General features: G+C 34.9%; 4 long non-coding RNA genes across 5 annotated transcripts; 2 read left to right on the plus strand and 2 right to left on the minus strand.

Annotated features, from left to right (window-relative positions):
- Positions 1–16174: 16174 nt before the first annotated feature.
- Positions 16175–26208, minus strand: LOC127841720 (uncharacterized). 2 transcript variants are annotated; one of them, XR_008031283.1, is made up of 2 exons: positions 26047–26208; positions 16175–17599 (listed from the first exon to the last, which is right to left on the minus strand). It is a non-coding gene; the product is annotated as an uncharacterized LOC127841720 (long non-coding RNA). The 2 variants fall into 2 exon arrangements; XR_008031284.1 differs by lacking the exon at positions 26047–26208 and adding an exon at positions 18236–18658.
- On the plus strand, positions 19569–21154 carry LOC127841716 (uncharacterized). Its single transcript, XR_008031279.1, has 2 exons — positions 19569–19664; positions 20600–21154. It is a non-coding gene; the product is annotated as an uncharacterized LOC127841716 (long non-coding RNA).
- On the minus strand, positions 21581–24673 carry LOC127841710 (uncharacterized). The gene is made up of 3 exons (XR_008031273.1): positions 24586–24673; positions 23631–23777; positions 21581–23095 (listed from the first exon to the last, which is right to left on the minus strand). It is a non-coding gene; the product is annotated as an uncharacterized LOC127841710 (long non-coding RNA).
- Positions 26209–49437: 23229 nt separating the features above from the next.
- On the plus strand, positions 49438–50150 carry LOC127841722 (uncharacterized). Its single transcript, XR_008031286.1, has 2 exons — positions 49438–49593; positions 49896–50150. It is a non-coding gene; the product is annotated as an uncharacterized LOC127841722 (long non-coding RNA).
- Positions 50151–72089: the final 21939 nt, after the last annotated feature.

Consider the following 72089-nt stretch of genomic DNA (forward strand, 5'->3'; position numbering starts at 1 on the left):
GGACCCTAAAAATCTCGCAAATCTGTGTGAATTGACAGTTTGACATAATCAAAGAAAAGCCGCTTCCTGTCTAAAGGCATAACTTACTCAAGTAAACACGTTCAACGAATGCATAAGGAATGGTTTTAATTGTCGGAACAAAGTCAATTCTCTGCCTGCTAATGCATTGATTTTCTCTTTGTTTGTAGGTTATTCCATTGATTGCTAAAAGGTGGTAACTATTGAGTTGATAATTGCATTTAATATTCACAGTTTTTATTCTTGTTGCGTCGACATTCTAAACAATGTTTACCAGTAATTATGGACCAAATCGGCAGAGTGACATTCACACATGTTAATCCCTTTTGTCAAAACACCGCAGACAGCAGTCTACACAATAGGTCAGTAGACAAGCTTTGCGTGTTTTCATAACGTCAAACACTTAAAATCCAGTTCCGCCCAGATGTCTTCTGTAATCAGATTACTGTACAATTAGTGTTAAAATATTTATTCTAATAAAATACCGTAACGATAAAGATTCGGCGTGTTCGATTTGAAATTACTTTAGATGTAATATCAACTTATTCACGATATAATTTCGTTAATAAATACCAAAGAAGCTTTTAACCGAAATCAACAAATTCAATGTTCTATGCGCTACAAAGTTTGTATCAAAAAAAATCAATACACGCACGCTTTGCAGGAGTATACATTGTACCTTGACCTTGTACATTGCAGCATAATTTTCGCGCGCTTTTGTCGGGAAACACACATGATGACTGTATATTGGAAGCATTTGTAAACACAATTAAAAATCGTAGTTTGTTTCGGATTACTAATTATCATTCTCATTTGGAAATTTTACGGAACATTTATTCTTGTGTCATATGTGCTATGATTTAAATATTAATTTGTCAAATGTATTAAAAAACATAATTTTTATACGTATTAATTTTCTATACAATTATCTTTTTTATACATGTACTACAGTATTTAAACAATTTATTATAACAATGTTTTTATTTTTTGGCATGCCCAGTTGCACACTGCTAACGCGGCGTTGCGCGGCGATCACTGATAAGAACGGAAACTGTCTGCATTTACCGACTAGCCTAAAGTAATACACGCCGCGGGAATTAACGTACGCGGCGTAACGCCGAGCGTTTTATCAAGTTCACCTCGCTCTTCCAACGATGCGTGAACACTCGCTAGCAGAAAAAAACCCGCGGAGGGAGCGCGTTTTTTGGGGAAAACGCGTGGAGTGTACTGTATAACATCATCTGACCGTGAAACTTCGGAGATTCGCATTTCAAGAAAGTCTGTCACATCGCTGTTTTTCTCGATATGTAAGAGCAGAATAGATAAATTTTAAATGTTTAAGATAGTATTTTGTGAAAGAATATATTGGTTAATTGTGAAAAATGTCAATCTTTCCAATCAAGTGGTTGATTTGGGCCACTAACTGCATTTAAAAGCTGTTTTGGACCGGTCTTTGTTAACTGTCAACTTTTGGGGAATTTCTGGTTGACTTTCCTATTGGGGTTGGTCCATAACTATAAAGTTGCGCCAGTCAAAAATCATAAAAAGCGACATTTAAAGTTATGGTAGCCAGAACTAGGGCGTTAATAGGTTTAAAGTTAATTGATACCATGCTCTGAATTGCCAATACAACATGTAATGCAGGTCTAGTTTGATTACTCTATCTAAAGCATTGATTGTTTTTGCTCAAAATAGCAGCCTTGTACAGCCTGTCAATGGCAAATAGTAAAAAAATTTGTCCTGGAAGTCTGACCAAATTTCCCTTCCTCCCCAAATGCCAAACTTTTCCAGGACCAATAAACTCAATAAGAAGATTATACAAGGATAATTTCGTAGCATGTCAAACTGAGCATGTCAAGTTGTTGCTGAACAACAACAGGCTCATTATAGATTTGCCAATGAAGCAGGGCATATAAGATTGTACGTTGCTGTGCGCATCTGTTGCGTATGTCATTATATCTCACCTCCTGCAAAAATGACCTAATCCGATTGGCTTAGAGGGGTCATGTGCCCATGCTGTATTTTCCATTATACCCCTTGTTATTTCCATACACCCAGAGTAATCATGTACTAGGCGGTTGAGATATAATCATTACACAGTTAGTGACTGATGGTGTATGGGATATACCAAACACAAATAAAAAATTGAACAAAACAACACGCTAATCAACCAACTAAAACTAAACTAAAATGTAGGTCCACAGGTAAAACAAAGCTAAGACATTACTATTTAAGCCAGAACAGTGATAGTGGTGTTTAAAAGGATTCAATCCAGATAATATTGATAGAAATCATGTCCAGTACTGTACAACGGTCAAAGCAAGACTGCCACTGATTTTTTCGCAATATGTGGCTTAAGGTATAAATGATCAGGCCTACGAAAAAGAGAGAATTGCATGAATGGGATACATGCATGCTATTGTGTATTTTTAAATCTTGTCCTCCATCTGAAATTTAAATATATGAAGATCAGGCCAAACAAAATAAATTGTACAGTTTGGGTAACGGCTGAAAAAACATTAGGTAGGGTAGGTATGTATTTTTTTGTCCCCTACCGGTTTCACCGGAGCGGACTTATGGTTTGCGCTCTGTCTGTCAGTCAGTCTGTCAGTCTGTGTGTCACGCTTTTCTGGATCCTGCGATAACTTGAAAAGTTCCTCATATTTTTTCATGAAAATTGAAACATGGATAGATGGCAATATGGACATTATTCACATCATTTCATTTTGTTCCTACGTCAAAAATTATGGTTGCTATGGCAACAACAAACAAAAATATAAAAAAATCTGACAATGGTGGAAATTTATGACAATGGTGGAGCCGGTAGGGGACATATATTGCTTGGCAATAGTCTTGTTTTATTTTATTTTTTATTTTTATTTGGTCTTTGCGCTGGCTTACATGCTTTTGCAATGGCTATAGTGTTATAATATATTTTGTTAACCATACATTGTCGTTTTGTTTCAGAAAGTGGCCATAATTTCATGATACTAACCTCTAAGACACATCTTCATTCAGTTATTGAACCATCCATTAACATGGATCAATAATTAATATTAATATATTTACCTTGCAATGTCCATTTAAGTTCCATGCTGTTTAAGGTACAGCAGGACAAACATAATAAAGCAATATATGCATATGAATCTGATTATACACAGATCCACTAACATATAAGTGAAACCATGTTTGTCTTATCCCTTTTTTTAACGATAATCTTGTCAGATCATTTCACTTCAGATGTTTTAACTTTACAAGTAAACTGAATGTTACAATTTGCAAACACTCGTGACATATATCCACTGCGTACATTACTAATAAATGTGTTGTTAGTATCTAAAACGTTTTATCCATCTTTGTTTATCACAGGCGTTTCATTAATCCCTTCTAAATGTATGATCTCCATCGTTAATTTGATCGTTATTTGTCATTTTTTGCCAAGCGTCACAATTTATTTTCTGTATGGTCCGCCATCTTGTGAAACTGATGTAAGCGACAGGTGCGCATAGCAACGTAAAAGATATTCATCAAAACGCTTGCAGAATCCATTATTTTAGCTTAGAAATGGAAAAAAAAACGTAAAATTGGATGATTGATAACGAAAGCGGAAGTGGCAAATGTGCAGTTATTTTCCGGCACTATCAGATGGTACCCGGGATGTTTTTCCAAGATTGTTTTTTTTTAACATGACAAAAAAAAGTAGGGTCGGTACCAAAATCGTAGAAAGGATCGGGTTACCCGAACCATACCAGATGACCCCTATTGATTTTCAGGTCACTAGGTCAAAGGTCAAAGTCAAGGTGACTGGAACCAGTAAAATGGTTTCCGGATGATAACTCAAGAAAGCTTACGCCTAGGATCATGAAACTTCATAGGTACATTGATCATGACTCGCAGATGACCCCTATTGATTTTCAGGTCACTAGGTCAAAGGTCAAGGTCACGGTGACTCGAACCAGTAAAATGGTTTCCGGATGATAACTCATGAACGCTTACGCCTAGGATCATGAAACTTCATAGGTACATTGATCATGACTCGCAGATGACCCCTATTGATTTTCAGGTCACTAGGTCAAAGGTCAAGGTCACGGTGACTCGAACCAGTAAAATGGTTTCCGGATGATAACTCAAGAACACTTACGCCTAGGATCATGAAACTTCATAGGTACATTGATCATGACTGGCAGATAACCCCTATCAATTTTCAGGTCACTAGGTCAAAGGTCAAGGTCACAGTGACTGGAACCAGTAAAATGGTTTCCGGATGATAACTCAAGAACGCTTACGCCTAGGATCATGAAACTTCATAGGTACATTGATCATGACTGGCAGATGACCCCTAATGATTTTCAGGTCACTAGGTCAAAGGTCAAGGTCACGGTGACTCGAACCAGTAAAATGGTTTCCGGATGATAACTCAAGAATGCTTATGCCTAGGATCATGAAACTTAAGAGGTACATTAATCATGACTCGCAGATGACCCCTATTGATTTTCAGGTCACTAGGTCAAAGGTCAAGGTCACGGTTACTTGACACAGTAAAAACAATTCTGGATGATAACTGAAGAAAGCTTACGCTTAGGATCATGAAACTTCATAGGTACATTGATCATGACTGACAGATGACCCCTATTGATTTTCAGGTCACTAGGTCAAAGGTCAAGGTCACAGTGACAAAAAACGTGTTCACACAATGGCTGGCACTACAACTGACAGCCAATATGGGGGGCATGCATGTTTTAAAAACAGCCCTTGTTTTATGTAATAAAGTTAGTAATTTTCATCCAATTCTTGGCAAACTTGCACAGTGTCTTTGTATTCATGAGAACTCAAACCATTTTTTTAAAAAGAGCAATATCCGAGCAATAAGTCCAGAATGACTTCCCATTGAATATGAGAAAATTTTGAAATCCCGCAGGTTTTTTTTTTCCTTCTTTGTGACCCGCCGAAAATGCCCATTTCCCCTCGCATTTTTTTTTCCCCTCATGTGGTCAATTTTCCCCTAGATTTTATTTTTCCCTCCCAATTTTTTTTTTTTTTATATATATTTTTTAAACCTTTAATTATATAAATTTACCTGATCCAGTGTAGAAAATAAAAAAATATTGCATAATTAAATAATCTGTTGCCTTGAATTTGTTTTAAAAACAGTAAAATATGTAAAATTGATTATTTAAGACTTTTCTTATTTCCCCAAAAATCTGGCGTTTGGCACAATTTTCCCCAAAATCCGGCATTTCACGCGATTTTTTTCCCCTCAAAAAAGGCCAGGCCCTTTCCCAAAAATCTGATAAAACCCCCTGTCCTGCTTGTTTACGCAATTAATTCCACAGTTTTCATCCATTTATTTCCAAATGTGCACAGTATCTTTATATCAATGAGGACTTGAACCCTATTGAATATGAGCAGTATCGGAGAAATAAGTACACAATAATCTCCCCTAGAATTTGAGAAAATTCTCTTTGTTTGCGCGATTAAGTACACAGTTTCCATCTTATTCTTTCCAAACTTGCACAGTGTTTATAGCAGAAGAGCGATTCAGGCCCTCATGGGCCTCTTGTTTGTATCGTCTAACACTTAGTGTGGTTTGACTATAAAAACACACATAGCATGTGGTGAATATGCGAAATTGTGAAAAAAAAAAACACAATAGTTAAATTTGTGTTTCCTATTTAATTATTTAGACACGTACATTTTCAAACTTTATTTCAAAGTCAGCATTTAAGTGGAATATCTTTTGTAAAGATATTTCTTGTAATAATAAATTGTTTTTATACCCCCGGTAGGGAGGCATTTAGCAGTTGAACTGTCTGTCAGTCAGTATGTGTGTATGTCAGTCTGTCCGTCCGTCCGAAAAAAACACTTTAACGTTGGCCATAACTTTTGCATTATTGAAGATAGAAACTTGATATTTGGCATGCATGTGTATCTCATGAAGCTGCACATTTTGAGTGGTGGAAGTTCAAGGTCAAGACCATCCTTCAATGTAAATTTTTTTTTAAAAATTCAAAGCCACGTTCTCATGAAGATGCACATTTTGAGTGGTGGAAGTTCAAGGTCGAGGTTATCCTTCAAGGTCAAAGGTAAAAAAATAATTAATTTTCAAAGCGGTGTTCTCATGAAGCTGCACATTTTGAGTGGTGGAAGTTTAAGTACAAGGTCATCCTTCAAGGTCAAATGTCAAAAAAAAAAAAAAATTTTTATTTCAAAGCGGCGCAATAGGGAGCATTGTGTTTCTGACAAACACATCTCTTGTTTATATTTTGTTTTAGCGATAATAAAGCATTTTTGTCCATGTCTATAGTATACCTATAGTTATTTGTGAACTCATGTTCAGTGTTTTATAAATTGAGAACTGTGAATCTAAACAAATCTTACCTTATACTATTGCGTTGTTAACACCTATGATACAATGAGGAAAGTCAATAATGAGAAGAAGGAAAACTGTTTACATTTATATACAAGTGAATCAAATTTTTAAGTTTAGTTGTCCTTAATATGCCTTTTTCATTTTTATGGTGTGGCATAACAATATACTACATCACCCAAGCAAGTAGTAACATAACGATATACTTCGTCACCCAAGTAAGTAGTAACATGACGATATACTATGTCACCAAAGCGATATACTATGTCACCCAAGCAAGTAGTGAATGATGTTGTTTATATAAAGAACGATAACGCCTTGACAACATCACATTGATTTAATTGGTGTATTTTGTTTTACTATCAGTAGGGTCATGAAAACACCTCATTAGCTGATACATGCAATATTCATATTGCTCTTGAATAGCCAAGGAACACACAAAACACAAGTAATTTCCTTAATCTTCATTTTTTTGCATTCTAAAAAAATCACAATTTTACATTAGTCTACTTCTACGTCCTGTATCCCTGAATTGTTTTGTAGAGCGGACATAGCAACATATTTGAGTGAGATAATTGTTATATGATTTCAGTTTTATAATAAGATATAATTAATCTTTAATAAAACATTGAAATATGTCGGGGGTTTATGATGAAAACACTCCCTGCACCCTCCTGAAAACAATCAGGTAGCAATGTTGGTACGTTGATGTCAATTAGATGTTGTTCACACATAATTTGAAATTCTTTAGGGTGGGTGGTGGCTGAACCTGTATAAAGGCATTAATAATATGCATTAACAGAGGTTTGTTTACCTTTTTGGGAAATAATTAAGGAGCTAATTATTGTTCTGTTTTGAATACACAGTTGATGTACAGAGGACACTTTGGCAAGCAAGGGGCTTAACCATTTTACGCAAGAGAAATAGAACTTGAGTCCAACTTGGACATTCAAGGACCTCCCTCCTGTCTAGGTGGAAGTGACAGTTGTTGGAACAGTTATATTGTGAGCAGCAGAAATTTTACTTAAGATAGGCCCTTGACTCTATACTGGCCCCCTCCTGTTTAGGTGGAAGTGACAGTTGTTGGGATAGTTATCTAGTGAGCAGCAGAAATGTAATTCAAGCCAAACACTTGACACTATACTTGCCCCCTCCTGTTGAGTTGGAAGTAAAAGTTGTTGTCTAGTGAGCAACAAAAATAGAACTCAAGCCAAACACTGGACCTGTACTGACCTCTCTCCTGTTGAGTTGGAAGTGACAGTGGTTGTCTAGTGAGCAGCAGAAATACCATTCAAGCCAGACACTGGACCTGAACTGACCTCCCTCCTGTTTGGGTGGAAGTGACTGTGCCTCGGATAGTTGTCAAGTCAAGAATCACATGCCAAGTTGTGTCAGGTAAGATTACATTGATATCAATAACAGCCGTAGCCTCAGTGGCATGCAGCCCAATCAACTGAGGTTCAAATGCTATTTTGGTCAGTCATTGTCTGGTGTCAAATGTGTGTTGCCTGTCATTTCAAGTATAATTGTTTGACGTCTTCATTGAAGCAACAGGAAAGAAGATAAAAAACTGGAAAAGTGTCACTAGTCCTAACCCAATTAAGATGAAATCCATATTTGATACTGTGTCACACAGTGTGTAAACTGTCGTCAATTTGTGTTTAAAATTGCAATTTTAGACAATTATTCATTGCAGTCAATATTAAGTTGTTCTAAGCAATTATCAAGGCATTATCAAGCCTGTTATTAATTACTTGTATCAATTAAGTAAAATTATTTTAAATTGTGTTTTTCATAAAATTCATTAATTAACCTGTAACATTAAAGCATGTTTATGACATGTTCATGCCTTAAGTTCATGTCTAAAAGTATATGCAGTATGTATTTCAGTTTTTTATAAAGACATTAAGAACTTTTAAAATTCAATGAAGTGAATTTACTTATAATTCCTGGACAAACAGAGAAGTTTGGTACATTTTTTAATTTTGAGTTGTCTCCCTTGGACTTGCGTTACTGATATATCTCACTTTCATTTCCAATGGAAAAAGTTTGGTACAATTTTAAATTTTGAGTTGTTTCCATTGTACTATCATTACTCGTACCTACATCTTACCTCCATTTCCAATGGTAAAATATTGTAGCCAATCCCTGAATAATGTGAATATGCCATGATGTTTGATTTATCTATCCCGATGAGATTAAAATATGTAATATACCCTTTCATTTACACCCTGGTGTGTGTGATGTTAATCGAGATTAAATGTAGACAAAAATATTACTCTAAGAGGGATTGGCAGGAATGATACTGAGAACCATGCTGATGATCATGCATTGTTTAACCCATCAGACGTGATCTACCTAAGCTGAAGTGGGGGTGTTATAAAAAAAATGAATGATCATAATCATAGATAATGTGTGTGTATTTTTAAGTTTTATCAGTGATTTCAATTGCAGCAGAATCCTGCATGTTGATGCAAGCAATTTGCAATTTTGTCATTTTTGAACCTGCCAAAAATTAGCCTTGCATCATTTTGATACATTTGTTTTCTACAATCCAACTTTAAAAAAACAACAGAAATGCTCGTTTATGGAAATAATAAAGCTTTTAAGAAAGTGTTTTCTTCATTATTATGATAAATAAGCTATTACAAAACCTTAAACATGCATTTAGGAACATTTCAAGTTTCTAAAGTATTTTGACCATAATCTTATCATTTTCATTTTGACCCCTCATAATTTTGAGACCTAGGGTCATTTTTACTCCTGGTTTTGAAAATCTATTGAAAATCTTGTTTATGAGGTGACTTTCCGGGCCAGGGGCCACATTATGTGAAGACCCAGAGTGTGTCCCAGCACTACTACCTAATTTGATTACTAGACTCACGACAGTTAAAACGAATTTTGATTTAAAGCTATTAACAGACATTTTAAAAGGCAATTAGAAGGTTTCCACGTATAGCGTGCAGTGTTTTACCTCCAAAATTCAAATTAAAAAGCTGGTGCGCGCTATACATTGATACAATGCTATCCTGACTGCTAAATTGGTAAAAAATATGCTGTATACCGGTAATCGTTAATAATCAAAATGGCCGCCATGTTTTTTTCCAGAAAACTACCACCCTATAATCGTACAGACTGAGGGGCCATTGTCAAAACAACAAGAAGTCGCTACTGGTAGATATGAATGCGGTAGAAGAAGTTTTGGTCAAAAATAAATTTGTTTGAATAAACTTGCGGACATTTCTTTGTTTGTGTTTTTACACTTCTTTATTGATGAATTCCGATGGGGATTGTTGTCGACATTCCGGAGAGCAGACAAGGGTAGGTGCGAACGAGGTCTTTTTTGCGGGTAACGGTAGGTGTGAAAGGGGGTCATTTTGCACTTCGTAATTGGCAGATGTTATTGAGTAATATGTGCCACGACTTGTTAAGACGCTTATTGACATTTATGAAAATAATTGACACTTGAAATCGTGAAGATATGCATGAGAACGTGAGGATATGCAATTGCATTTTGGGTGTATAAATATTGAACATTGAACAGTGGTGTACCTCAACAATTGTATCCCTGTCTCCCATTCCACATTCAAATTAACCGGTAATTCCCATGCTTTCCCCGAGGAAAAATCACATGATGAACACTAATTCTTATTTTCTCACGTTTTCACGAAATGCATGTGGACTGTTAATCTTTTGCTAGAAAATTACAAAATTGTAAAAGAAGTATAGTGCTATGCAACCCATGCTCCTAATCATAATGACGCTTCCTATTTTGAATGCTTAATTAAGCTTTCCAATGTCCCGGATTATTGGATTGTGCAATAGAAAAATGGCGGCCATTTTCGGTCCGATTTGTTGGTTTTATTGTCTTTAGATATTTTTTCTCCATTTTTGCATTAAAAAAACAGCCTGCGCGCTATACACGGGAGCGCTCTATACGTGGAAACCTACGGTAATATTTATTATATTATTATTTCCTGCACCATTCAGTATGTTATATTGAGATATTAAATATCAGATAAGAGATTAGCCCTCCCCCTATTTAAATCAATTTTGCATCTTAAACATTAAACCCTATCAGCGCTGGATCTAGGCCTAAAAAAGGGGGGCAGCACTATGTCGACCACTGTCCCCCCACCCTAGTCCCCCCTCCCTTGGACCGACAGTATGCCCTTGATTTTATATCATCACATTATTATAAAGGAAGTTGTATTTTAAGTTTCAATAAATTAATCAACATTTTCACTCTGAAACTAGTTTTATTTATTATTAAAAACGGTGTTTTAAATGAAAATACAAAATAAGTTAATAATTTTTTAATGTGGATACAGAAATTCCTTTCCATTCAGAACTGGTGCAAAAATCTGTTCTGGGTTTATAAATTAATTATTAATTATTAGCTGATATGAAAGCGTTTGTGTTTCACTTTGAATCAATAATTCAATATTAAATAAATTCTAAGTACAATCATATGTCTAGAATACTTTGGATTGTTTGGCTTGTAAACTACATATTTATAAACAATTTATTAGTTAGAACAAAACTCTCATTGAACATTTTTAAAGTTTCTTTGGAGTAATTAGTTGGTTGCGTAGCGACCAGCTAATGTTGTTACTCAAAATTTCAAGTCGGTTCAGCTTATCTACGGAGAGCCTACTACCCACGACACATGCCGTATCTGCGGGAGAAAGAGTTGAATAATTTATGCAAGAGGTTTGAGTTCTCCAACTTTATTCATTCACAAATGGAAACATTATATGAATATCATGTTAAATGTAATAATTTCGAACGGAGCTTATATACAAAAGAATCAATAAACAATGATTTTATTATACGTGTCGCGAAAGAGATTGTTTATGAATGATTAAAATAGTCCACTTCAGGGCTCAACATTAACCTAAAAACCAACTTGCCCTACCGGGTTAGTACTTAGAAAATCTACTTGCCCTGAACGTAAAGCCATTTGCCCAAACATGAAATATCACATTAACTGTTAACCTCATATTTTTTTAATAAAGATCAAAAGACCACAAAACCCTTTTTATTTTACACATGTAACAAAATGATTACAGCAATTAAAGTCTAATTAAAGTCTAAATTAAATGCTTTGTTCTTTTTTGCACTTGCCCAGGTGGACAACTAGATTATAAAGTAACTTGCCCGGACCCAACTTTTACTTGCCAGGGGCAATAGGACAACCTTTAATGTTGAGCCCTGCCACTTTCTGCTGCGTCTTAATGATTTAGTACAGGTCATTCATAATCTGAGGTTATTAATAGAATTGGGAAAACAACGCAATAGTATAAGGTTACGCTTGTTTATATTTTCAATTTATAAAACGTTGAACATGAGTTCAACAATAACTTCAGGGGTAAGATAGACAACATAAAACCAAATATAACAAACAATTAATATAACACGAATGATCTGTTTCGTAACCGTGTTCATGCTTCTACAGCGGGATTTCTGGGAAACGTTCTTTTGTTCTCAACAGATAGCGGCGATCTACGGGTGCTAAAAACGCAATAGTAGAAGGTTAAGCTTGTTTGTATTCACAGTTCTCAATTTATAAAATGTTGGACATGAGTTCACCAATTACTACAGGCACACTATTGACAGCCTCAAAAATGCTTTATAATCGCTAAAACCGAAAACAACTAAATATAACAAGAAATATCTTTAAAAAATATAAAAAGAAATATCTTTTTAAGAAATATCTTTTAAAAATGTAGTCGGCGTAAACGCTGACTTTTAAATAAAGTTTGCAATTTACTTAAATTTCTAAATAAATAAATAAAATGAAAACAAAAGTTTAACTATTGTGTGTTTTTTTTCACTTGTAAGTTGCATATTCACCGCATGAAATGTGTGTTAGTATTGTCAAACAACACATTAGTGTAAGTAGATAAAAAATATACTACGGGAGAGCACTTCATATGTGTCCTCACATGCCTTATGATGAGTATATTTCTTCACTATCGAAATATATTGTATGTTAATATTTGATTTAAACGCAGTTTTCTTTCCACACATTTAAATCACACTTTCATAGCCGTGTCATGTGAAAATGGGTCTTATGCGTTTCGGCCAGCGTTTCTTAAACCCAACATGTGCATTTGCGCAGTCTGGTCAGAGGCGATGCTGTTCGCTATAAAATTACTCAATATGTTATGGTCTCATTATATATCTCCAGACCAGACTGAGAGATGCGCAGGCTGAGTGGGCTTTATATATGATGGGTGCATTTGGAATAAGACCCATTTTCACATGAACGAGGGTCATTAAAAATCTCATTGTGAATTGTAAATAGCAAACTTGTAAATAAGGGCAGCCTATCCAGGCTTTCAGGAACGATTTCCAGACGTGCTGACCAAGTACGGCAAACATTGTGGTTGGATAATTAAACGACTTTCCTCTTATCGTGACACTATACTATTTCGGTAATGATTGTTTTCTCATCTTGAAAGCAAAATTAAAATTCTGCGAGATGGATATTAACGCGTAATTGTAACTGGGTCACAATATGCGTCGTTTGAACATAATACAGAGAGTAGTCCGGAATTCTTTACACTGAACAGTGCTACATCCTTTGCGCTGAGCACAGACACAGTGATGTGGCCAAAGTTCAGAGGTTGTATCTCAAATCAGCCTATGAAAATATTCGAAAATATTAATGCGTGTCTGTTGGCTTTATGTTAAAGTCATTAAGATAAAAAGCTGAGTAAAACAGATACAACGAAAAAACGCATTAGTGCTCTATACCTATGTTTAGGTCAGAGTTGTTGACACCGTGTGAACTGCTCGATAACAAGTAATGCATAAACATCAATGTACGGGTCAACAGGGCTGTCTTGATGACTACCTAATTCGTGAGTAAAAAGTATTGCTCGCAGATATATTTTTTATTTATTTTCATCAAGATCTTATATTATTTATTTTGAATTTGTATATGGTGTAAAAAATCAAAAGTTTTGTACAGGGAATTTTCATCATGAAATTATAATCTGAGTGAGATAGGTATTTGATATTCCAACAATATTCATTTAATATGATGGTCACAGATTACAAATTGTCTTTATATTCAGTTCTCATTACCATTTTCATCATACTTTCTATGCTTTCAGAACGTCCAAGAAGGGCCATGTTGTTGTTATTTTGTCTAAGTTATCTCACTGAAATAAATAGGATGATAAAAAGTGCACACAAAGCTCGACCTGTGCCTTATGACACTCTCTTTATAAATTTGAATGGCATGTGTTCATTTCAAACTTGCAATTAATTTTGAAAAATGAATTGCGTCTTAATTATGCAATAGCGAACAACTTCAGTGCCTTCAGCGCTTTGATTTTTTTTTGCAATAACCTGTTTTGAAATTCATGACTACTTCATTAACTTGGACAATCTTTCAGTCAACTGAATTTTTTATGTTGATTAATTATCTACATTGTAAACAGAATTGTAAATATTTGTTACAAGTACATGTATGACATGAAGGAAGTAAGGTATTTTGTTACCCCTTTAAACGTGCAGATTATAATGAATAATCTGACATTTGATTCAGCACATTCTGCTCTGTTTCAGTACTTAATTTCTTTGTGAATACAGATTAATGTAATTTTATATGAATAATGTTAATTTATGCGGTTTTGAAGTCAATTGCTTAGATATGGTATGCAGTATGAAATTGAAGTAAGTGGAATGTCAGTGTGAAGTTTTTTTTAAATAATTGCAATGTATCACATGTCTGGGTTCTTTAAATGTATTCTTCCTTTGTATTATTTATTTATAATTTCAGCAATCTTCTACAGATAAATGACAAAAACTTTTCCCCACAGCATATCTTTTACAGGTCTATTAAGAAATAATTTAAATAATTCTGAAATAAAGTGGGTGACATTTTAAAATTAAAATTTGAGATCAGTCTTTTCAATGCGGCATAAAAAAACTAATATCCATTTTATGTGTTTTGCAATTAAAACACATTTTTATGTTGACTTGTTTTATAACAATCGGTTTCATACTATTGTATCAGTAACTAGAAAATTGGTAAACATGGTTGAAAGAGGGATGTTGACTAGTTTTGGTTTAGACTTAAAACATATATGAAAACAATAATTATTCTCTTTGTTCAAATACTTATGAATCAGGCAATACAATAATTATGAAATCACAATAAATATCCAAAAAACCATATCTTCAATGTCAATAAAGTACATTAAAGTACAGTCTGTTTTACAAAACTCATTCCGTAATGCAACAGATAGAAAATAACACAAACATGTACATGTAAAGCAGGGCAACAGATTTAAAGGATCAATATATTGTTTTTACGATTTGTATTTGACTTAAAACACATACAAATAAATAATCAATCATAACTAAACGATCAGGAAAATCGGAAAACAAAATGCAATTGATTCATGGTATTCGTAGAAAGTTTATATAGACACAGGTTCGGGCCGGTGTCTATTAAAAAATTAGCTTCCATTGTAAAATGCTGAAAAATGTCGGCTGCTGAGGGCAGACAGGCTAGGAATCTTCCATTATGGGCATTGTCGCCCAATATTGTTAATTTGTTATGAGACTCGAACCGTCCGGTAAAGGACGTTGTAAAGAGTATGCTTTCAGTTTTAATTGTGGGGGTGGTGATACAATCTTAAATATTCGGTTCAAAACACTGCAAGGATGATAAAATGGGGAAAAGGATTAAATGTTATAAAAAGCTTGTAGTGAAAACTAATTGACATGAAATCTGATATGTTTCCCTGTAAAGGTCATGTTGTATCTGGGATCAACTTGTATTGACAGCATATCTTGGTATGATAGTTTTTAACTCTGTTCCCCTACCTGAGGCTAACGCGTCTGTAATATTATACATCACTTTAATTGAATTTTAAGTTGTAAATTAAGGAATATTTTATCCTCATCAAGTATTAGAGGATAGAACCATACATGGTTCCGAAAATTCATGGCGATATATATATAAATTATATATAATGTATAAAAATAAAATTTAAGGTGAGTATTATAACAGTGACATGATTAGGCTTAGCAATGGAGGCAAGGCTTTTCTAGCGCTTAAAATACAATTCTCACTTTATATTTAACTTAAAATATCATTTTAGTCTTAAAATATCATTTTACACGCAGATATATCAAACGATGCCAAAGGATCTTGGAATCCCAGTTAAGCACTGGTGTTTTTATGCCCCAAAAGGAGGGCATATAGTGATCGGACCGTCCGTCTGTCTGTCTGTCCGTCTGTCCTTCCGTCACACTTTGTGTTTAGGTTTCTCATAAATTATTAAATTCTCATAACTTCTATGTTGCTTCAGATGTAACCTTCATATTTGGCATGCATATGCACAAAAATTTTGACCCCCGTGACCTTGACCTTAGGGTCCGCGTTTAGGTTTCGAGATCTGCGTTTAGGTTGCGGAAAATGCTCATAACTTCTATGTCCCTTGAGATATAACCTTCATATTTGGTATGCATGTGTATAATGGACAAGGCTTTTCCATACGCACAAAAATGATCCATCATCCAAGCTTTAGTGAAGGATGATGGGCATTATTTGAGTAAAGCCGGAGGCTGAGCATGTATACTTAGCATATCGGGATGACGATATCGAGTGATCCGCATTTTAAATAACGCGCTTAAAAACACCACGTGACTCACCTACATACCCGGATATTCAACCAGATTTTACCATTCTTTAAAACTGTTTTGTTGCTTTAAAATCGTACACAAGCACAAAGGGAAGGGAAAAAAGTTGATCAAACTTCAATCAACCGAAAAGCCATATATTAAATTATATTCTCAGAATACATAATATAATTTCATAAAGAAGGGTGGGAGTATACATGCTCAGCCTCCGGCTTTACTCAAATAATGCCCATCATCCTTCACTAAAGCTTGGATGATGGATCATTATTTTCCGTAAAGCCTCCGGCTTTCACATGTATACTTAGCATCTTTAAATCTAGCAACAAAACCGAACACAAACAATAACAACGGCGAGTATCTTTTACTAAAGACTTCCATCATAACTATCATTATCAATCATTTATGGATGTAACACTACAGACATTTTCACAGGAGATTCAACCCTGTTAAAACACATCAACACAACATTTTGGATATGCAATCTTCATCAACACATTTCATTACTAGTTTAAAATAATAATTATTAACTACCTAACACAGCGTCATTAATTGACACTGATTTATCTACTCCAGTTATAAAAATTCTTGTCAAATTTCCAGTCTGGAGTTTTGAAAAATGCCCACGAAGGATCATCCTTTATTATATGCTGCAGAAGTAGCTGCAGATGTAAACACACAAGCCTTAAAAATACCAATGTCTATACCAGAAGTTGTAAGACTTTCCTTAGCCATCTATCCGCAGTACAAGTGGTAACTGTCTCATAGGTTACATAAAACACTAACAAAAAATATACATTTCTAAAGGCTTTCTAAAGGCTTCAGTACATTTTACATAAAACAACACGGTATGCATAACATACAATTTCTCATAATGAAATTTTCTAAAACTAACAGATAATTATTATGCTTATTAGTGTTTATGAGATGATTAGGAAACACAAAACACACATTATTATTACTTGTCTTCATATAGCCTAAGTGTGTTAAGTAACACTTAAGTCTAAGCCCTGGGACGCAGGATAATGCTATTAAAGCAGACACCTAAAGTGTCATCATTTTCATAGTCAGTTTATTTAATGGATACAAAGACCATAAAATTTGAGAACAGTACTCACACTCCATGTGAATATATATATCTAGGAAGAACTGGCCAAATATTAAATATTCCTACATAAATTTAGTTATAAAAAATATATTGGAACACCAAATGTAACCATTGTAATAGCATTTCATAATGAGTATTTAACACTAAATAGGATTTCTAATCCTCATGGAGGTCATACACCACTACACCTTCAGTCATTTGAAAGGGACTGTAAAGCCTTTGAACCACACCATAAATACCACTTTTTCCAGGTCAAACGATATTGATTCCTTGTCCATGGTATATAGGCTGACAGGGCAATTTCTGCAGTTCTTTGTGAAACTCCCCAACTCGACAATGATTGCCGGATATAGTCACCACGACCATCTTCAATGAATGAATGAGAGGATGCACCATGCTGCTGTGCGGATGAAACAATAGGTCCAGATGTCTCAGTAACCTGACTGGCAAAGAAATTATATTAGACAATACCAATGGATACCATGATTATATTAGACAATACCAATTGATACCGTGATCAACTTTTCCAAACAGGACAAACTAAAAATGACTGTTATACTTCATCAGAAATAATCATATTGCATATTTTGCCAATCAGATTAAATGGTTGAAAATATAAGGCTACATACCACTACAAGACATAAAATACATCAACACCATAAGACCCTAGTTCTGAGAACCATTAAACAAATGTATCTATGTATTAAGCCTAGACGCAAAAAGGTCTGTATCTGACTAAAACAGGTGTCTTCAACTTCTAGAAAAAATATCAGATTTAATATCCACTATGTGGAGTTTGAAAACTTTTTAGAATAAAAATCTGCTTAAATATTAGTATTTCCTGGAATATGAATTGCTGAAATAAAAAATATTTGTGTATATTAAAACACCAAATCCAAATGCCTTATACCAAGCAATCCATAGGACCTTAATTCATTGCTCCCATATCTGTAATATAAGACACAGAAGTAACATTAACACTTTGTATCTTAATGTGAATATCACAGTGACAAGAAAATGAGGATTGCAAAGAATAAAAGATGGAAATAGCTCCAAATAATTAATAGAATGTTACATACACTATTCTTAACTCCATCTACCATATGCATATTGTTCACTATATCTGCAACATAACAAACCCATCCTTCCATAGAGGCATCAGTTGCTAAGTGAAACAAAATATCCTTTTGCCTTATAGTCTTTCCATTTCCAGAGACCACAATAGTTATCCACAGTTTTAACTCCTCCTTACTTCCATTACTCAAATATGTACCTTTATCAAAGTCATTAATATCCCCATGACCTCTAAACTTATCGCGCTCTAAGTTTCTATAATACAAAGGCGCCTCTAGAATAGCAAAAAATGCATTAACTACATGGTATCTGCCTGTGAAGGAAACAATTTCTCGTACTCTCACATGCCTTGTATGCAATACAGTTTCATAATCAGTCACAATCTTCTGTGCTATGCCCTCTGTTAAAACACCATAAACCAGACGGTATCAATGACAAAACCAAAATGACTACTAATCACTATTATCTGCGAAGGCTGTAATACAGATATTTAATTATTTATAATTAATCCTAAAAATTTCAAAATGTCTAGAATCCGGTTTGAATTTTGTAAACAGGTCTCTTTAATTTGATGCATATTAATTGAAACATCTAGAATATAATATAAACACATGATTTCCATAAATCTAAACCAAGCATGTATTGGCTGTAAATTTATGTTAACAATTTTGGAGCTGGCGCTAAATTAGGCGTCAGGCAATCAAACTTATGGAGTTCCATTCAATCCGAAAATAAATTCTTTGATCATGTTCACTCCAAGGTACTTAAAGTATATGTATCCTGCAGATCTATACTCTAAAATAATCATTCTTCTGAATGAGATCCAAAAACATATATAACATTTCTTATTTACAGTGCTCATAAACAATTAATTCATTAGATATTTCAAATTAATTACTGGTCTATAATTCTCATTTGCTTTAGGCACTATAAAAATATTAGAAATAAACTGATTGTTTTCATCACTTGACTGTACAATCGCTCCTTTTTTAAGTAAAAGATTTACTTCCTCATTAACAAATAATATTTGATCAAAACTAAATGGAATTTCATTTGAAATAATGTTTAGCCAGGAATAGTCAGAAAAATCCAGGAGTCTAGTAAAAATTTCTCCCATTTTTGCACGTGATACTTAAATTTTCCCTCAGTGCATACCAATAGTTTATTGACTGGTCAGCCATAGTAACAGTAGCATTGGGAATAGTCTACTTATCTAAAGGCACCGCATGATCGAGTTGCCCCTATGTATGAACCCCTTTGAGGGTATGGTGAACCTAATGGCATTAGGAGGTTCAAAACTTCCAATAAAAGTTGCAGGATGAAAAAACTTCTACCCAGAGAGCGTCTTAAGCACCGGGGATGAACAACTTTTGTCACGTGACCACAAAAGTCAACGCAGGTTGTTGAATTACATCAGGAATCCCGCTCCGTCAGGTAATTTTCATCTTTTTATAGAGAATATGTTAAAATTTCTGGACAATACAAAGCTTATGACATGCTTCATACCTTTTCGCATATTAAGACGCATTGCACTTGTTTCGAAGCTTTGCAGTTTTTAAGAACACTTCGACACAAACTTTAGATTTTCGATGCAAACGCAGTTTGATTTTATATTTTTTTACTTTCCATTCACGAATAAATCATATTTCTAGAAAAATGAGAGCACACGATGCTTAATTTTTGATGATTTATTGTATTTGCGATATAAGTTGTTGTTGTTATATTTAATTTGGGCAGTTCTTGCTATTTCAAAAATTTACAAACGCGGGTTGGTTGAGCAAACGCAGTTTGCTGAAGCTGGATTATGGCAAACGCAGGTTGGTTAAGATTACGGAATCTATATTCTTGCCCTTCTTTCATCAAGGGCGACACACGACACACGAAGCGATACACGATATTTTGCGCGACAGTCGCGGCGACGCGCGATATTTTATTATTCAAATATCGCCCATATTATCCGAATTTCGTGTAACGCGGTCTAATTTCAGACCGCGACACACGACACACGAAGCGATACTCGATATGTACTGTTCAAATCAAATCATCATCAACATCTTCATCATCATCATCTCCATCTTCATCGCCATTATCATCATAAAATAAATCGCGATTCGGAGCGGAGTATTGTAAAATGAAGATCTCAAAAGAATTGAAAAATAATTTGTCGGAATGTTATTTTTCTCATGCTGTTTTGTTAGTTGTCCAAATATATTTAATATTAAATATTATCTTAATATTAAGATTTGGTAGTTAAAGAATGCAATTTGAATGAACACAATTGTATGCATATGTTTTGCTCAGCTGTGAAGATTGAGGGAACAATTTATAGAAGAACTGTGAGAATCATCTCTACAAATATCATGTTTCAGGGACCACGAATTTGACATTCCAAAACGGAAGGAACCTAAACGAAAATTTGACACCGTGTCAACAAGCAGAAACGCTCTCCAGAAGGGAACGTTGGGTGTCCGATGGGAGAGGGCAAGACGAAATGACAGCAAAATGCTTCTAACATCAAAAATGGGAATTGACATTGACCCGTAAAAGGAAATCATAATATCATAGGACAGTTTGTAGTTCTTTAAAAGACAGCTGTCATTTTTGATATTCGTTAACCAACGTTACCTATATTGATTCCGTGTAATGCTACTGAATTTGATTTTGTGTTGCTCTTTCTATGTTTATGCATTGAGGAGCTACCAATATTGGGGCCGTATAATATGCTGCCTATATTGACGCTGTGGGATGCTTCATTTAACGAGGCCTACCGGTATATTCAACCTTTTTGGGGGATTTGAAACAACAACAGACATATTGGATCTAACTTTATTTTGTTTGCTGTTATTTGTTTCAAGTTTTAAAATTACAGTTTCTAAAAAATGCCATGTATCTTGTATCTTGTTAATTAAAAAAAAGGTATCTTTCTTTTAGTTGCATAATGATAAATAATGTGGACCTATAAGGAGAGAGGTATCATGAAGCAAATAAAACAATCGATTCCTCTTATTCTGCAAGACATAGTTTTCATTTTAGGTGTATACCATTATCTTTTGATCCGAAACTTTAAATATAATAATAACTATTGACCTTTACATGGGCGCCTTGCAAATCACTAGTGTCTTCATATTGGTCATACAATATAATGTCTTTATGTGTAACGTGAGAATCCTGACAATCTTACAATATGATTGTTGGAGATAATACTTAAAATAAAGCTGAAGGCATACTACATCCATGACAAAGTACACTTCACCGAGATAAGTCTAACTATACTGTGAAAAACATTGAAAAACCCAGCGGTTGAACGCAAACAAGATCAGTGTCTTTAACAACAAAACGAACCAAACATATGCAGATTAATTGTTTTATTGCTGCAAAGAATATCCCGTATCGCAATAATAGCTTATACGCAAAACATTAAACTGGCCTATGTGCAACTTGAGAAGGAATTACAGATTTACATGTAATTGTTGACAATTCGCACAATGATTCCAATGAGACAAAAAGCTAACTCACCAAAAATATATTTTAATCATATTGATTCGAAATAGATAAACAAAAATCGCAGATTACAAATGAGTCTCGCTCTGTGAAAAGGGGGTTTAATGCATGTGCGTAAGGTGTCGTCACATATTAGCCTGTGCATTCCGTACAGGCTAATTAGGGACAAACCTTTCCGATAAACTCGATTTTTGCTCAGAAGAGACTTTCTTTTAACAAAACATATCATAAAAGCGGAAAGTGCCGTCCCTGATTAGCCTATGTGGACTGCACTTTACGCACATGCATTAAACCCCCTTTTCACAGAGCGCGGCTCAAATGTATATTCCAGCGGATATGGTGAGATCAACAATAATCACAGATAATCAACATAAATTACAATGATTTTGAAAAGATCAACAATAATCACAGATAATCAACATAAATTACAATGATTTCGAAAAGATCAACAATAATCACAGATAATCAACATAAATTACAATGATTTCGAAAAGATCAACAATAATCACAGATAATCAACATAAATTACAATGATTTTGATAAGATCAACAATAATCACTGGTTATATAAATCACAATTAATCGGTTGAGATCAACAATAATCACAGATAATCAACATAAATCACAATGATTTTGATAAGATCAACAATAATCACAGATAATATAAATCACTATTAATAGGTTAAGATAAAAAATTCAAAGATAATCAACATAAATTACAATTATTTTGATAAGATCAACAATAATCACAGATAATCAATATAAATCACAATTCATGGGCTGAGATCAACAGTAATCACAGATGAGCAATAATGAACACAATAATTTGTATGAGATCAACCATTATCATAATCATTTTAAATTAGAATGATAAATATTACAACAATAATCTTATTAAAAACAGGAATATCAAACAAAACAACACAAGATAAACGATATGAAACACAATGTTTAAGACGCAAAAACACGCGTAATACTATATATTATTGTATGACAGTCTGTATTTTCAATAATTAAGAAAATAACCACGGCACATTGGTAAGAATTAAAAATAATTCTTGGTCTTATCATCGTCATGCAACAGATGACTAGGCCCGGTGCTTTGCAGATCTGTGCTTTGATAGACTACTGCGGTGCCTGTACCTCTTTTCACACATATCACAAGCAAAGTTTTTCTCTCCATTGTGGGTGGCAAGGTGGGCCTGAAGGTCAATTTTCTCCCGGAGCGTTGCATTGCAAATTGAGCAGGTAAATTGCTTTGCAGCAACCTCCCTCCGGACGTGACGATTCAGGTCATCTTTGGTTGAAAACTTTTTGCCGCATTGTTCACAGGGGAACGGCTTTTCAACACCATGAATGCTGCATCTATATAACAAAAACAAATGGAACTGTTGAATTATTATTCAATACAGAAAAATACACACAGAATATTATCCATAACAATGTGGAACTTAACAAAATGATGGTCGTCAGAAGCGCTCCAGATAAGGCGCGTTAACGCGTATTTACGCATTTCAAAATCCAAAATACGCATTAAATAATATGTTTAAGGGTCCAATTACATACGTGAAGTATCGGAACGCGTACATTCTGGATTTATACGGTGTAAATTCCAATTGTTCAGTGACAATTTGCATTGAAATTTATCTGGACAATTATGGTCGTTAAAAACTAAATACTATAATGAGCACACCAATATGCACCACACTAGTAATAATGTGTTAAGTGTTTTAAAGCCGGCTTTTTTCGAAAACACCATTCAAAACATTTTAAATAGTGCTTTGCAACTAGGTTATAAAAACATACTTTCGCTCAGAATGCAATGACCTATGTTGAATTGTATCTTGATTTTTAAACCGACAGAACCTAGCATTGTACAAAAAACAAAAAAAATACAAACCTGTGTCTGTTGAACGCCTGTTTTGTGTAAAATGTTTTTCCACAACAGGCGAATCGTCCAGTCCCTCTGTGGCGCTTATCATGAAGCTTTAACCCCCACTTCGATTTAAATGTCTTTCCACAGATTTCACACACGAGCGTCATGTTTCTGTAATGAAAGAATTACTTTTTGTTAAAATATATTTCTAAAATGTTTTTATAAAGTTTTAAAGACTACACCAAAAGAGATATGAAACGCAAGTGATTGGATGTGACACACTATCTGCTATTCTTTTCGTCACAGTTCAATAAACATGCGTGTTTACTAATGCACGGGATTTTCGTGAGTTTTGGCGCGTTTAGCGTCATTCGAGGTCCGCTTAAAGGAGGCAACGCACGTTGTGGTTCAATATACTTGTAACAGTACTTAATGTGTTGATAAGCATATTTCCGCTCTGTTTAAATGTCCTCAATTGAAGTTCCGTAGTCATATATTGTGTTGAATAGTTAATATTTTCGTATTTGTAACCATATCATATTTTAGAAGACTTTCAAAAATGTGTACAGTGTGCGTTTCATTATCCTTTGAATATTCTCGCAACCTGCGTTTGCCATTTCCTATTGCTCAAGAAATACCAACCTGCGTTTGCAAAACAAAACAAAACAAAAAAATAAGATATTTTTCAATTTGCACCGCTATTTTTGTCATGAATCTTATTAAATATATTAAAATGAAGTGTAAAATCATACTAATTCAGTCGTTAAACCAATATTGTTGAAAGAAAATCATCAACACCACATAAACAAACAGCGTTTGCAATGCATTTCAGAATTTTGTGTCGAAGTGTTCTCGGAAAGTGGAAACAGTAAAGGCAATGGAATCATTTCAAATAAAAGTTTATTTAGTATACTGTGTCATAGGCTATCACTTGTTAAAAACTGAAATTTTGATTATATGAAAAAACAACAAAACTTACCTTAATGTACAAGATTACAATCTGTTTCTGCAACCGGCGTTGACTTTTGCGGTCACGTGACAAAAGTTGTTCATCCCCGGTGTTAAGGGTCTTGCATAGAACGCTCGCATTCTCATATCATTCACAAAGCAAAACAATTGTCACAGTTTAGAATTTCTTTGCTAATATTATCACCAAACATTACACAGATTTGAATACTTTTTGTTTACATTTGGTCTTATCATATACCTGCGCCTAAGAGATAGATTATATAGTACATTATGGTCATATAAGAGACTAAATTAATAACCTCAGGACTATTAGCAATCTGTGTCCTTACCATATTGGCCAACTTAATAATAGGCACAATCCCTGTTGCCACGGCGCTAAATTCTAAATCTCCACCATGTCCTGATTTTGTGACCTTGCCCTTTTTCCTAGGACTTTCCAAATTTCATTGTTAATCAAAGGTGCACCCAGATACAAACAATTATCTGGTAATTTATATCTTAAAAAACAATTGAATCAGTGTCACACTGAACAGAACAAACGGTGTTAATCAAATTAGCCAAATATTGGGGAATGGCAACTTCCTTTTCAAGTGCCCTTAAAATTAGGCAAATCCCCAAAAACCTCTGAGGAGGGATCATTGTCAATACCATCAAACACGTCTGCTGAGAACTCAGCCCAGTATTCTTTTTATTATAATTATATTATTTTACTATAAGTGAACATTATTGTCACTATCATAATGGTCCATTTTCAAATGGATGTTTGGTCAATTGTATAAATTATGCCCATAATAGTGGGTAATGTCATCATTTTCCGTGACTACGTCATCGGAATTTACTCCAAAAGCAATTTCAAATATTCAATTTCTTGCTTGGACAATTTAGAAAAAGAAAACACATTGGAATTCATTATTGGATTGATGCACGTGCTCATAGAAGCTGACGACATATTTCTGTCAGTCTTTTAACTTACTTTTTGAATAAATTACACATATATATAAGCAACCTTTTAGCAAACAACTGCCTTGCCTTTCGTTTTATTAATAACTATAAACTATAATGTCCTTCTGAGAACAAATGACAATAAAAAATCATCACATCCAAAATCCGAAATTTCGGACAGTGTTTTCCGATGCACGTGCTCATAGAAGCTGACGACATATTTCTGTCAGTCTTTTAACTTACTTTTTGAATAAATTACACATGTATTATAAGAAACCTTTGAGCAAACAACTGCCTTGCCTTTCGTTTTATTAATTACTACATACTTTAATGTCCTACTGGGAACAAATGGCAATAAAAAATCATCACATCCGAAATTTCGGACAGTGTTTTCCGCGAGCAAAGCTCGTCAGATATTTTTGCTCTAATTATTGCCAAACAAATTAAATACTAGGACTACGTCCTTAGTAAGGCAGTATTAAACAATAAAAACGATAGATACAATCAATTTCAACAGGAATTTACCTACCTGTCCAGAGAACGAACCACTCGACAGAACGCCAAATCGAAGAATGGTAAAATCTGGTTGAATATCCGGGTATGTAGGTGAGTCACGTGGTGTTTTTAAGCGCGTTATTTAAAATGCGGATCACTCGATATCGTCATCCCGATATGCTAAGTATACATGTGAAAGCCGGAGGCTTTACGGAAAATAATGTTCACCCCTGTGACCTTGACCTTGAACTTAGGGTCCGCGTTTAGGTTTCGAAATCTGCGTTTAGGTTTCGAAAAATGCTCATAACTTCTATGTCCGTTGAGATATAACTTTCATATTTGGTATGCATGTGTATATGGACAAGGCCTTTGCATATGCACACAAATTTTGACCCCTGTGACCTTGATCTTAAACTTGGGGTCCGCGTTTAGGTTTCGAAATCTGCATTTACGTTTCAAAAAATGCTCATAACTTCTATGTCCATTGAGATATAACCTTCATAATTTGGTATGCATGTGTATATGGACAAGGCCTTTCCATACGCACACAAATATTCACCCCTGTGACCTTGACCTTGAACTTAAGGTCCGCGTTTAGGTTTCGAAATCTGCGTTTAGGTTTGGAAAAATGCTCATAACTTCTATGTCCCTTGAGATACATGTATAACCTTCATATTTGGTTTGCATGTGTATATGAACAAGGCCTTTCCATTAACGCATACAAATTTTCACCCCTGTGACCTTGACCTTGAACTTAGGGTCCGCATTAAGGTTTCAAAATCTGCGTTTAGGTTTTGAAAAATGCTCATATCTTCTATGTCCCTTGAGATATAACCTTCATATTTGGTATGCATGTATATATGGACAAGGCTTTTCCATATGCACAAACATTTTCACCCCTTTGACGTTGACCTTTAACTTAGGGACCGCTTTTAGGTTTCAAAATCTGCGTTTAGGTTTCGAAAAATGCTCATATCTTCTATCAAAGCGTTAATAGGGGGCATATGTCATCCTATGGTGACAGCTCTTGTTTACAGATTAAATTGTATATGCAAAGCATAATACCATTGATTTGCGCAAATACCTTACTAAGTCAGTAATAATAAGTCTACAAAATAATTATAACTTCAGACTTGAGTATGATCAGTTATAATAACCGGTTAGCCAGACACATACAAATGTGGGGTATAATACATAGGTTTATTCTTATTTGATATTTATAAAACGATACAATTGTATTTTGAATGTTTATAAAAGATTTCTGTATGGAAAGTGTAACTAAGAAGCCAATTAAAATATTAAAGGGATTTGTACAGTGTTTGGGGCATTTTTTGAAGTGTGTCAATGGATGCCTTAAATTGCTTGGTTTTAACCATGGAACTGTAGAGATCGTTTATAATGAAATTTTGGAGAGAAAAGCATTTCTTCCCAGCTGTGCTCAAACATTTGTCCATTGGAAATTATATAGCCTAAACCACTCAACCATACTCGGTACTGACTGTTACATACCGGTATTTGTAAACATGTTACTGCATACCTAGGACAATAATCAGGAGATTCCACGAAACCTTGCATGCTTTTTTATAGCGGAAAGCGTTGCCTCTGACCAGACTAAGCAAGTGCGCAGGCTGGGCTTTAGCTACACAGGCCGCATATGCCATAAGACCAATTTTCATATGACGCGAATGTAACAGTGTTATTTGCATGTGTGTAAAAAAACAAAATCAACAAATATCAAATGTTTGGATGCAATACTTGAACCCTTAAACCTTTAAGTATGGGCATAAAACAACTGATCCAGCATTATAATTTATATGAGGAAGATTTAAATAACTTGAAATCATAAATATAAATGTTGCTGTAAGGCAGATCATTAGCTGTTGTAAGTTTAGGTCAGTACTTATCATATATGTTTAAATTAAGATGCTGCAAAAAATCACTATTGTGCTTCATGCAACCCCTGTGTTCTTAGCAGAGCTACAGATAAGCTTTTTGGGGTAATTGGGTAATACCCTTCAAAATAAGAATGAATTGGGTAATGGAAAACGTGATTGGGTATCCAAAAGTATGATGCCCGCTCATATAGAAAAATAATTGGGTATTTGTACCAAAACAAACAAGTGAATTGGGTATTTGCAATAAAACGTGAATTTAGCTTCTCAAAACCGTACCTACATAAAGTCACTGTTATGTATTCAATCGCAGTATAGGTTGTTCCATCTTTCTGCTATCAGATTCAACAATCTGAAGACAAGGGAATTTCTCAACCCACTCATCGAATGTGTTTCTACTTGTTTTTGTTCCAATAATATGGGCCAGTACTTTTGTTTTAGAAACCCAACACACCCCATCATAGGGGTTTGGAACGGTATTGTGGTAGTATAATATAGTGTATTTTGACCGAAAATGACCCAAACAAAATTCATTATAGTCATCAACTATGCCCTTTTCAATTGTTTTATATTTAGATTGATTTACCACGACAAAGGAATCTAAATGTTTTTGTATTTTTTTTGCGAAACTTTTCGTCTGTCTAGAGACGCCATTTTGTTTGACTCGCAATTGTGATCATCTAAACGATCGGTAAATACGTTACCCATTGTGCCACACCGGTCTGTGATAATAACGTAGTGACATCACCATCTATGTATAGAATGATACGTTACCAGATAAAAACAAGCGCTTGTCGATTAAGACTCGATTCAAGACGGCCAAAACAAAACAGGATTTTTCATTACGCATAGAAGGCAGCTCGAATTGGGTATCGGCGATTTGTTTTGCGTACACGCACAGATTAAAAAAAATTTGCGTATCCACCTATTTTTTATTGCGTATTTACGCAAATACGCAGCTTATCTGTAGCTCTGGTCCTTAGAGTTAATGTACAAGTCAAACTAACATAGGTAAAATATTTGCATGAGTTTGTTCAAGGCATTTTAATATTAAGACAATTAACAAAACATGTATGATGACCCTAACATTTGGTTGATATACTCTTTGTAGTGTCCAAACATATGTCATCAGTGTATAGGTGATATATTTTACATGATAGTTAACATCATGCAAATATTTGCTGTTGTTTTTAGCTCACCTCAGCACAATGGGAGCTATTGTGATTGCCTGTTGTCTGTCGTCGATTGTGCGTTGTGTGTCGTGCAGCGTTAACATTTTCCTTGTTTACACTCTAGAAGCCAAATGTATTGTCCGATCTTTATGAAATTTTATAAAAAGATTTGTGCCAAGTATATCTTGGACCAGTTTGAAAATGGTTTGGGTTGGTTGACAAAGATGGCCGCAAGGGGGCGCTGTATTTTTTCCTTATATGGCTTTAGTAAAACCTTGTTAACACTCAAGAGGCCACATTTATTCTCCAATCATCATGAAACTCGGTTTGAATATTTATGTCAATGATATCTTGGACAAGTTTGTAAATGGTTACGGTTGGTTGAAAAACATGACCGCAAGGGGGCGCTATAATTTTTCCTTATATGGCTATTGTAAAACCTTGTTAACACTCTAGAGGCCACATTTATTGTCCGATCATCATGAAACTCGGTTAGAATATTTGAGTCAATGATATCGTGGACGAGTTTGTAAATGGTTTTGGATGGTTGAAAAACATGGCCGCAAGGGGGCGCCATATTTTTTCCTCTTATGGCTTTTGTAAAACCTTGTTAACACTTTTGAGGCCACATTTATTGTCCGATCATCATGAAACTTTGTTAGAAGATTTGTCCCAATGATATCTTGGACGAGTTTGAAAAAGGTTCCTGTTGCTCGAAAAACATAGCCGCAAGGGGCAGGGCATTTTTCCTTATATGGCTATTTATGGATACAGTAAAACCTTGTTTACACTCTTGAGGCCACATTTACTGTCCGATCTTCATGCAACTTGGTCAAAAGATATGTCCCAATGATACCTTGGACAAGATCGATAACGATTCTGATTGATTGAAAAACGTTTGTGAGGCATTTTTCATCATATGCCTATAGTAAAATCTTTAAACTTTTAAAGTCACATAGCCTATATTGTCCAAACTTCATGAAACTTGGTCAGAAAATTTGTTTTAATGATGAATATAAAAATGTTTCTTGTCTGTTCAAAAACATGGCTGCCAGGGGAGAGCAATTTATACTTATATAGCTATAGTTAAGCCTTGTTAACGCTCTAAATGTTTCATGTATAGTTCACTCTTCATGACACTTGTCAGAACATGTGGTCTTATGTTGTCTTGGGCCGCACTGAACAGGTCAGTTTCTTTGTATTTTAGGTGAGCGACTTTTAGGATTTTCAGGCTCTCTTGTTGTAATTATTTTAATTTTGATACACAATGGTATGTAAAGCATAGCAAAACATTGCGAGACATGAAGTAAGAGAGCCTATTGTTCGCAACTGTCATACAGGTGCTGGCGTCTCCAGTTCCTGTTTAAACCATTTATTTTGGTACATCCTTCTTAGATTACATGATTTAAAAGCAGCCATGTCTAGATTCCTTTGCTGATATGTAAATGTGTGTAATATAAGCACCAAACTTGTTATTTTGTAAGCTGTCTGGGTGAAACACAATGCAACATGGATAATATATTGAAATAATTGCATGCCAAAAGCCAGTAAAAAAGTGCTTAACTTGCTTTTATAAAAAGGTATATATGCAGGGCTCGAAATTAACACTCGCACACTCGCAAAATGCGCGTAAAAAATACCGATTGCGAGTTAAGTTTAAAGCCACTAGTATTTTTTTGCGAGTAAATAAATGTTGAAAAGAAATGAGTAGGTATAATGCTGCTCGATGTCATGATCGCTAAATCTTAAGTCAATTTATAGGACGCCCAAGTACCCTTATGCGTAAGCGCGCACCTTGTATGTAGACTGGTATATACAGATACGCGGATGGTATTGGTACAAAGGAATTGAAACAGTCGACTTTTCACTTTATAACCACAGACGGAAATAACACAAAATATACATAATGCAAAAGATTAAGCAAAGTTAACCGTTTAGTTAGAAAAAACGGATTTTAAATCCTTCTACGAAAACAGTGAATTAATGGGAAAAATACCTTAAAATAAGACTAAAACTTGTTGTAGATGAAGATGGTCAATCAACCTGATGTGGGTCCTTATGGTCCAAGGAACTGATATCTTTGTATGGTTGCAGAAATAAAATGTGTATACATGTTAAGTACTTTTATTTTGTTTAAATAGTACTAAACTAATGTCCAAGGTGTTTGTATGTTTCCATCAAATTTGCGAGAATGCTTTTGATTTTGCGAGTTGGTATTAAAGCTGCTCGCAATTTTTTGCAAGTAGAAAAAAAAGTTAAATTCGAGCCCTGATATGGTAAACATGTAAACAGATATGATGAACCTTATTTTATGAGGGATAATATATTCAATGTTTGATTTTAGTCAAACGCAGGTGTTCATTGTCCATGAAGGGGCCTTGCGTGTCATTAAAAGCATGATAACATACAAACATGCCAAGTTCACAATTTTATAGCTCATTTCCTTTTTTATAGAGCTTATAAGAATGACATTGTTTATTTTTTAAATTGGTATTTCATTTAATGTATCCATGTTTGCAGTTTAATCATTTAACTCTAATCTCTTAACGAGAAACACTGTCTGCAAGAAGAGAAAATACAATGTTGTACTGCTGTTGATACCTGACAAATACAATATTCAAAATGTTAATTATAATACTCTTATATTTTTTCTAAATTGTGTAATATATATTTGGTGGGTAAGGGTTAGGGTGCAAAGTACTTGGCGCAAATAATGACTTGGCTTGAAAGGGCTTTAATGGAGCTGATGGAGTCTTTTAATTTGGGTTATCAGTGCAAAGTTCTGTTTATCCTGCACAAAACATCTAGGTTGTGGAATGTCAATCCTCCAAACCATTACAAACAACAGCTAATAGGTTTATGCATGAACTAATAACAGGAACCTGTTTTACTATGCTTTTTTCTGCATTTCTTAGATAAATGCAGTTATAATACCCTATTCCAGTAATGTAATGAATAATTAAATAAGACTTATCAGTGATTTTTATGTCCCCCACTATAGTAGTGGGGGACATATTGTTTTTGCCCTGTCTGTTGGTTGGTTGGTCTGTTGGTTGGTTGGTCTGTTGGTTGGTTTCCGCCAACTTTAACATTTTGCAATAACTTTTGCTATATTGAAGATAGCAACTTCATATTTGGCATGCATGTGTATCTCATGGAGCTGCACATTTTGAGTGGTGAAAGGTCAAGGTCATCCTTCAAGGTCAGAGGTCAAATATATGTGGCCCAAATCGCTTATTTTATAAATACTTTTGCAATATTGAAGATAGCAACTTGATATTTTGCATGCACGTGTATCTCATGGAGCTGCACATTTTGAGTGGTAAAAGGTCATGGTCAAAGTCATCCTTCAAGGTCAGAGGTCAAATATATGTGGCCCAAATCGCTTATTTTATGAATACTTTTGCAATATTGAAGATAGCAACTTGATTTTTGGCATGCATGTGTATCTCATGGAGCTGCACATTTTGAGTGGTGAAAGGTCAAGGTCATCCTTCAAGGTCAAATATATGGGTCAATATTGCTCATGTAATGTCACTTCTGCAATATTGAAGTTAGCAATTTTATATTTGAAATGCGTGTGTATCTCAAGGAGCTGCACATTTTGAGTGGTGAAGGGTCAGGTCAAGGTCATCCTTCAAGGTCAAAGTCATATAGGGGGACATTGTGTTTCACAAACACATCTTGTTTTCGTTCCAATTCGGGTCTGGCTCTGTAAGTTGAACTTTAGTTAACATTATATTCAAATCACTTGTAGGCCCAATTTAAGAGTGTTGGTTAGCAAAAAATCAACACTTATTTCCCAAAATTAGTGGAAAAAAAAGAATTTTTCCCAATCCAAAGGGGCCAGGCCCCATTCCCAAAGTGGTGAAAACAAAACACTGCTTATTTTTGCCACAAAAAGTGGGGACATTGTAATAATGAAAAGAAAATATTTGTTTTACCAAATTTATGAGCATGTTATTATGTTATTTAAAAGGAATGTTTATTTTGTGATTTGTTGTAAAGTTGTTATTTAATGCTCATTTAACCTTTTTTGTGAATTTTCTTCAGTTGCCGTTATTGACACCAAAAATTAGCGGTTAAAGTTGTGATTGTTAGGCAAAAGTTTAATTGCCCATTTGGAAATATTTATTTCATTATCATAAATAATCATAATAACCGCCATTTTTTCATTTGATAAAATCTGCCCGCTATAATCCTACAGACTGAAGGTAATCACTTTTTCACAAAAATTAATATGTTTGAACAAGATGTGCACAAATGTGTTTGTCTTTGTGTTTGTGCAAAGTTCTACATTGACAGCTTATGTTCGGCTGTTGTAAACATAAAGGTTTCCCCCAAAAAATGTTTGTTTATAAATCCTTTTCAATATTGGGTGTATCTCGCTTAGGCTTTCAAAGTTGAATTATTTTAAGGTGAAGATGATTGATGAAAAAGGAATTTGTTGCGATGATAAGTTTTGGCAGAATTATTTCCCTTTGTTCTGTGTTCTCACTAAGGAATTGATAGTCCCAAACTGTATGGGTTCAACTCTCCTAATTACTGGGTGGGTCTTGTGCAAACTTCCACAGTCTAATAGTGTTTTCCTCAGGCCGTTTTGCCCCTTTCTAAGCCATTTAGCAACACGCTGCCCTTTCCAAAGGTCACCACCCTGCCTTTTCATGACATGAGCACCTGCTGTTTTCCGCACCCTTATTGATATTATCTTAATTGCCCTTTGTCCAAACTACTTCGCTGACTAGTATCAGAGTATGGTCCTAAGGCCGCGAAGATTCCCTCGGTTGTAAATTAGTCATGCGTGAATAATCCCGTTTCAATATTTATCGATAATTTCAGTGGCTTATACCAAGCACACTAATTGGTCGGTAATCTGTACTCGTTCACAATAAAATCATGGACAGTTACTTAGGAGAATTCTATTGAAAACCTAGATTTTCCTCGTGGAAAATGTGCATTTCATGCATTATACAGTATATCAAAACATTTATTTCAGATTTAGATAATTAAATATTGAAATAATTTTTTTTTTAACTTTAAATACATAAGTTAACCTGATCCAGTGTAGAAAATATAACATATTGCATAATTAAACTATCTGTTGCCTTGATTTTGTTTTGAAAAACAGCAAAATATAATGAATTGATTATTTAAGACTTTCCTTATTTTCCCCAAAATCCAGCGTTTCGCGTGATTTTTTTCCCCCTAATCAGGCATTTGCGCGCTTTTTTTTCCCCTCAAAAAAGGCCAGGCCCATTCCCCAAAATCAGATAAAAAACCCTGGCCTTGAAAAACTGTGGTGCCTGGTATACCATGATATACCAAGAATCTTCTCAAGTATGATATATTATTGTTAAATGCCCATTAAACATTGCATGGGTATTCCTGGTATTTAAAAAAGCCCGTACCTGATCACAAAACAAACGGACCTGAAACTTGCTCAGAACATATTTTCTTATATCATCTGAGCTGAGTTTGAAAATGGTCCTGGTTCATTGAAAAACATGGCAGCCAGGGGTAGGTTAGTTTCCCTTATATGGCTATAATAAAACCTTGTTAACACTTTGGAAGCCAACTTTATTTTCAAATCTTCATGAAAAACTTGGGCAGATTATTTGTTTAAATGATATCTCAGGCAAGTTTTTTGTCTGTTTAAAAGCATGGTTGCCATGGGTCGGGGCAGTTTTCCTTTTATGGCTATAGTGAAACATGTATTTATTGTCTAATCTTCTTGAAACTTGGTCAGAACATTTGCCCAATAAAATTTTGGCTTCAGAGTTTAAAACCAATTACATGGCATCATTAAGGTCAATTAAAAAAAAATCTTGTTAGCAATCTACAAGTAACTTTTTATGCTCCCCATATATATATATCGGGAGCATATAGTTGCCAGTTTGTCCTTCCGCACTTCCGTACTTCCGTTCGGTCACACTTTTGTTACAGTTTCTCATAGCACCTTCAATACTTTACCGATCTCTTTCATATTTGGCATGTAGATACCTTGCATGGATCGCTACCTTTTAATGACGTTTGAGGTCATTGGGGTCAAGGTCAAGGTCACCAAGGCTAATAATAGACTTTTGTTACAGTTTCTAATAGCACCTTCAATACTTTACTGATCTCTTTCATATTTGGCATGTAGATACCTTGCATGGACCTCTCTCTTTTGATGATGTTTGAGGTCATTGGGGTCAAGGTCAAGGTCACCAAGGCTAATAATAGACTTTTGTTACAGTTTCTCATATCACTTCAATACTATACCGATCTCTTTCATATTTGGCATGTAGATACCTTGCATGGACCTCTACCTTTTGATGATGTTTGAGGTCACTGGGTTCAAGGTCAAGGTCACCAAGGCTAATAATAGATTTTTCCGTCACACTTTTGTAACAGTTTCTCATAGCACCTTCAATACTTTACTGATCTCTTTCATATTTGGCATGTAGATACCTTGCATGGACCTCTACATTTTGATGAGGTTTGAGGTCACTGGGGTCAAGGTCACCAAGGCTAATAATAGACTTTTGTTACAGTTTCTCATAGCACCTTCAATACTTTACCAATCTCTTTCATATTTGGCATGTAGATACCTTGCATGGACCTCTACCTTTTGATGACGTTTGAGATCACTGGGGTCAAGGTCAAGGTCACCAAGGCTAATAATAGATTTTTCCGTCACACTTTTGTTACAGTTTCTCATAGCACCTTCAATACTTTACCGATCTCTTTCATATTTGGCATGTAGGTACCTTGCATGGACCTCTACCTAATTTGATGAGGTTTGAGGTCACTGGGGTCAAGGTCACTGAGGCTAATATTAGATTTTCTCAAGGTCTCACTTTTTTCCACACAATTAACCCATATATATCGACAAAGCATAATTGGGGAGTTTTACTGATATCCTTGTTTGAAAAATATTCCTGAAACTTGGTCACAACATTTGTTCTAATGATATCTCAGCTCGAAAATAAAAATGTGCCAAGAAATTAATGTTTTATTAAGTACTTTGATTATTCTTAACAACACCTCATAATATATGGTTCCTGGATTTCAGGTGAGCACTTTTTGGCCCATGGCCCTCTTGTTTTCTAGTACATGTATTAGTATTCATTATGAAATGTCTCATTTCTTATATTAACCATGACATATTATAAGCATCTTGAATTCACTTGTCCTTGTATTTCCCCTATTGTCAGTTTATGTCCAGAGACTGGCCAGTTTTTAATATCCATATTGCCAGACATGACTTCACTGCAGATTCTGTATATGGTGATATTTTACGCAATGGACAATATATCTTTAGTCGGCCATGGACCCCATTTTTTTCATGCGCTTTAATTGTCTCTATAATCTGATTTTCATAGCTTTATAGAGTTTGGTGCAGATTTGTGCGTGACTTCAGTGAGCATAATTATTCTCGCTTGTGTAGTTTGACAAGCAATAACTCCACTTGCCCGCTTAAAGATTATCAGGTTCATTGCGCCTGTCATCCTTGACAACTGACATGCCAGCTGTCAATCAAATTGTTCTGGGTTATCATATCAGCCAATCATTGCTGAGGCAGCTGGATACACGCCCTCCACACAGAGGTGTATCCAATAACTGTGCATGTCACAGATCAAAACCGACTGTAGATACTGCTTAAACAACAAAAGCAAAATTATAGAAAAGGTTTCCACATTTCAAAATGAATTCACCACAAATTATCAAAAAGGTTTTCCAAAAAAACAACATTTAGAGTATTTTCCTATGCAGGATAGTTTATTTTTTTTATTAAACTGATAATCCATTTATTTGGCATGGGCCATGGTTTTAGACTTGATTCAGATAGAAAGTTGGTAAAAAGCATTATTCCTACTTCATACGTTGTGGGAGTAAATTTATACTGTATAGTTTTAGTTATATTCATTGAAATTCCACAGGATAAGGCTAGAGTATTATAATATTAACCCTGTATCATGCAGTCTTTTAATATGGCATACTTGTCTAACCATATTTCTGTTTCTGTATTTTACATATATGAACATCCAAACAATTGTCATAAATGTACATCCACCTTTTTACATTCTCTACATATTTTCTAAATATGTGTGCACATGTTGCATGTTAACTGCTTATTCATGACCTCTGGGGTAGTGTGGTTTTGTACATTACTTGATGAAGTTAGAAATAGCCATGCTGAGGGATCATAATGTTTTCTATAAATAAAGAAACGTCTTGAAGGCTGACATAGTAATAATTGTTCAACGGTCATTTGAGAATAAGGGTCAATTGCAGTCAACGGTCAGTCTGGATCCCCCCCCACGAAAATCATTCTATAATACACTTGAGAATAACGGTCAATTGACCATAGCGGCCAACGGCCAGTATAAAATTATTTCACTTCGAAAGTCATGTTTAAACTGAAAACAACGGTCACACGACAGTCGTTTCGAGTCGCAAAAATGAAGAACACAAATGAAACAGGTGCAATAACAATAAAAATGTGCATTCATATCGCAAAAGCATTAGCGCGTGACAAAGTCAATAGATCTTTATCTCTGATAAGATGTAAAAGACAACACTAAGCTGGCTAGTGCTGGTATAAGAAGATAATAAAAGCATTAGTGATCGTTCAGGAAAATATACATTGAATTGCAACTTTTATAACAAACTAAATATTTTTAAGTAAGTTTGTGAACACTCTAGCAGTCACATGGTTTGCCTTATTTTCATGAAACTTGCTCAGGCCATCATTCTGTTCTAATGCTGAATTCAAAAATGGTTCTGGTCCATTGAAAAACATGGCTGCCAGAGGGGTGGTCAGTTTTCCTTATATAGCTTTTGCTAACACTAAGAACACTCTAGAAGTCATATTGTTTGCCCAATCATCATGAAATATACTCGGAGGTTCTTCTTAGGATATCATGGCACATATTTTAAATGGATGTGCTCCATTTTAAAGCATGCCCTCAAGAGGGCTTTGCAGGAATCTACCTAAAGAAGGAGTTTACATGCTGGGTTTCAGTACACTGCTGCTCATTGGCTGTTTAACTTCGGTATTTTAATACACTATTTCTAATTGGTCGGAGTTAAAAACCATCCTGGAAAGGAAAATTGAAAGATACCAGTTTTTAAATTGTACACATTTATATCAGATTAAAAATAGTTTTGATATAAAAAATTTGCAAGAAAATTTTTAATTAGAAAATCGAAGGTCAAAGGTCGAATGCATATTAAAAAGTTGTGCAATTTTCACACGAAAAACCTCAGATATTGATAAACTGGAACTCTTTTATAACAGAGCCAATTTGGTCCAAGCTGCGAACCCTAGTTATAAACGGAACTGCAAAATGAGTATGGCAGTTACTGGGATGGATATTTAGGACGTTTATAAACATAAAGGTCAAAGGTTTTTGATAATTATGTACTGTTGGCGATTGTATTAAAACTGTAGTTTGGTTGTTAATGTGAAGAGATATGCAATCCAGGTTTGAACTTTTTTAATAACGTTAAAATGTATAACTGACATTAATAAACAACAATAATAATGATGACGTCAACTTAATTTCACTATTCAAGGCGACGTGGCAGGATGTTCCGCCAAAATCACAACATGTGGAGATGCTTTGACCTTTGAAATTCGTATCCACAAAAGTTACGTAAAAGTCTATACAGACTGCGACCAGATTATATATAGAATAAAATATACAATTTTTTTTTTTGAATCTGTTCAGAAAATATTCGGCATCCTTATAAAATTAGTTGGACCAGATTTTTATTTATATATTTTTTTTATGTATAATAAAATTTGCACAGAACTAATTCTGTACCAAAAAATGTAGCTCAAAGTAAAGTAAAATACAAATGTAAACATACTGTCAATATTAAACATTTTTATTAGCTCATCTGTTTTTTGAAAAAAAAAGAGCTATAAGTTTTTTTTTATCACCTGAGCGTCTGCGTTGGCGTCCGGTTAAGTTTTGTGTTTAGGTCCACTTTTCTCAAAAAGTATCAAAGCTATTGCATTCAAACTTGGTACACTTACTAACTATCATGAGGGAACTGGGTAGGCAAAGTTAGATAACTCTGGCTGGCATTTTGACAGAATTATGAGCCCTTTTTATACTTAGAAAATTGAAAATTTGTTTAAGTTTTGTGTTTTGACGGAGTTATGTCCCTTTTTTGACTTAGTAACTTTGAATATATGGTAAAATTATGTGTTTAGATCGACTTTACTTTTGAAGTATCAAGGCTATTGCTTTCAAACTTCAAATACTTTCATACTACCATAGGGTACTGTACCTGGCAAGTAGAACTTGACCTTGACCTTTGAATGACCTTGACTCTCAAGGTCAAATTATTAAAATTTGCTTAATCCCCATGACTTCTTTATTTATGATCAGATTTGATTCATACTTTGACAAAACAACACTTACCTGACAAACCACAATAGACTCCACCCAAACCATCCCCCACGCTCCACCCCAGAATATCCCCCCTCCAATTTTTTTCCCCTTTTTTTTCTTATTTTTGAAAGATCATCTAATAAATTACCACACCATCTAACTATACCCCCCTTTCAACCTTCCCCCCGATCTCACCCTGACCTTCCCACCACCCAAAAAATTCTTTTTTATTCCCCCGAAGGAGGGAATATAGTGATCAGACCGTCAGTCCGTCTGTCTTTCCGTCACACTTTGCATTTAGGTTTCACGTTTATGTTTAGAAAAATGCTCATAACTTCGTTGTCGCTTAAGATAGCAACTTGATATTAGGCATGCATGTGTATCTCATGGAGCTGCACATTTTTGTGGCACTTCTGTCCTTATGTTTTCTATTGGTTCTCAAAGTTCGTTTTAAGTCGCGTTGTGTTATTTTTTGTTTTGACTTAAATGTCCCAGGTTCGTAAATTACTCATCAGTTTGCAAAATAAGGAAACAAGTCTTTTTCTAGCATATAAAAACTTTTATTCTTGATTAAATGTTTGTATATATATTGTATTGTAAACGTATCTTATTCTTATTAGTATGTAATTCTTCTTTAAGAAATTGAGACAAGAAATAATCAGTAAAGAAATAAACGAGATACTCCAACACAAAATATAATCCATCCAGAAAAACAAATGTCCAAATGTCCGTCTCTCTTGCACTATCCAGTGAAGCCAGAAATTGGGATGTTCATTGTGCGCTACCACAAAAGGCTCGGCTCGAGGCTCTTACACGGTCCGTTTTATACAAAAATAGTTACCTTGGCGTTGACCCACTTGTTTTAAGGAGTAAACAGCCTTATCCATCACTTTGACATAAGCTCATAACCATAAAAAATATAACTATAAAAGGGTTATAACAATGTCCATCACTTTCTGGTTGTTAAATTATTTCTTACTATTTAGGCTTATTTAACCTGTTTATATAAGCTGTTTATATACTGTGAAACCATTATTATTCGTCCGACATTAATTTTCGCCTTTTTCGTCCTTCGACCGATGGACGAATTCAAGATCCGGACGAACAATCATGTCACATATTTGAAACAAATAAGACTGAATTACCGTAGGCATGAGGCATTTAAATCCAGCGTAATCCACGCATATACACAGGGCTCGAAATTAACACTCGCACACTCGCAAAATGGGAGAAAAAAAGATTGCAAGGTAAGTTATAAGCCACTAGTGTTTTTTGCAAATAAAGAAATAGTGAAAAAAACCGAGTTATATTGCTTAATGCGTTCGACGGCGTTAACGCTAAACCGTAGGTCAATTTTTTGAACATCCGAATACCCATATGCAGAAGCGCGCACCTTATTTGTTGACTGGTATACTTAAAATACAGATACACAGATGGTATTGATACAAAGAACATGAAACAGTCGACTATTCACACTCAAGTTAAATCCGGTTTTGACACAAAGGGGTGTTCATTATACAGTGTACTGACAACTGACATTTCCTGTAAAACGCGAATGCAATAAGGCTGTATCGAATGCGTCGACTTCGTTTAGGTATAATAGTGTTGATTAGCGCTAATTGTTAACAACTTTATTACCCATTGTGTGTATTGTGTTTTTCAGGGGTGTTGCAGATTATACGGCCTACACGCGGCGAATCCGGATTAAAGACAATACTATTTAACGCAATTAAAATATGACGATGTGTGATCAACATCTGACTGAAATATATTCTGCGCTTTGTTACAAATTAATAAAGAACATTTTGATTTGTGTTTAGTTGTTTGGTTTTAACTGCATCTACTATTTTTGTACATATAAATAAAAACCCGTACCTTTGGTTTATTTACGATTTTTCGCAACCGCGTATTACATGTATTACAAACAAATCGGACGTGTTTTTTTTTTCAAAACCAGAAATGGACGAATTTAAGAGCGGACGAAATAGTCATTTTTATGAAAAGGGCGAAATTTTGTGCCGACGAAAATAAATGGTTTCACAGTAAGCAGTTCGTGTATAATTAACCCTATGTTCACAGCCAGATATGGTCGAATGTACGTCATTGTTGTCTACTATGTATTTCGCCAGTGACCATGCATCTCTAGTTACTAGGACAATAATTACTGAACAGAAAAAGTGTCACATTTTCAGTAGTGAAAGGTCAAGGTCATCCTGAAAGGTCAAAGGTCAAAGATATATTATTTTTGGAAGATACTGTAAAAAATGACCACAACCCCACACTATTCACCTATACACCCCTCTCCACCCCTACCCCTCTTACTTTTTGATTTAAGTATTGAGATAGGCCCTTCTACTTTAAAAAGAAAAATAGATAAGCAGTCTGCACCCGCTAGGTGGTGCTCTTGTTTAATGATATTATGACATGTTATATATATATATATATATATATATATAGTTACAGCAGGGCTTGAACTAAGTGGCATAAGGCCGTATATTACACCCGATAATTGTTTCCATACGCTGATAACAAAACCCCATAACGTCGACTGTACTTCCAAAAAATTGGTCATATGCTGAAAATAGCAAACCGTGACGTAAGCTGTCGATTTAAATAATGCTTCAATCAACACTGCTTTCTGCAGACTCGATGTGTTTTGCACCGATGATTTTTTCCCGCAGGCGATAAGCAAGTTTATTGTTTGTTGTTTAAATAACGGTTACACAATTTACCCCCGCACAGATCGCAAATTGACCGTGACAAAGCAGTCCCTTAATATTGGTTGCTATAACGATACACTCGTGCCTCTTAGCGCATGCCGTTAGTTGTCTAATGATTACGTGATAATTGATTGACCATCTGATAATTGCAGGTTTTTGGCATACATCACGATTAAAGAAAGTCGGCAAAAATAATTAAAGAAAAACTAAATTGATCAAAGGTCTTTTAATTACGTAGATCCACTACCCACTACTGTATTAAGTCCAGTGAGTTTTGTCAGTTTGTTAATCCATCGATAATTACGAGTAACACCCATCGTATATAGACTGGAATCACAGTTAATTTTTTATATTAACAAGTCACAATACTACACATTAACATTGAGAAATTATCCGAGTAGAATTAAATTGCAACGTCATGACCTTCGACATAAATGCAAATGGCAGACATATTTCAACATTCAACCTGCGTTCAATTCAAAGCTGGCGATTCAAATTACAAGCAATTGTCATTAAATAATGGAGAAAGCATTAACTGGATTTAACAAACATTTGATAAGGTTTCTTAACCCTTTGCATGCTGGGTAATTTGTCGTCTGCTAAAATGTCGACTGCTGAATTTCTAAAATAAGCATTTTCTTCGATTTTTTTTCAAAGAATACTATCAGAATAGCAAACAGTTTGGATCCAGATGAGACGCCACGTTCTGTGGCGTCTCATCTGGATCAAAACTGTTTGCAAAGGCCTTCACAACTCGGTTCCCGCACTGTAAGGGTTAAACCAGATAACAACAAGGACAATTTGGATTATTAAAGTTAAACAGGTAAGGCATTATTAAGTGTACATATTTCAGATATGTATAGTATTCGGATAAACAGTAGTAGATATACTAGATCTGATAGATCTTCAGAAAATCTTTCAGAAAAAAGGAGAAGTCACTTCTTCCTATTGGTAAGGCCTAGGGTAATCTTTTCAAAACGTATATTAGAAATTGATGAAAAAGAATCTAATCAGAAAACAAAAAGCCCAAAAGCAATTGAACCACCGCATTGTGTGATTCATTGTGACTTTGTTGTTGACTATTTTAATTGTTTGTGAATAAAGCAAAATAAAATTCATCCCTTGTATGATATATCTAGTGACTTTCACAGATGTACAGTTACCCAAAATGGATTTGAAGAGTCTGTGATCATTAACACAGTTGACATTCCTTTAACATCACCATTTAAGTTGTTTGGACCAACATTTCTGATCAAATAGTTTTCATCTGATCTTCATCAAACTTGGTCAGAAGTTGTTTCTAGACAATATCTAGGTCAAGTTCGAATATGGGTCATGCTGGGTCAAAAACTAGGTCACGGGGTCACTTACTGCATTTCACGGATTTAGCATGGTGTCTGCTCTCTAATTGAAGTAGTTTCCATCTGATCTTCACCAAATTTGGTCAGAAGTTGTGTCTAGATGTTATGTAGGTCTGACAAGTACAAATATGGGTCAAGGTAAAGTTATCAAGTTGCACAAAACCTTCAAACGGGTGTATCGTGTGACAGTTTGGCACTCTTGTTTAAAACTTTTTTATGTTATCCTGTTGTAAGCATCCACTTAAAGTGATAAAATTGAAATCAATTTATAATAATATTGCATTTCACCATTTCCACTTGCAAATGGATGAAACCCTTCACACCCCATGTGCTAAAGCGTTCGATCTTCAAGGATGAATGATTTCACAGTGAGCTTGCTCAGAAAGTATTATAATGATCACATGTAAAACTTAAAATCAAATTCTTAACAAATTACTGAGATATTCAAGTTTGGAAAGTGTTGCGTTAGAAAAGTCTCCAAGTGTATATTACTTACAAAAACACATAATATCTGGCCTATATAGACGAAAAATGTGCAGTGATTCATTTTGAAACCTACATCAGTGTGTCCCTGGGACTCCAATATTTTGAAACAATGGGTCCTAACTGAAAACAATGGGTTCCAGATTGTGTCTTTGTAAATTTGTTACAAATAATCTACTTAACATGATACGCCTAAGCCAGGGGCTCTTTGTGCAATTTTAGAGCTAAAAATATAGGTTTATAACAAGTACAGGGCTCTAGCTTGGCTCAGATTTTAGGGTGAAGTCACTTCTCCCTCAGCTCACAGTAGGGAGAAGTTTTTAAAAATAGGGAGAAGTTTTCAGAATCCGGGGGAAATGTAGCGATCGGTCCTAAATGGGACTTATTCTAGCAGATGACTAAAACATAAGGTTTTGTTAAGGCTGTTAATAACTTTTAAAGACAATCAGTCAGTTGTTACATTAAAAACTAAAAAAGAAAAACAATTAAAATAACACATCTTTATCCCAAATAAAAATGTTTGCTAGAGAAACAAATTTTCATTATTACTTTTATCTTCAGTGGATAATATTGATATGCGGTGCATATCACGACAATGACCATGAACTTTAAAACCAAACACTAACTTTTAACAATAACATGATCTTTTAACTGTAACCTTTTAATCTGTTGTGCATCTGTATAATTCCTTTTTATTCACCTGAGCATTTACACAGGGCATAATGACAGCCAAAACATATAATATATGCATTACGGCCCATATTATTCACAGCCATTTTACACATAAACAATATTCTGGTTGTACGCCAGTAGATTATTTAATTTCGTATCCGAATTACTTGTCCGAATTCGAGTGATGTCACCTGCCTTGTGATTTTCACTGTTGTTAACGATGCATATTTATATTTTAAGCTCATCTTCAGTACTATGTAAAACATTTATATGTATATTAGATTACTGCATAGTAATAATGACCAGTTACACATTAACAGTTATTTTACGATAAAACATCACTTGTCCATGAGACGCCAGTTCATTGTCAGCCATTTGACGCAGTGGTTCAGGGCTCGTGCTAGGGGGCAACGAGAGCAACTTAGTCGCTTTCTTACGCCAAACGTCGCCTACAATTTCAGAAATTGTAGATAAAAAGCCACTTCCAGTCTCTCTCTTATAGAAATTTGTTTACATCCGGTTTTCTCGATGTCCAGGTCTGACTCAATTTTCCAATATACTGTCGCAACCTGGATTGAGCGACAGGTAATTTGAGGTAAACCCCGCCCCGATTCGCCCAACCTCCAAACTTATCGAATCGGCGATCGATATTGGTCAAGTCAGAATTCAAGTCACATGGTAGCTGGCCAATCAACATTGAGTTCGCTGACACATAATAATTCATGCGCAGACACTGTATACTTGGAAATACACAGTTGATATTGTCTTCTGCCAACGCTATATAGCGGCCAATGGCAAACGTCGTATTTAAAGATAAACAAATAAAAAGGAGCCTAACAATAAAAAAAGATATTTCTCAGTTGATCAAATTACATTTCTACCGACTATCGATCTGAATTAACAAAAGGATGATAATTAAATAATAAGATCTATGTCGATGATGTTACACCTTTCTGCCAATTATCGTTTGAAATTAAAAGGTGATAATTAAGTTTTTTTTACCCACAAACTATGCTATCGTTAAGCAATGTGTCAATTAAATTGTATATTAATTACGTATTTGCTAGGTTTCCGGTTTTCATTATTTTCCTGTCAAACGATATGCTCAATTTGTTTCATGTGCATAACGCGTACAATTTTTCGGACTGTCGTTTTCGGATTCATTATTTTTCGTCGATTATAATTTAATTTTGAAGTTCTTTAAAGAAAAAATAGAATGAAGATACAGATGGGGTGATGCGGACGGTGTGGTTTATCATATTTCGAATTTTATTCAGATGAAATTGCAATTGGAAAGACTATAAAAAATAACAAATAATTATTAAGAAAGCATATGCTAAATGTCATATTTCAAACATAAATATTTATCTGGTCTGACAGTTTTATTAAGCTTATGTTATCTACTGCTTCATAAACATATTCTCTTTGAAATACTTTAGTCTGTATAATATGATATTTACATCAAAATGGATTGAATAAAGAGCTAGTAAAATGATATTTATCTATCGTGCCTATTATTACTTGGTTAATTAGAACTGCTGGAAAAATTAAGATACACAAAAGAAATATAATTATGTGTACTACAGTGGTATACTTCAATAATGTGCTACACATATATGTGTGTTGTAATGCCCTACATGCAAACCCTTGTGTCCCAGTCTTTCCACTTCTCCCTAGAGTCTCCTCACTTCTCCCTAAATCAGTGTCCAGAGAGAAGTCACTAAAATTTGAGCCCAGCGTGAGCCCTGCTTGATACTGTATTTTGGTATGCATTATGCGGTTATGTGTTCTAGATTGTAAAATTCTTGTCTTTATTTCATTGTTGACCTATGATCCTTAAATGGCGGGCATAATTTGATATCAGCGCAGAGTGTCATAAGATTTGGTATGTGGCATCCATCAACAATGTTTATTTATTATAAATGACACTGAACTGCGAAATATCCGTCAACGGTATGCGACAGGCTCAACAGTGCTCGACAAGCTCCGTGAATGGGCTTTAGCACCCATAGCTGCTGCAATGAAACACTGCTAACATGGGCATTTGTGCAACCAACCAAAACATTTTTTAAAAGTTGTCTGTCTTATCATCGTAATGTTTACCAGTTTCACCTATTTATATCACCTGCTGGTACTTAAAAGGTTGTATAACATTAAATGATTAAAAGAAATAATATAAAAAAGTTACGTGGGGACTGTTTTTAGCAAAAAGTTTTTAGTGGTTCGAAAAAGTTATTTCGAAGGATTCGAGAATTTATTGAAATTTAATTTTTTTCTGCAGGGTGGGGAGTTTATGTCGGGATTAAAATGGGATTGTAAATAGATACCTTGGATGTTATGTTTGGGCGTGAAGTGAGGCGTGTAATCAGACCATCTAATATTTAGATTAAAGATGTTAAATAAGACTAGATAGTGAATTGTTGAAGAATGTCTTCTTCTTTTTTGCGCCTCAATTTCTTTAAGGTGTGACATTTATCATTGCTTAGTCTCATGTTTATGTGAAATTTGGTAATAAATAAAATATTTTCGTGTCTCAGTACAATTTAAGTGGAAACTATTTGATAGAAAATGTATTTTTCTTATATTTATTTGATTGACTTGCTGTAGTAATTTCCCCAAGTTATGCTTGCTATTTGGTTTTATTGTGTTTATGAAACTTACAACATGTTTATTTTTTTGCATTTATCCAAGAAACCTTTGATGAGATTGTTGAAAATTTGATGATAAAAAATATAGGTCAATGTATTTAAAATGCCATAGCATCCATAAACATAATATATGGCTGTATATTTTGCAAATATGTTATGTTTAAATTATTCAGAACTTGAGTTAAGATTTGTGGAATATTTATTAGATATTTTTATATAAGGTATTACTTTATTGGTATTTTTATCACTGTTAGACTCGAGCATGACTATTCATAGACATGATACTAAGCTATTAAATTCGTTTTAATGCCCATTACACATAGTTAACATGTGGAAGCATTATGCAATTAAATTGACAGTGTTTTTTTTTCATTTTTACTAATGATCCAAACATTGATAATGTTCACTAAAACAGAAAAATCATATTATGTTTACCTTAATTGATGACCCTTTTAAAAGTAGTGGGTAAACTATAAACCAATTTTAGGAAACCTTTCAAAATGGTGTTGCGATGTTTTTTATAGGAAAGTATTATGTTATTGTTTGTGACGGCAGTCTGGCGTATTAATCAATAAAACATGCTTGAAATTAAAGTATTGAATTTTAAAGCATTGTTAAACAACACTTAAAAGTGTACTTAAATAAACAGAGTTAAAAGTTTATCATTGCAGAGTTAGACATTATGATCCATTAATTATAAACTTCACTGAAGAATGTATGAGTTGTTTTAGCTGTGAAACTCAGTTAAGTCTAATAAATGAACAGGTATCATGCACTCAGGTATATAACATACACAGTAGATTTGCTTGTAAACAGGCCAATATTGTATTAAGTTCAGTATTTAAGAACAAATACTTGATTATCACCTTGTATTCAAAGTAAGGTTGTCTGAGAATAAATGTTAAATGAAATAATACATTGTTAAATTGATTGAGGTACATTACCCTAGTTGCTCTCTGTGATGGCATGCTCAATGATGCTGAATCTTTAGGTCACATAACCCCAAACCGGAACTCCTGTTTTTAGGGTTACATGCAGTCAGTTTGATACTTAGCACACATTGTTGAGTGCATGCTGCCTAGGATTTGTAAAATACATTGCAAATGGTTGGTTTTGGTATCAACTTGAAGGTATATTTGTAAGCAATAAGAAAATAAGCCATTTTTGTGCTCTACTTTTTGTGTTGATGGTTCCCGGCTTCGAAAGTAGGTCATACTATTTGAGCCCAAAATGGTTGTCTGCACAGCTGTCAAAACCGGTTTGCCTATTCTAAGGTAAATATTTTGAGTTTGCGCGTATAGAATTTAATGACATGCATTTTTTTCAAAAGATTATGCATTAATCTTTCCAATGATGTATGATGATATAGTGGGTATGCGCTTGATCATGGTAAAAATTGATATCGAACTTCAACTATTTTATATGTAATATAGAAGGAAATTAATTGCGCATGCGTAACCTTTAAGCACATCCGACCAAGTTAGTCGTCTGCCAGAATTTTGACATTTGACCATCAAAAACTCTCTGTATTGCAAAACATAACTGCCAGATGTCATTTTGACCCAAATAAGGGCTGTTTGCAATTGGGCTGTTGCACTTGGGGTCATAAGGGGGGTAAATGCTGGAAAATCACACCGAAACCTGTTCCGGAGACATATTCTAAGACTACTTAAACACCCGGTATTGTTTTTCAGTGCCATTTTGACATTAATTTGCATCAATCTCAATAATGAACCTAATGCATGTCTTTATTTCATCTGTATTTATTATTATTGTTTACTTTTTGAGCCTTTTTCTGTTAAAAATGCCCGCCAATTTTGGACCTACACTTCTATCCGCCTTCGCCTTCAACCCATTCAGGCAGATCTACTCAGAATAACACTACTTTGCCTTATTTTACCTGTTTGGATATCTCGCTGAGTTCAAGTAAAATCAAGTATTCAGCTGAAAACACAAAAATGATAATAATATTATGCTTTCTTTCCTGGAAGAATGTTGTTGCGATAGACCCTGCATGAAAAACACCAGGGAATCTGTATTTAAGTGACCTTAATATTATGCGTAAACCTAAGTGTGCATTTGTAGGCGGTGTCGAAATGGGTCTATAGCTCTGCCTGAACTGTCGTCCAATTGGTTTACAAGTCCGGCTGAAGTGACAGGCCATCAAAAACTGTACAGTGTGACTGATTCGGAGACGGCCCTCAACACTCGCCCAGTCGTGTCGAGAGGATCGGTGTCTTTGCAGGTTAGTACGCCGTTATTTTCAATTAAATCTATTGTAAAATGATTTCTTTGATATCCTGGCACACTTTTGTCACCAAAATTAGGAAATTTGTGTGTTTTACATTGACTGCAGCTCTGAAACCAAACTTTGTGGCGATAACTTTGCCGGTGTGCCCGACAATGTGATGCCGGCGTGGTGAATTAACCATTTGCAGCAAATAAAGCGAGAAAGACTATTGAAAGCTTACTCTAATTGTATCTAACTTACATTAGTTGGCACCGTAATGGGCAAATGCGCACAAAAAACCTTTTTTGTTTTCTCAGATTACACGGAATTGAGCACCCGGGCCAGACTGACACTTTCCGGAGCCTGCCCTAGACGGAACTCGAGCCGAGGAATCATAGGTCCAGGTGTGACAAAAGACTTAAAGCTCATGTCTGACGATGACTTTTTTTTGTCAGGAAGCCAAGTGTGTTGTTTTTCCATGCAAGCGAGCCCTTTTGTTGGGTCAAATGACATCAGCATTGCTGCTTCTACATGGATTTTACCTAAAATGTGCAAAAAAAATATAAAAAGTTTGTTCGAATCCAGTTCAAAACCTGCTTTGATGCACAAATATTGCCATTGATGATTTTTTTCACTTATTAAGCCATATGTAAGATAAGCTTTGCCTATTAGAATCGAAAGACATGCCTTGTATGGAGTCTAAGTGCTGCATGTATGATGTAACCGAGTTTGGCTTTTCTACCTTAATTCTTGACGCGAAACGCTGTTACGCATGGCGCTTTCAACGGCAACTTTTATGAATTAATCTGTGTGTCATTGTACCGGAACTTTGTGATCTTTCTCAAAACAGATTATACCTGTGGGAAAAGTGCCTTTAATTTAAATTTGAAGGGGTTGGGTTCTCTTAAAGGTCACATAACCCCAAACCGGAACTCCTGTTTTTAGGGTTACATGCAGTCAGTTTGATACTTAGCACACATTGTTGAGTGCATGCTGCCTAGGATTTGTAAAATACATTGCAAATGGTTGGTTTTGGTATCAACTTGAAGGTATATTTGTAAGCAATAAGAAAATAAGCCATTTTTGTGCTCTACTTTTTGTGTTGATGGTTCCCGGCTTCGAAAGTAGGTCATACTATTTGAGCCCAAAATGGTTGTCTGCACAGCTGTCAAAACCGGTTTGCCTATTCTAAGGTAAATATTTTGAGTTTGCGCGTATAGAATTTAATGACATGCATTTTTTTCAAAAGATTATGCATTAATCTTTCCAATGATGTATGATGATATAGTGGGTATGCGCTTGATCATGGTAAAAATTGATATCGAACTTCAACTATTTTATATGTAATATAGAACGAAATTAATTGCGCATGCGTAACCTTTATTAAAAGTGTTTGCTTGAGTTACAATTTAGTATTGGATTGTAGGTTACAATTTAGTATTGGATTGTAGGCTTATTTGAGCCTTGCTCTGGGAAAACAGGGTTAAATGCATATGCTTAAGGTGTCGTCCCAGATCACCTTGTGCAGTCCACACAGGCTAATCAGGGACAACACTTTCTGCTTTTATGGTATTTTACAAAACGCCTAATCGGATATCTTGAACTCTCGTTATCTCGATATTTTTTCTTGTTCCCGCCGACTTCGAGATAACGAGAGTGGACTGTATATAATAATAAAAAAAACTGTGTAAGTGGTCATAGAGAGAGGCATTTTTTGTGCAATCAATTTTTGCATAATTATGTTTGTTTGTCTTTTTTTCCTGTGTTGAGAAATACATTTATGTGCTTCATAAAATTATGTATCTTTGTAGTATTTTTGCTCAAGTATTAAGTATATTAAGAAGATTTGTTTGGTTATAACTTTTATTAGATTTAATTTGACTGTGCTATGGGGGATTAGTGTCTGTTACATATTTTGTTCTGTATGATATGGGTTGACAGCAACACATACTATAAACGTATGGAAATTCGCCAGTATGAAATTTCGTGGTTTAATAAAAAACAACTAATTCGTTGACACGTAATTTTGTGGATTTCAAATTTTCGGGGAAGACTGACTGTCATTATAATTAAATTTTTATTATTTGTGTACCACCTCAAATAGTTTCTATGTCCCTTGACATATTGGTTTTATGTTTTGCATACTTCTTAACCAACATGACCCCAACCTATAAACAAGAGCAGACAACTGTATCAAGTATTTTGTAAGAATTATGGCCCTTTTGATTGTTAGAATATGCATATTATTGATAAATCTATGTTAAACATTGCATACCACCTCAAATATTTCCTATGATCCTGGACATATTGCAATTATATTTTGCATGCTTCTTTACCAACATGACTCCATCCCATAAACAAGAGCAGACAATTGTATCAAGCATTTTGTAAGAATTATGGCCCTTTTTCACTTAGAATATGCATATTATTGATAAATCTATATTAAAGTTTGCATACAACCCCAAATATTTCCTATGTCCCTCGACATATTGCTTTTTTAATTTTGCATACTCAGTCCTTCCCAAAATTATAATTTATTGCCGGTAATGAGGTCCTATAATCATGCAGCCATTCCCGGCCCAGACTGAATATTTCAGGCCCAAAAAGTAAAAAATGACGACGAAAGACAAAGATGACATTTTTAACAATATTGTAATATTATCAGATTAATATACAAAGCATGCATTTAATCATTCAGAATTGCCAAGATTTCTTTATCATTTGTCTCTTCATCCTGGATATCTGAATCCTCTACTGAAGACACATCCTTTGACTAATCTTCTTTCGTTAGATACCCATCAGGCATAGCCTTGGGTGGAAGCTAATAATTAAGTAGACGAAGACCATCTCCCTGTATCATGAGCATACAATACTTAATCTTTTTGCTAAGCTGTTGTAGGCTAGCATACCTTATAATATTATACTAGTCTTAAAGTCAATCTCAATGCTTTTGAGTGAATTATTTGGATGATTTTTAACCAGGTTTTCCGAAGGAAAAAACTGGTTATTAGATTGGCGAATGCGGGCGGGCTGGCTGGCTGGCTGGCTGGCTGGCGGGCTGGCTGGCTGGCTGGCTGGCGGGCTGGCGGAACAAGCTTGTCCGGGCCATAACTTTGTCGTTCATTGTGAGATTTTAATATCATTTGGCACATTTGTTAACCATCATTAGACGGTGTGTCGCGCGAAAAAATTACGTCAATATCTCCAAGGTCAAGGTCACACTTTGAGTTCAAAGGTAAAAAATAGCCATAAATGAGCTTGTCTGGGCTATAACTATGTCATTCATTATGAGATTTTAAAATCATTTGGCACATTTGTTCACCATCATGGGACGGTGTGTCGCACGAAAGAATCACGTCAATATCTCCAATGTTAAGGTCGCCACGACTAAAAATAGATTTATTTTAAAACAAACTGACAAAGGGGGTTAATTTTGTTTGTTCATTTCAAAAGTTCAGTTTGAGTTGTCTCCCTTTATCAGATTTTTTTTCACAATGAAAACCTGGTTTTGTGACAATTTTGTCCCTTGTTTTAAATTATGGTAGAAAACTTTTTTGATCCTGTATGTAGGTGTGAGTTTGTTATGTAAAAACCTCATTAAATATTTAATTTTACATAAAACCATCGAATCTGAACAGCCATTTGTATACAGCTGCTGAATGGTCATAAGCTGTAACAGCTGCAGTCCTGAGTTTGATCATCATGATCATCATGAGAGTTTGGTTTGGCTCTTTCACCAAAGTTTAAAATATTAAAAAATAAAATGAAAACAAAATCACCACTTATATATCTGGATACTCTGGATCTTTTCCTTCGAACTCCTGTGTAGATATTGTCACATCCCTTCGAACTCCTGTGTAGGTGTTGACAGATCGCGGGAAGATCACAATGGCCTGTGTTAATGCCCTGCTTGCTTACGAATTAATCGGATATAACGGGAACCAAAAGTATATGGTATCGATTCTCTCCCTTTGCGAATCTACTCATGTAGTGCTGATGTAATGTGTAATTTGCATTGACGACGCAGCAAAAATCTTTGGATACCGTATATGCACTTATGTCATTCAAGAAATGCATCCAATAAAAAATGTTTTTCATGATTGGAGTATTCATAAATAACTCGGTAAATTCCTTACTTTTGCCTTGAAACTTTTCTGGAAAAAGCTTATGGAATTCCAAATTCCGCCACAATTTTATTACCGGACACGAGGTCCGGCAATATTAGAATCATTTCCCGATTTTCCAAATTATTATTGGAAAAATCTCAGAACCGACGGTATTTCGAAAGACAGCATCCTTGTTTACCAACATAACCCCAATCTATAAACAAGAGCAGACAACTGTATCAAGCATTTTGTAAGAATGATGGCCCTTTTTTCACTTAGTGCATTCATATTATTGATAAATCTATGTTTAAGTTTGCATACCACCTCAAATATTTTCTATGTCCTTTGACATATTTCTTTCATATTTTGCATACCTCTTTACCAACATGATCCCAATCTAAAAAGAAGAGCAGACAACTGTATAAAGCATTTTGTAAAAATTATGTTCCTTTTTTATATGTAGAAAATTGAAAATTTGTGTAAGTTTTGTGTTCTAGGGTTCACTTTATTCCAAAGTATCAAAGCTATTGCTTTCATAATTGCAACACTTACTAACTATAATAAGGGGACTGTGTAGGCATAGTTATGTTACTCCCACTGGCATTTTGACAGAATTATGACCCCTTTTGGTTAAGCTAATTGTATTGGTCCAATTTACTCCTATAGTATCATAGCTATTGCTTTCAGACTTGGAAAAATCACTAACTATCATAGGGGAATGTACAGGGCAAGTTTCATAACTCTGGTTGGCTTTTTGACAGAATTATGGCCCTTATTTTTCTTAGTAACTTTGAATATTTTGTTAAATTTTGTGTTTAGATCCGCTTTACTTCTAAAGTATTGATACTATTGTTTTCAAACTTCAAATACTTTCTTACTATCATGAGGGTACTGTACCTGGCAAGTTGAATTTGACCTTGACCTTTGAATGACCATGACTATCAAGGTCAAATTAATAATTTTTGCTTAAATTGCCATAACTTCTTTATTTATGATCAGATTTGATTCATACTTTGACAAAACAACACTTACCTGACATATCACAATGGACTCCATCCAAATATCCCCAATACCCCACCCCAGAAGCCCCCCTTCGAAAAAATTTTCTTTTTTTTTTTCTTATTATTGAAAGATCATCTTAAAAAAATGACCATCCACCCACATTATACCACCCTCTCCATCCTCCCAACCTCCACTTCCCCCACACCCAAAAAGATTTTTTTAAACATGGTAAACAAGAGATTGCCAAGCAATATTGTCCCTTACTGGTGAAACTCCACCATTGTCAGTATTTTTTTTATATTTGTTGCCATAGCAACCAGAATTCTTGACGTAGGAACAAATTGAAATGACATGCATAATCTCCATATTGCCATCTATCCATGTTTCAAGTTTCATGAAAAAATATGAAGAACTTTTAAAGTTATCGCAGGATCCAGAAAAATGTAACGGACAGAGAGACTGACAAACTGACAGACAGACTGACAGGCAGAGGACAAAAAAACAACACAAATATTAATTTTGTTTTAAAAGGACTGTCCAACCATCCCACCCAATCTATTGCTATCAGACTTGAAATAAAATCATATTAATTTGTTTTATGTCTTTATAAATGTTAACTAGAAATGGCGCGGCAGAGGCCGACGCGTATCCGCACGCCGAATGTTTGACCTAGGTGTGCCCCAGGGTTGGTAATGGGGCCATGCATAGCTGAGATTGACCGTATTGTCATAAGAGAAGTTCATCATCAATTAGAAGTGAATTGGTGTAGAAATGAAGAAGTTATAGTAAAAGGCAATTCTGGGTGGGTGTGACATATGTGGGCAGGGCGCCCCAGGGTTGGTAATTGTGCCATGCATAGTTGAGATTGACCGTATTGTCATAAGAGAAGTTCAGTATCAATTTGAAGTGAATCGGTGTAGAAATGAAGAAATTATAGTAAAAGGCAATTTTGGGCGGGTGTGGTCTATGTGGGTGGGGCCCCAGGGTTGGTAATGGGGCCATGCATAGTTGAGATTGACCGTATTGTCATAAGAGAGGTTCAGTATCAATTTGAAGTGAATCGGTGTAGAAATGAAGAAATTATAGTAAAAGGCAATTTTGGGTGGGTGTGGTCTATGTGGGCGGGGCGCCCCAGGGTTGGTAATGGGGCCATGCATAGTTGAGATTGACTGTATTGTCATAAGAGAAGTTCAATATCAATTTGAAGTGAATCGGTGTAGAAATGAAGAAATTATAGTAAAGGCAATTTTGGGTGGGTGTGGTCTATGTGGGCGGGCGCCCCAGGGTTTGGATTGGGGCCATGCATAGTTGAGATTGACCCTAATGTCATAACAAAAGTTCAGTATCAATTTGAAGTGAATCCGTGTAGAAATGAAAAAATTATAGTAAATGGAAATTTTTGGTGGGTGTGGCCTATATGGGCGGGGCGCCCCAGGGTTGGGAATGGGGCCATGCATGGTTGAGATTGACCGTATTGTCATAAGAGAGGTCCAGTATCAATTTGAAGTGAATCGGTGTAGAAATAAAGAAGTAAATGTAAAATAACCTAAAAAAATGAGTGATAATTTCTGACGCGGCCCCACCCCAACCGCTATAACTTTTGACCCAGGGGTCAGATCAAAATTCCAAATAGTGCAGGGTCGCACATATGCTCATAGCTACCATGTGTGTAAGTTTCAAGGTTCTAGTGCTTTTAGTGTAGGAGGAGATAGTGGCCAGGACGGACGGACAGACAGACAGACGGACGGACGGACGGACGGACGGCGGAGATAACCACAATATCCCCACCTTTTTTTCAAAAAGCGTGGGGATAAATAGATTTTGGAAAATATTCCTGAACTGAGAATCGTCTTTAAAGTACAACTTCTTTAAAACATAAGCGATCAATATGTTTCAATTATGGTCCTCTCCCACTTAGAATATGACTATATTACCTTGACCTTTATGTTGAATATGAACAATTTCCCTCATGATGATTTACATTGTACTGTCAGGCACTGGAATAGTTGAGCACACTGTCTACTGACAGCTCTTGTTATATTTTGGTATTGACTGTGTATTTTAGCAACTCTAATAATGCAAATAGATATTGTTTTTTTATATTTAAAGCAAGTCTTGTTTCAGAAATTAAACTGTGTAAGTTTCTTCGATATGGTTTAACTGACCTACAAAATCATTGTTTTGACAGATGGCATCCATTGTTAATTGTATGAAGTATGCAGAGAAGCTGACGAAATTTATACACAATCGCGTAGAAGTAAACATATCAGCGTATTGTCTGTATCTGTTTCTAATATTTGTTAATCAGGAAATTATTTAATATTTGTTATAGTATGCAATAAATATTTGTAAATATTTTTTCTCTGTGATTGGCCGTGAGTTAAAAAGCGGTGTGATTCGGTGGATCGATGCCGAGGCAGAAACAGACGCGGCGTCACACCGTGAATTATGGCCAAGTGCCTCGGCAATATGCCGAGTGAATACTCCTGTCAGAAACATCAAACACAAAAGAATCTGTGTTGGTATCGCGTGAGCAGTTAACTGTAACTGGGTATATATATAAATCTTGATTTGCCAGAGTGTCCCGAAAATTTAGGTCCATTTCACAGCTCAGTCTTTGGAAATGCTTTCTTTATATACTATCCCTTTCAGTTTACAAACTATACATACACAATGTTTTAGATGGTTATGTTGAGAGTACATTATTATCCTGCAAATCATGTTGTTTTTCAAGGAATTTATTGATGTGTTGTTACACTGACAGTTAAACAATGAACATCTGTTGGTATTGAATAATGAATATTAGTTCCTGTAATATATTTATATGATGTTAAGCGTTTAAAGCCACACACCTTGAAATGAAATACATGGCATAGTAAATTTAAGTATAAATAAGAAACATATGCCAATTAGAATATATCTGGTGGTTACAAGGTAGAAATCCCTCTTTGTTTGCGCTTTAAAACTTAAACATAATTGCGTTTGTCGAAAAGGACTTATACGTCTAGAAATCCTACTTTCGGTTTTATAAGCGGTAAATGTTGAAAAAATAATATATTACTTGCTAACTAGGCCATAGATTTAATTTTATCAATGCCAATTAGAATACATCTGGTGGTAACAAGGTAGAAATCCATATAACTTAAAAATAATCGCGTTTGTCGAAATCGACGTAAACATATAGAAATCCTACTTTCGGTTTTAAAATAATAAAAAAAAAATTACTTGCCAACTAGGCTATAGATTTAATGGCAATTTTGCACACTTTCAAATAGCACCTATTATGTATTGATTAACATGAATTTCATTTCAAGGTGTGTGGCTTTAATAGATGAAAACAACATATTTCAAAACAGGTTATTAATCATACAAAGTAAACGGATATTCCCATGGTAAGTTGATTCACATTAATTATGTTGATAAAAACAACCTTTTCAATATCATATCAGTAATCATAAAACAGCGGTTTTGTAATTGTATGTACCAGTTCATGCATATATCAAATAGAAAACCTTGTCAATCGGAACATGATACTGTAACCAGGAGTGGTGATACAGTTTATATGACTCAAACCAACTGAAACATTGTAATGCTGGGGCTTTTTATGTTCCCCACTATAGTAGTGGTGGACATATTGTTTTTGCCCTGTCTGTTGGTCTGTCTGTTGGTCTGTCTGTTGGTCTGTCTGTTGGTCTGTCTGTTTGCGCCAACTTTAACATTTTGCAATAACTTTTGCTATATTGAAGAAAGCAACTTCATATTTGGCATGCATGTGTATCTCATGAAGCTGCACATTTTGAGTGGTGAAAGGTCAAGGTCAAGGTCATCCTTCAAGGTCAGAGGTCAAATATATGTGGCCAAAATCGCTCATTTTATGAATACTTTTGCAATATTGAAGATAGCAACTTGATATTTGGCATGCATGTGTATCTCATGGAGCTGCACATTTTGAGTGGTGAAAGGTCAAGGTCATCCTTCAAGGTCAGAGGTCAAATATATGTGGCCCAAATCGCTTATTTTATAAATACTTTTGCAATATTGAAGATAGCATCTTGATATTTGGCATGCATGTGCATCTCATGGAGCTGCACATTTTGAGTGGTGAAATGTCAAGGTCAAGGTCATCCTTCAAGGTCAGAGGTCAAATATATGTGGCCTAAATCGCTTATTTTATGAATACTTTTGCAATATTGAAGATAGCAACTTGATATTTGGCATGCATGTGTATCTCATGGATCTGCACATTTAGAGTGGTGAAATGTCAAGGTCAAGGTCATCCTTCACAAGGTCAAGGTCATCCTACAAGGTCAAACATCATATAGGGGGACATTGTGTTTCACAAACACATCTTGTTCTAAATGGTTTTTTTTAGGTGTTACATATTATTTATGATTGCTTTTTATGATTTAGTTCAGGTGTTCAGTAGCCAGGTAGATGCCATGCATATAATTAAAGTTACGAAACTACCTTAAAATGTCTCATTTTAAATATCCATTATACTTAACCACAACTTACATCTTATATACATGCTCTAGGTTGGTTTGACTTTATCAGTGGGATATATCAGGGCATTAATTATTGAAAGGGTTAGCTCTTGGCTGCTGGTGAGAAAAGATCAAAACATTTTATAATTCCCATCTCCGTTTATCTTGTATTATGTATTTGTTTGTTATGCTAATTTCTCTAAGTGAAACTTCCAAAGACATATAAAGCATTAAATTATTGGTATCAGTAGAAAATGACTTGAAAACTGCAGTTGGCTGACAAAAGCTGGTAATTAAGGACTCCCACTAAATAATAATGTTTGTTTAACAAGAGACTTTGGATAAATTATAATCAGTTGTTATACAGGCCTTTTCCGCCCTCGTGGGTCTGAATATCGTCTCCATTCCCAATGTAAATCTGTTTTTGTTTTCCCAATTGATTTTTTTTTATGCCCCCCTTCGAAGAAGAGGGGGTATATTGCTTTGCTCATGTCGGTCGGTCGGTCGGTCGGTAGGTCGGTCGGTCGGTATGTCGGTCCGTCCACCAGGTGATTGTCGGATGATAACTCAAGAACGCATACGCCTAGGATCATGAAACTTCATGGGTAGATTGATCATGACTTGCAGATGACCCCTATTGATTTTGAGGTCACTAGGTCAAAGGTCAAGGTCACGGTGACCCGAAATAGTAAAATGGTTTCCGGATGATAACTCAAGAATGCATACGCCTGGGATCATGAAACTTCATGGGTAGATTGATCATGACTCGCAGATGACCCCTATTGATTTTGAGGTCACTAGGTCAGAGGTCAAGGTCACGGTGACCCGAAATAGTAAAATGGTTTCCAGATGATAACTCAAGAATGCATACGCCTAGGATCATGAAACTTCATGGGTAGATTGATCATGACTCGCAGATGACCCCTATTGATTTTGAGGTCACTAGGTCAAAGGTCAAGGTCACGGTGACCCGAAATAGTAAAATGGTTTCCGGATGATAACTCAAGAATGCATACGCCTAGGATCATAAAACTTCATGGGTAGATTGATCAAGACTCGCAGATGACCCCTATTGATTTTGAGGTCACAAGGTCAAAGGTCAAGGTCACGGTGACCCGAAATAGTAAAATGGTTTTCGGATGATAACTCAAGAACGCATATGCCTAGGATCATGAAACTTCATAGGTAGATTGATCATGACTCGCAGATGAACCCTATTGATATTGAGGTCACAAGGTCAAAGGTCAAGGTCACGGTGACCCGAAATAGTAAAATGATTTTCGGATGATAACTCAAGAACGCTTGTGTGTGTGTGTGTGTGTGTGTGTGTGTGTGTGTGTGTGTGTGTGTGTGTGTGTGTGTGTGTGTGTGTGTGTGTGTGTGTGTGTGTGTGTGTGTGTGTGTGTGTGTGTGTGTGTGTGTACAGACAGTAACTTCATCATTCAGCATGCAATTTTAAAATTAATAATTACAAAAGACCATCATTATGAGACGGTGTTTAACATGTAACACCTGTCTACCTTACTTAAAGGTCAAGGGCACACTTACAGGTCGAAGGTCAATCCGAACTGATACTTCAATAGTAATTCTGCACTTTTTAAATAACTTGCCAAATATGTTTTACAGTTACATGTAGAAACCTCTTTCATGGTCCCTTAAAGGTTAAGGTAACACTGAGATGTCAGTTGTCATATTTGAGCATCATACAGCTTGGCAAAACTTATAAATAGTCACGCACAAGGCATATCTCCCTAACTATAATTACAGCCTATTATTTTCAGGTTTGCAGAAATGATATATTTTGATGTCAGATATATCATGAGTTATTGCTAATTTAAAAAAGTCCTTTTAACATGCAATTTCAGCTGAGTAACGAGTTTATGTGATTTGCATAATAATAGCGTGTTCTTGTCAACTTGTCAGCGTTATAGTTTATTGTACATGTATATCATATTCCTTTTTATTCACTCTTTTGAGACATGGCTGAAATAAAGAAACATCAGACTAATTCCAAAGCATAAAGTTGTCCAGCAAAAATGGACTTACTAAAATTTTACATGTATGCTAACTTGGCAGTAATCAAAAGCTTGATGGGCAAGTTTGTCTTAAAGCAAAGTTGGTGGTACTGTCAAGGTCACAAAGATGTCCTTGGTTCAGCTCTGGTTTGTTTATTTTCCTTTTCAGTTTTCAAGTCCTGTATGCAAAGTAAAAATTACTCTACCTAATTATTGCACATTAAGCTTGTTTTAAGGAATTTATGGAAAGGGGTTTTAAAATCCTCTGTATATCAACACTTGCTTTTTTCTTAATATTTCGTTATGTATTTCATTTTCATTCTATTCAATTCAATTGATAGATAGAATTAACAAATTCAAAAGCAGGGTATTTATTATACGACGAAACATGATATTCATGTGGTAACTAAATTTACATTAATAATGATATAAAAAATTAAGATTTCGTTACCATATCAGCTATAATCTCTTTTCAGCCGAATAGAAACTTAACTGCCATGGCATGTGGTGAATTAAAAAATAACATTTGTTGGTGTTAATATGATACAATTAACAAATCTGTCAAATTATACTTTTGATATCACATACCACATCAATTATGTAAATTCATTTTGGATAGGTGGGTTTATTTCAGAGGGATATTTTATGTTTGCGTTTTATTGCTCTCAGGTGTTCAGTAGCCAAGTAGGCGCCTTGCATATCATTAAAAGCAGGATAGCATCTTAAAATGAAATATCACTTTTCACATAGTTTATAGTCACAATAAAACATGTTTTTATATATTTGTGAATTAGGTATTGCAGGGTATGTTTGTATCACCTTTAGTTATAGGTCATACTGTTTACTCTGTATACAAAAAACGATCTTAGTGAGAATAGACGGAAACAAACAAGTATTATTTCTGTAATACCGTTCTATAAAGGACAAATAAAAAATCTTGATATTGCACTCAATGTCCTTATTTGTTTTATATTATTTTGTATTCAGTGTACATATTGCAAATGCTAAACCTGAAAATATAAATAGGGTATGTAAGTCTCGTCATTTGACCACCGTTATTTCACGAGATCTCCAACTTTCGGGTACAAACAAAAATATCGACATGTCGCAAAGACCCATTAATATATTGATAGGTCTTTGCATGGCATTATCAATAATATACTGGTCTAACTACTTTGAAGAACATGTTAAATTAAACCGGACGAGTGAAGCTGTGGTTGAAAGTGACATAGTTTTGCAGTTCTTTATGGACTAACTGCGGTTTATACGTGTCAACGTACAGGCTGTCAGTACAACGGTTAGTGGCAGATTTATATCCGAATTACTATACTAAAGAAAATGTCAATCGTACTCGTTTTCGCAATGATTCATATTTATCTCTATTGAATTTTATCTGCTTTATACTGTAATGCTTTGTTTATGTGAAGTGTTTCCCCGCAAAGTCTACGTTCTGTTATGGTGTCTTTGACAGAATCTTTTGTTTATTTTTCGTAGATTTACCTTGAACCAGAAGACAATGGCGCAGTACAATCATCCACATGTCACCATGTAGCTGCTGCTTTATTATCCCCGCCGAAAAAAAATTCGGAGGGGATATAGTAATTGGTCCTGTCCGTCTGTCCGTCCGGCTGAAACTTTGTCTGGAGCATAACTCCAAATCTATTGAAGGGATTTACAATAAACGTAGAATATAAACAGATGGCAACTAGGAGAAGTGCAGTGACCAAGAACCATAACTCTATCTACCTTAGTTTTTGAATTATCTCCCCTTTTATATGATTTTAAAGTAAATTTTTGTCCGGAGCATTACTCTAAATCTACTGAAGGGATTTACTTGAAGCTTGAAATATAAACAGATGGCAACTAGGAGAAGTGCAGTGACCAAGAACCACAACTCTATCTACCTTAGTTTTTGAATTATCTTCCCTTTTATATAATTTTAAAGTACATTTTTGTCCGGAGCATAATGAATTATCTCCCTTTATTTGTTTTTACAAATATTATTCTACTCTCTAAAACAAATGTTGTCGTATAAGCAAACACATTTCGGCGGGGATTTGGCACTACTGTGACAAGCTCTTGTTTTTAAGGTAATGGCTAAAATGATATATTTGTACTATTATTTATGTTTTAAACAGGGTGTACATTTACTAAGACTAAGAGAAAACATAGCATCTGTTTTACTGTTCATGAAACTTTTATCAGCTAACAAATACATTTGTAAGTTCTTTGTAATAAACACTACTTTATAAGCCGTACTGCTAGACAATCTCCATAGGAAAGGCTATACGTACAGAGCCGTACAGCTAGCCTCTTGACTAGCCTTTCGGGGCCGTAAGGCTAGCCTCGTGTCTAGCCGTACGGGGCCGTACGACTAGCCACTGCCTAAACACAATTATCCTCACAAGGAATCTAGAGGCAAATGCATGTATTACTATAAGTATTATGTTTTTCTTGTATGTATTACAATTTAAAGCTGTTTAAAAGTTTCAATTAAATTAATTGTTGATACAGATACAAGAGAGGAAATAAAAGTGTCAAAGTATTCTTGGATCAAGTGTCCGAAATCTGCATCTCCCAAAAAAACTGCGACAATGCCGGAAATGTATCCACCAAAACAGTCTGAATACAGGTACAGGAGAAAAAGAATGTCAAAATGATTAGAATTTAGAAAAAATCTAACCAATTTCTAGTAAAATGAAATCTAATACAAATTTGATATACTTATTGATAAAGCTGTTAACAAGATAAATTTGTGAATACCTCGATTGGCGTTTGGTCTTAAGTTGTAATATCATTTTACAATGTGTTTATTCTCCGTTTAATGCAGTACGGTTTAATAATAAAATTTATTTTTAATGTTGTATTTACTAGACACATTTTAAAGAAACAGTTAAAATGATAAAAATACTAGACACATTTTAAAGAAACAGTTAAAATGATAAAAATACTAGACACATTTTAAAGAAACATTTAAAATGATAAAAATACTAGACACATTTTAAAGAAACAGTTAAAATGATAAAAATACTAGACACATTTTAAAGAAACAGTAAAATTGATAAAAATACTAGACACTTTTTAAAGAAACAGTTAAAATGATAAAAATACTAGACACATTTTAATGAAACAGTTAAAATGATAAAAATACAATCACTGTTTATGAAAAAAGTCATCGAAAAAGGCTTATTAAGCTTGAAGTATAAATAAAATATTACAAAAATAAATACAGATCATGAAATGAATAGTTCTGTTTGAGACAATCACCAAAATGATGCCCATTCGCAGTTTGATATTTAGTATTCTAAATTCACATAATACCGTGTTTCATGCACCATTTGTAGCAACACATGTTACAGCTTTTACAGTTTGTATACTTTTATAATTGCTTTCAGAAAGCGTTTGATGATTCATGTTACAAGGACTATCCTTTATAATTTCTGTAGCATCCATTGCAATTCTAGCAGAATTAAAGTCTTCAAATGACTTCGGCATGGATCCCTTGCATTTGAGTTGGCTTGGAATCGCTACATTAGGTAAATACCTTCTAACAATGATTGGTAAAGCACAGAAATATATGTTTTTATAAAAGTCAAAACAGTTGCTCTGCTTGAATTCAATCCAACTGCCGAATCTAAGTCCTTATAATTCAGTCGTAATTTCATAAGTGTCATTAACAGTTGATCTTCCATGCTAATACAGGTTACAGTCCAGCTGACATAGTAGATTTTTGTTTAAAAAAACAAAACAATGTTGATCTATTTTCTTTCTTCCCATCTACCAAATGACAGCTACATATCCGGTCATTCCTGTTGACATCCCTGTCTGCTCATCTATAATGAGTTAATTTCGTTTTACTTACACATAAAATATAGGTTTTAAAAAATATATGAAACATTTCATTAGATATAATCATTTCATTAATTATCCTGTCATAAAATATGTGTTCTCTTGTAAATGGATACATGTTTTTTCAATCAATTAGCTAATTTAAAGTTGCCGTATTTGATTTAAAACATCTCCTTGTTACTTAATACGAACTCTACAACTTTAAAGGTTTAAAGTATGTAAGCAAAAAAGTTGGCGTTCACGATCCGAAAAATATCATATCCAAAAGCCTTCACACTCGTCAGCAGTAAACCAACGGATATGTTAGTGTGTAAATAAAATCACAAAACCTGCATGTATCAACCCATTCCTTCTTTTCCTTTGGGTTTATGTGGGACCTGAAGATACTGCAGGATCCTTTTCCCCCAGTTCTGAGCGCACAACCAACACAAAGCAAAAATCCATTTCAACAATAAAGCCGATGTACCTGGAAGTTGAAAAACGAAAGTGAAAGTAAACGAGACTTACGGGCCCTATACAAGTATGTTTTCATTTAACCTTGAAACTTTTGAAAAAGCAAATGTTTTTTTTTAGCTCGGCTGTTTTCGGAGAAAACCCGAGGTATTGTCATAGCCAGCTCGTCGTCCGCCCTCCACCGTCAACCGTCTGAGGTAGGTGTTGTGCTAAAACCTTAACATTGGCTCTAAAATCAAAGTGCTTCCACCTACAACTTTAAACTTCATATATAGATGCACCTTGATGAGTTCTACACGGTACACCCATTTTTGGGTCACTAGGTCAAAGGTCAAGGTCACTGTGACCTCTAAAACTTTGACATAAACCTTTACATTCGCTCTAAAATCAAAGTGCTTCCACCTACAACTTTGAAACTTCATATGTACATGCACCTTGATGAGTTCTACATGCCACACCCAATTTTGGGTCACTAGGTAAAAGGTCATGGTCGCTGTGACCTCTAATATAAAACTTTAACATAGCCTCTACAACAAATGTTCTTCCACCTACAACTTTGAAACTTCATATGTAGATTAACCTTGATGAGTTCTACATGCCACACCCAACTTTGGGTCACTAGGTCAAAGGTCAGGCACTGTGACCTGAAAAAAAATATTCTGACAAGCTTTCGCAGCTGAGCGTTGGCACCTGTTATGTGTTGCTCTTGTACAAATTTCTGTAACAGGTTACTTTAATGTTTTAAGAAAAAAATGTTTGGACTCGTTCTTTCAATTTTTGGACTCGTACATTTGCAAGCCATCGAGTCACGGGACTCGTTTATGGCAGTTTGTAAAAAAGTGACTGTTTATAATAATTTTCTTACGAGAAATAATAGCATTACTCTGTCACAGAATCTTATTTGATTTTGAATACCGACTTGCTATGCTATCTGACCCTAAAATAATGACTGATTATATACATGAATGTAGCATTATTTGTATCAAATAATATTTGTATGTTTCTTATCGGCATTTGTGGTAATTTTCTTCATATAAATAATATATAATTAGCCTATGTGGTTACAGTACATGTAATACATGTATACTAAAATATAACACCCCTATGTGTGTGATGTAAATGTAGATTAAAGGTAGAGGTAAATATTACAAAAAGAGGGATTGCAGGGCTCGCGCTAGGGGGCGATGTGAGAGACTTAGTCGCTTTCTTACGCCAAACGTCGCCTAAAATTTAAGAAATTGTAGATAAAAAGCCACTTCCAGTCTCTCTCTTATCGGAATTTGTTTACATCCGGTTTTCTTGATGTCAAGATCTGACTCAATTTTCCAATACACACTCTCACACCGCGGAGCGTGTCTCAATTGAGCGACAGGTAATTTGAGGTAAACCCCGCCCCCGATTCTCCGAACTTATCTTATTGGTGATCGATATTGGTCAAGTCAGCATTCAAGTCACATGGTAGCTGGCCAATCAACATTGAGTTCGCTCACACATAATATTGGGTCATTCATGCGCAGACACTGTATACTTGGAAATACACAGTTGATATTGTCGTCTGCCAACACTATAGCGGCCGATGGCAAACGTCGTATTTAAAGATAAATATATAAAAAGGAGCCTAACAATAAATAAATTATTTCTAAGCTGATCACTTTACACCTTTCTACCGACTTTCGATCTGAATTAACAAAAGGATGATAATTAAATAATTAGATCTATGTCGATGATGTTACGCTTTTCTGCCGATTATCGTTTGATATTAAATTGTGATAATTAAGTTGTTAATTACCCACAAACTGTGCTTTTGTAAAGCAATATGTCAATTAAATTGTATATTAATTATATATTTGCTAGGTTACCGTTTTTTTTTTTTTTTTCTGTCAAACGATATGCACAATTTGTTTCATGCGCGTAACGCGTACAATTTTTCGATCTGTTGTTTTCGAATACATTATTTTTCGTCGATTATAATTTAATTTCAAAGTTCTTTAAAGAAGAAATAGAATGAAGAATACAGATGGGGTGATGCGGACGGTGTGGTTTATCATATTTCGAAATGTATTCCCATGAAATTGCAATTGGAAAGACTATAAAAAATAACAAATAATTATTAAGAAAGCATATGCTAAATGTCATATTTCAAACATAAATATTTATCTGGTCTGACAGTTTTATTAAGCTTATGTTATCTACTGCTTCATATACATATTATCTTTGAAATACTTTAGTCTGTATAATATGATATTTACATCAAAATGGATTGAATATAGAGCTAGTAAAATTTTAGTTATTTATCTGTTGTGTCTAACTTGGTATACTTTAATAATGTAATACACATATATGTGTTTTGTAACGCCCTACATGCAAACCCTTGTGTCCGAGTCTCTCAACTTCTTCCTATTTAAAGTCTCCTCACTTCTCCCTAAATCAGTGTCCAGGGAGAAGTTATGCAATCCCTTGTGTCCGAGTCACTCAACTTCTCCCTAAAATCTCCTCACTTCTCCCTAAATCAGTGTCCAGTCACTTCTCCCTAAAATTTGAGCCCAGCGTGAGCCCTTGATTGGCAGGAATGTTAAATTTACCAAGAAAAATGCTGATGATAATTTATTGTATAACCCTAGTTCTTTCTGAATGCTTTGAGCTTTTCTAATTACATAGCTAGAGCTGAAAGTTATTCGTGGTAAAGCCGAAATCCATGTAGAAATGGCTCAGGCATGTCTATAACATCGATTTCAATCAACCTAATACATCATAGCAAACACGATACATGTTACCATTTATATCAATTGCGTGTATGTCTTTTGTGGCAATATGCTTTATCCAAAAACTTGATAAAAAAAACGTTATCAAACCGAAAGTGGTAGTTTTTATATAATGATTCAATCTATCTTCCAGAGGTTTCAAAGATAGATGCTGTATGGCCATTGGTTGATTCAGCATGCAATCTATCTTGTGGAGGATTCTGTAGATATTTGATGTATAACTTTCGCATATTTTCAAATTCTGAATACTCTACAAATACTTACACATTTCCATGAACTGTTGAATTGTGTATGGGCTGGCAGCATTTTCTGTTTATTACATTGTTAATGTGCTCTTAGCCTGTAACAAAAGTGCATGGCCTGGATCTTATTTTGTAAGTTAATACAAATGTGTGTGTACATTTGTCACACTTTCATTACATTTCCATTGCTCTTTTTATTATTTTACAACAAACACATACATCTGGAGCAGTAACATAAAACGTCTCTGTCATACACATATAAACAACTGATGAGGAACATCCCTAAGGTTATTTAAATTAAAGTTGACTAAAGGTTTATGTTAAAAATAATATTATAAAACATATGTTGCCTGTCAAAGCTTTTTTGTAAGCAATAATGTGGGAGTCCAACTTGTGTTTTTTTATCAAAATTAAAACAGGAGCGTTGAATACATAGGAAACTTATAAGGGATTGTCTGATATTAGCTGATATACTTTAAAGTGGTTTACACTCATACTGTTTCATACTGTCTATGACGGGACGTATTATGGTATACCCCGCGTCTGTCCGTCCGTCCGTCGTCTGTCCGTCCGTCCGTCTGTCCGTCCGTCCGTCCGTCTGTTAATGTCGTACGCTACGTCAAATATCCTTTGACAGATTTTCTTCAAATTTTAACACAATCTTAATATTGATAAACCCTGATCCCCTTTCGTTTTTGACGGAATTCTGAATTGTCGTTCCAGAGTTATGGGACTTTGTTCGTCAAAATTTCGTGATTTCATTGAATGTCCTACTGTAGCTCAAATATCCTTCGATGGATTTTTTTCAAATTTCAACACAATCTTAATATTGATAAACCCTGATCCCCTTTCGTTTTTGACGGAATTCTGAATTGTCGTTCCAGAGTTATGGGACTTTGTTCGTCAAAATTTCGTGATTTCATTGAATGTCCTACCGTAGCCGTCCGTCCGTCCGTCTGTTAATGTCGTACGCTACGTCAAATAACCTTTGACAGATTTTCTTCAAATTTTAACACAATCTTAATATTGATAAACCCTGATCCCCTTTCGTTTTTGACGGAATTCTGAATTGTCGTTCCAGAGTTATGGGACTTTGTTCGTCAAAATTTCGTGATTTCATTGAATGTCCTACTGTAGCTCAAATATCCTTCGATGGACTTTTTTCAAATTTCAACACAATCTTAATATTGATAAACCCTGATCCCCTTTCGTTTTTGACGGAATTCTGAATTGTCGTTCCAGAGTTATGGGACTTTGTTCGTCAAAATTTCGTGATTTCATTGAATGTCCTACCGTAGCCGTCCGTCCGTCCGTCTGTTAATGTCGTACGCTACGTCAAATATCCTTTGACAGATTTTCTTCAAATTTTAACACAATCTTAATATTGATAAACCCTGATCCCCTTTCGTTTTTGACGGAATTCTGAATTGTCGTTCCAGAGTTATGGGACTTTGTTCGTCAAAATTTCGTGATTTCATTGAATGTCCTACTGTAGCTCAAATATCCTTCGATGGATATTTTTTATATTTTTTTTAGTATCCCTGAAAAATTGAACAAGGTGAGCTTTTTTCTATTCCGATTGTACACTACCACTTACCCATCTACATTTCTCTTTTATTATTGGTCAAAATATCTATAACAGGTTTACTTCAACTCCATATCCTCTAAAGAAATGCATACATATACTCAAAAAAAGATATGGTATGAATGTCAAGGAGACGGCGCTCCATGCTCATGTACTTATAAAATAAACCATGTATTCAAATACAAATAAACTGAAGTAAAAAAATGATTCAAAGGGTTATTTATTACCTTACTACTTCATTGGCGAACGACGGGCGTATCATGCGCTCATGGCGCAGCTCCTCAGTTTATTTCATCCATGGACACTTTATAGCTGTGCTTAAACTCAATACATGTACTTCAAAAAGTTTAAATCAGATCATCATGCAACTTGCTAAAACTGGTTGTAATATATTGGCGGTAATGATGTTAATGTTTGAAATATATTGGCTAAGTTTGATAAGCAGTCAAATCCCATTAAGCACATCATTTCAATTGTAAACAAAATAGTAAAATTTCCCTTACAAGGAGCCGTCCGACAGATTTTGGTATGTATATTGAAGCATGTCATTAAATGCTTTATATTGATAAATTTAAACATTTGACATAAAAATCTCCAATAAAAAAAACACAAGAATACAATTTAAAAAAAGGAAAAAAAGTAACCCTCAACAGGGCTCGAACCACTGACCCCTGGAGTCCTTGAGTAAAAAGTCTCCCGCCTAGACCATCCATGCTCATGCTTAGAGCGGATGTATTTTTAGCTCGACAATTATATATGAAATATATATAGTGTGGCTATCCTACTCTCCCCGGCGTCGGCGTTAGCGTTTGCGTTGGCGTGCCAATATTAAAGTTTGCGTACTATCCCAATATTTTCAATGTCCCTTGACATTTTGCTTTCATATTTTGCATACTTCTATATCAACATGACCCCAACCTATAAACAAAGGCAGACAACTCTGTCAGATATTTTGTAAGAATTATGGCCCTTTTTCCATTATAATATGCATATTACTTTAGTTACATTGCCATAACTCCTTTATTGATGATCAGATTTTATTAATACTTTGACAAAACAACACTTACCTGAATAGCACAATGGATTCCACCCAAGTAATACCATCGCCCCAACCCAGATTACCTGCCCCAACCCTCCCTCCCCCAAAAAATCTGTTTTTTTCCTTTTTTTAATTTTGAAAGATCATCTAATAAATGACCACACCCAACATTATACCCCCCCCTCTACCCCCCCACTACCCCCCCCCCCCCCCCCCCCAAAAAAAAAAAAAATTGTTTTTTTTTCCCTTTTTTTATTTTTGAAAGATCGTCTAATAAATTATTGAATATGAACAATTTCCCCATGATGGCTTATGTTATGCTGTCAAGCACTCGAATAGTCTAGCGCGCTGTCCTCCGACAGATTTTGTTTACCTATATAAGCAATCCTTGTAGTTTCCCAAAATACAACGACAACAACAGAACTTTCCAATTTATTCAATCGTTTCGCATCGCACGAGGCTTTATAATTTTCAGGTTTTCAAATCGTCAAAAGATGCATATAATGGATATTTAAGAGCATGGTAAATGGTCAGTATTACTATTTCCGCAAAAATATACTAAAAAATGAAAATGTGCGAAACTGAAACAACTTTTTTTAATTTTGTCAATTTAACAAAACGTTGGACGGCCCCTTTAACTCTTTCCTATACATGTAGTTGTCATCAAGCAAGAAACGTGGTGGTAAAGTTTGTTTGTATATAATATCCAGCAACTTTGATAACCAGCAAAATTGCATGAAGTACTTTTGAATTATAGCACTTCATTTATCCCAAGTTTGCCTAGTTGTCCGCTCTTTAATTTATTTTTATTTTATTTAATAACTTTATTATGATTAACCATTATTGATGATATTCAGATTCATCAAGCTTGAATGGAGACCAAGCTAAAGGCTGTATTTGAGGGTGCTTGGGTCAAGGTCAAGGTCACTGTTACTAGCAATATATAAAAAATATTCAGCTCAATAGCTTAAGGT

This window comes from Dreissena polymorpha, chromosome 8 (assembly GCF_020536995.1).
Source record: "Dreissena polymorpha isolate Duluth1 chromosome 8, UMN_Dpol_1.0, whole genome shotgun sequence".
Classification (NCBI taxonomy): domain Eukaryota; kingdom Metazoa; phylum Mollusca; class Bivalvia; order Myida; family Dreissenidae; genus Dreissena; species Dreissena polymorpha.